At 42.0% G+C, this 72089-nt stretch overlaps 1 protein-coding gene across 1 annotated transcript; it reads right to left on the bottom strand.

Annotated features, from left to right (window-relative positions):
• Nucleotides 1-9286: 9286 nt before the first annotated feature.
• On the bottom strand, nt 9287-58635 carry PLPPR4 (phospholipid phosphatase related 4). The gene is made up of 7 exons (XM_061630544.1): nt 57988-58635; nt 31718-31903; nt 26298-26427; nt 22498-22693; nt 19588-19645; nt 18402-18575; nt 9287-11200 (listed from the first exon to the last, which is right to left on the bottom strand). Exons 1-7 carry the CDS (start codon nt 58486-58488, stop codon nt 9863-9865), a joined length of 2583 nt encoding a protein of 860 aa, XP_061486528.1. The 5' UTR covers nt 58489-58635; the 3' UTR covers nt 9287-9862.
• Nucleotides 58636-72089: the final 13454 nt, after the last annotated feature.

Below are 72089 nucleotides of genomic sequence, written 5' to 3' on the forward strand. Positions count from 1 at the left end.
GGGTACAGATTTGTTCACTGCTGCCCCAGAGGGTAGGACTAGGTCTAATGGTTTTAAGTTGCAGGAGCGTAGATTCAGATTGGAAATTAGAAGGAACTTCTTGACAGTAAGGGCAGTTCGGCAATGGAACTGACTGCCTAGGGAGGTGGTGGGATCCCCTTCGCTGGATGTCTTCAAGCAGAGGCTGGACAGCTATCTGCGGGAGATGCTCTAGCTGTGGATTTCCTGCTGTGAGCAGGGGGTTGGACTCGATGGCCTACAAGGCCCCTTCCAACTCTATGATTCTATGATTCTATACAAAATGGAGATTCCAGTAAAAGACAGACTACTCAAGACTCTAGTTGGGTCATCCCTGACTAACAGTGTGTCCTGTTCTCACCAGGCTCCTTAAGGAGGTGAGAGACTCCCCAGCAGAAACACAAGTGATGGCAGCACAAGGGCAGTAACCAGGATCAGTCTGAAGACAGAGTCCAGAGTTTATCTCAAAACCAAGGGGGTCAGGCAAGAACCAGGGTCAGAGGCCAAAGCAGTCTGTAAGCAGCACAGGTAAGGGGCAAGGCAAGAGACAGATCCAGGGTCCACAGGCAATCTTTAGCCAGATCAGGTACAGAGTTGGAGTACAGACATTGTTCTAGCAGCCCTTCCAGCCTAGCACTGGGGGTTTTATGCTGGAGCTGCCGAACCACACCTCAAACCTCAGCAGACTCCCATTGATCACCTGCAGCCAGACCTTTACTCCCAAGGAGTCCTTTGTCCTGAGGAGTCTGGGCCTATAGTAGGGCACTCCTCCAGATGGGCTGGGTCTCCATCTGGCATTGAAGGCAACATCTCTCCCTTGGGCTCACTGGCTATTCAGCCTCAATGTCAAAGGCAGAACCTGCCCTGGTTGCAGATGGCCCATCCTGGACCTCCTCATAGGATCTGGCCCTTCAACCTCAGATGGAACCTGAGCCAGAACCTCCTGGTCTTCCTCTGATGAGGACTTCCCTGGCTGGGACCTAATATTGTGCAATTCTAACCATGTCTGCTCAGAAGTAAGCCCTACTGAACACAGTGGGGATTACTCCTAGTTAAATGGGGTTAGGATTGCAACCTTAAGGCACTAAACAAACTTCTGAGAAGGTTTAATTCTGCCATTATATACTTTAATTTGGCTTTTTGTGTAGTCAACATCACTGAAGCTATTTGTTCATATTTGTGGCAGTCTCAAGACAGGATACTAATTAATTTTATGAACAGTGTGGTACATGACTCTTCTGATCATGGACGTGCAATCTCATGTGACTGAATCAGTTGCAAAGCTTGAATTCTAAGCTATAAAAGATCCACAAGCAACCCTAACAGAACTGTTAAGAAGTACTGGTTTTAATTTTGTCCTAATATTGTTTAAAAAATTAAAAAATGAAGTGAGCTCTAGACTTTTTTTTGGGAGGGGGAGGGGATTATTTCCCCCTCATTTTATGAAATCAAACAATACCAACTGGTAGCTGTTGTGATTTGAAATCCATTTTCCTAGCTATGGCATGTGTGACCATTAGCAATACAATTCTCCTGTTTAGAGGAGAGCAGGAGTGCGTAACACCTGCTGTGTAAGTAAAGCATACTGTAATGAAGTAATGACAACAGAAGAGTTATGTAACTTTAAAGTCGACAATGAGGACATTGAACTTGTCAAGGATTATCAATACCTTGGCATGGTCATTAACCAAAATGGAGACAATAGTCAAGAAATCAGAAGAAGGCTAGGACTGGGGAGGGTAGCTATGAGAGAACTAGAGAAGGTCCTCAAATGCAAAGATGTATAATTGAACACCAAAGTCAGGATCATTCAGACTACGGTATTACTGATCTCTATGTATGGATGTGAAAGTTGGACAGTGAACAAGTGGATAAAGAGAAAAATCAACTCATTTGAAATGTGGTGTTGGAGGAGAGCTTTGCGGATACCATGGACCATGAAAAAGACAAATAATTGAGTGTTAGAACAAATTAAACCAGAACTATCACTAGAAGCTAAAATGATGAAAATGAGATTATCATACTTTGGACACATCATGAGAAGACATGATTCACTAGAAAAGACAAGAATGCTGGGGGAAACAGAAGGGAGTAGAAAAAGAGGAAGACCAAACAAGAGATGGATTGATCCATAAAGGAAGCCACAGATCTGAACTTACAAGATCTGAACAGGGTGGTTTATAACAAATGCTCTTGGAGGTCAGTGATTCATAGGGTTGCATAAGCCATAATTGACTTGAAGGCACATAGCACACACACAATGAAGAAGCCATTGGAGAAGCTATACATAGTATGGGTACTTACTTGTCCAGTGACTCATTTTGAAACATTCAGAATGATTGTGTCTAGACAATTCTGTAAGCAGCTATAGATCTGAATGATCTCAGTGTGACATTGGTAAGAGCTTTACAACACTTTTACAGAACTGAAAGGCAACCCCTTTATTTGCATAACCCCACCCTAGGTTCCATCATGCTAGCTTTTGACAAAAATATGCATCCCAGGAACTGATTTCTAAGTGATGTGCTAACCTAGTATCTTGTGTGCTCAACTGTATCTTTTTGCCTATTTTAAATTTTTGTTGTCAATCACAGTGCACAGCAAAGGAGCATTAGGAAAGGGGCCTTTTGCGGGCTGTGTACACACCATACATTTAAGGCACTTCTCCAAAGAATCCTGGAAACTGTAGTTTGTTTAGGGTGCTGGGAATTGTAGCTCTGGGAGGGGATAAACTACAGTTCCCAGGATTTTGTGGTGGTGGTGGTGGAGGAGGAAATGTGTTTCAAATGTATGGTATACATCCCTAGATACATTATTTGACACGACACTCAAACCCAAGAACAATTCAAGTTGATGGAAATTATTGTCTTGTTTATCCCAAATGTTCAGGTACACAGGGATGCTCTGTTGAAGACCTTTAAGTACCACCAGTTATACAAAGTCTAGAATTCTCTAGTGTATATAATGGGTTATATCCAAGAAAGTCATCATGTTCACACAAGGGCATCTGCTTCCCCACTGGAACCTCTGCTCCTCCCCCACACTTCACAAATCTGTTCTAAGGTTTTCCTCAACTCTCTGGAGTTTTTTTTGGGGGGAGGGAGGTGAGCACAGACAGTGGAGAGGCCGTTTCATTACCTAAGTTGCCTGCTTTGGACAGGGTCGTACTCCCTCTGAAAGAGCAGGTCCGTAGCCTGGGGGTGCTCCTGGATCCATCTTTGTTGCTAGAGGCCCAGGTGGCCTCAGTGGCTAGGAGTGCCTTTTACCAGCTTCGGCTGGTGAGACAGCTGAGGCAGTTTCTAGACCAGGATAGCCTGACCACTGTTGTCCACACACTGGTAACCTCCAGGCTGGATTACTGTAATGCGCTCTACGTGGGGCTGCCCTTGAGGTTTGTCCGGAAGCTGCAGCTGGTGCAAAACGTGGCTGCGAGACTGCTCACTGGGGCAGGGTATCGCCAACATGTCATCCTGCTGCTGAAAGAATTGCACTGGCTGCCTCTTTGCTACCGGGCCAAGTTCAAGGTTCTAGTTTTGGTGTACAGAGCCCTATACAGCTCGGGACCAGGACCTCACCCCTTATATGCCCAGTCGATCACTGCGCTCTGCTGGTGAGGGCCTCCTGCAGATACCATCTTATCAGGAGGTTCGTTCTGCACAATATAGGAAACGGACATTTAGTGTTACAGCACCTACCCTGTGGAATTCCCTCCCTTTGAATATTAGGCAGGCGCCATCTCTGCTATATTTTCGGCGCCTTTTGAAGACTTTCCTCTTTCAACAAGCCTTTTAGGCTGAGACCTATCCCAGTCTGCGTCTGTGTTAGAATTGCTTAATATGTTTTTTTAATGTTTTTAACCCCTTTTTAAAGTTGCTTTTTAAAAATGTTTTTAACTCTGTTTTGTTTTAATGTATTTTAAGATCTGTTTTTATGATGTTTTAAAGTGTTTTTAGCGCTTTGTTTGCCGCCCTGGGCTCCTGCTGGGAGGAAGGGTGGGATATAAATTAAATAATAAATAAATAAATAAGTGGGAAGTCCTTGTGTGAATGGGATGACTTCACTGGATGCAACTCTCTGTATGTATATTTACTGCATATATATTTACTTTTATAGCTGTCAAAATGTCGGAGCTTAGGAAACTGCCGTTTTCATTCCATCCTGTATACCCATCGCTTATGTTTCTGTTGCCATGATTTCCTTTTGGCTAATTTGGTTAGTTTCTCCATATTGTTGTTATGCTTAGCTACACTCATGGCCTTTTTTTTACAGATCCCATCCCCACACAACCATGTGTCTGTGCACCTGCTGCAACTCCACACAACACTTTATACATCTGATGAAGAGGACAGTGTTCCACAAAAGCTTCTGTCAATAAATTTGTCTTTGAGGAGCCATAATACTCTCTCCCTTTTATATTTTGCTGCAAGATACTGACACAACTATCCTTCTGACCTTGTTCAGCTTGTGAATCTTTGTTAATCCTTTAAAATGTTCTCAGCTCATGAATTGCACACCATCTGGCTTCTCAACTTTGGGAACTCTGTCTGCAGCTGGCTTTAAATCCTGAGCAAGAGTTTTGTAGACTTCCTCTGTTGACTTGGGCCAGATTCACAACATACATTTATTCCACTTCAAACAATCATGGCTTTCCCCAAAGAATCTTGGGAAATGTAGTTTGTTAAGGATACTGAGAGTTGTTAGGAGACCCCTATTCTCCTCACAGAGCTACAATTCACAGAGTTCCAGAGGAAGATGGATTGTTAAACTTCTCTGCCATGACTGTTCAAAGTGGAATAAAAGTGGAATAAATGTATGGTGTGAATGTGGCAATGCCCGTAAACGTTTCTTTGTGCGATTAATTTTCCTGTTCTGGGGGCATGTCTGAGAATGAGGAGGCTTTTGATTCAACGCCTCCCTGATCTGTCCCTGATCTGCAGGCAAAGCTTTCTATTGTCAAGGGAAATCTCCACAGTGGACCTCTCTTTCTGCCCATAGCTGAGTGGTAAGAGCACCTGCTCTGTTTGCAGGAGGCCCCAGATTCAATCTCTGCCATCTCCAGATGGGGCATGAGAGTGTCTCCCCTCTGAAACCCTGGAAAGCCTCTGCCAGTCAGTATAGATAATACTGAGCTAGATGGACCATTGGTCTGACTCAGTATAAGGCAGTATTCCATTTGCCTATGCTCTGCCCACGGAGGGGGCCATCCATAGCATTCTATGACCCCTGGGATGACCTTTCAGAGACCATAGGATTGCACCCTTCATCTTTAGATGTGTACATACATAGTCTATTATACAAAAACAGGAGGGGACAACATGATAATTTCAGCTCTCTTGGGACACAGATGAGATCTCTCTGCTTCAATGAGGAATTTAATCTTTATTTTAATGATATTAGCACAATAAACTCACACAGTAGCATTGATTCTGTACTTATTTAACAAAATACATTTATAGCAATTTACAAATAGTTTTTTGTTTTCATTTTAAAACAGTGCATAACATCTTATTATAACACAATACTTTATATAGAATTCTCATTTAAAAACATATTTCATATTTTACCCAATTTATTTTTCTTAGTAAAGCACAGCCTAACAAAGAAACTGGTGCCCATTTTAGCAAGTAAGAAAAAACTAGAAGATGCCACCTGTCAATTTATTTGATTTGTTTGAAATTAAGGTATCAGTGGAATGTAAACAAAGGTTGATTTTAGAAAAGGCTCCACAAACGATATACGTGCAGAAGTCAGAGTTCCAATGTATAGCTTATTACACTTTGTTTGTTCTTGAATGTCATTATATTTCTGAGAAGCCAGTATTAAAAAGAGTAGCCTTTGGCACTTCTGAGTAAAAAAAGAGTATTTTCAATATTTTACGTAAAGAATGCAATTACAATGATTCTGCAAGTGCTTTTAAAATTGTCAGTAAGTAGGAAAAGTTTAGATAGGAAAAATAGCACACTGCACTTGAAAGAATGCAGTGAATTTCAGAGACCTAAAAAGAACTCACAATGCCTTTATCTGTGGTAAACTAACTAAAACAAGGCAAACAAATAGACCATCACTTACCCCGCCCCCATGTACAGAATAAGCTGCTTTTCCAGAAGGGCTGTTTTCTAGTCCTTGTATTATTGCAGTTGCTTAAATTGTCATTTTCCTTTCTTAGATTATTTGCTTATTAACACCTCTGTACTCTCTCATTATATTTCTAGGCCAGCAGTGATAGTACCCTACCTGTTCTTTGCAAGGCATTCCTACTTTGTGCAACTAAACAAAGTTATAATTCCCCATCAAGCCAAATGCTAGCAATTCTCTAAAAATGTGGAAACAAATGATAAATATCAAGCATTTGCAGATCTGCATGGGTTGTTTTAAATTTTAAAAAAATGCTTATAAATACTGTATATGGAAAACCATCGCCCCAATCCAGCTAGGTAGATCTGTAGGTAGATTTCTCCACAAAAGTTGGGATCTTTGGGTGTAAGAAAGTGCTGGACATGAAAATCTGCTGGCTGGATGCCTGCATCCAGCAGTCAGGGCTATATGCTTGTTTCCTGAGCTGGATTAGGAATTGCATGAACGATGACCAATACAGGGTCAGTAGAAATCGGATGTGGATATACATCTGGATGTGTATCCCAATTCCCAACATATAGTTCTCATTAGCTCTAAAATCGTGTGTAGATGAATGGTGCCTTTCCATCTAATCCATGTTAAACCCAACCTCCTCTTTGAAGTCACTGCATGGAACTTTAGTTTATGCATAAAGCATTGCCTACAAAATATTGTAGTGCAAGACTAACATTGGATTTTTGAGCCATTATCTAAAGATCACTCTCCTCTTATAGAAGGTGACATATTTTGCAGGTATGAGACCTCCGTTCCATCAGTCATGGCAAGTTCAAGGCTCTCATGAAAGGGAGCTGAGAAGGGCCTTCTGTCTTGAGGCCCTAAAGAACTCTGAAGACTAGGATAGACGGGGCTGCTTGGATGTGGGAAACCCAGGGGTAAACTCATAGCTCAGCTATGGAACTGTCTGGGTGATCTCAGGCAATTTACTTCAAAGAGTTGCTGTGAGGATCAAATGCCACTTGGAGTTCCTTGGTGCCAGGGTGGGAATCACATAACAAAATAATAAAGGCTCAGTGGGGTTTACGTCTGAGAACACATGTAAATGAATGCACTATTAGGCCAACTTTGCACCTTTATGTCCAATTCTATTTTTATTTGTTATGGCAGCCAGTGTGGTGCCCTCCAGATGGACTACAACTTCCATCATCCCTGACCAATGGCCATTCTGGCCAGAGCTTTTGGGAGTTGTAGTCCAACATCTGGAGGGCACCACATTGGCTATTACTGTGCTACTGTACAGCCTTGAGTGAGTTTTACTCATAAAGGCGGTCTATAAATATTTAAAATTCAATATTTATAAAGAAAGAAAATGGTTAGCATCCAAGTATTTTGAGGTGGTTGGGACAGGCCTGGAGGTTTTCCAATTGGAAGATACTCCTGTGACTCTCAACATTTCTAGCTGACTACAGCAAGAGATGTTTGCAGAATTTGATGTCTGAGAATTCTGACTAATGTGCAGATTAGAACTTAGTTACATAACAGATTTTGCACTTCCTGAATGTTTTGATACAGTTCTTGACAAAACAGAAAGTATCAAAATGTGTTTAAAATTTATGTTCTGAGAGAAAATATGTTTAAGAAGACAAGTTTAAATGTGAACTTTCATGTGGATTTTTATAAAAGAAATCACAGGTTAAAGGGACAGAATGGAGCTATGAGTGAACACATGTGAAAGTGTCTCAGAACAGAAATAGATTGATTTGTCAATCCTTAGACATCACTAGCTACATTCCATGTGACTTAGGGAGCCTTTCCTAATTGGATATCCCTCAAATGCTTTGTATTACAGCTACCGTCAGCCCTGATCATTAGCCATGCAGGCTATGATTGTCATACCAATTCCAAACTGCTTAGTTTTGTCCTTAGAGAACCATCTCAGTGGCATCTCACCTTCCTGATATGAGTTCACGGTAAGGAAAGGCCTGTCAGATCCCTCACTGAAAATTACATTTAATGAGAATATCCACTGGATTTAATTTGTGGTACAATGCAGCACTTCTATATCAATTTATCTGTTTTAAGCCATTCCAAATCTCAAAAGAAAGACAACCCAAATGAATGGGCTAGGAGTAGTTTAATGGGTGCTATGTACCAAATCAAACAAGTGATGGAACAATGTCTGGATGTGAGCTTGAGTATGAGTTTCATTGGGAGTTTTCTGCAAAGAACAGGGTAAGACCCTCCACTGGATTGGATTTTTGTCTATGGCATTAGGCCTGGAGACATCACCAGGGGTCCAGCTACCAGATGTCTCATTAACTGCTGCTACCTTCAACAGGTTTGCCATATGGGATGTTAAGAAGTCAGAGGAAGGCCAAAGTTCCACAGTGGTGCAGGGATGTAAGAAAAAAAACCCTGTACCTGCTTAATGATGTCACCTTCCTTTGAGTGCTTAAGATGGCAAAAACCCATCTGGGATAGGACCTGGCAGTTTGAACACCCAGTTACTCCATTGATGCTATTTCAGGACAGCCCCCTGCTGTTTTACCAGCCAAAAGGAGGGTGAGCATATTATGTAATAATAAGCACATTATGATTGCCTTGTATTCTCCAGTCATATTACTAATCAAGTTCAGGTCATCTCTGAAGGCAGATAATGTAGCTCAGCTTCTGGAAGGAAGGTGTGCAAACAGGCCCAAGCCTTGTCTAGGATGTCCCTGCACCTTAGGCCACCCTTCTAATTGATTAGGCAGTCTGACTTGTCATATTATTTCCATCTTTACAATACAGTTGCAATTATCAGAGTGAAGCACTAGCCAGTCAACAATAAATAAAAGAGGAGGGAAGATAAGTAATGAGACAAATTGAGAAACAGTTAAAAATGAAGAATTAGCGCTGTAAGAGATCTCTGTTTTTTTTAAAGAACCCACAATATTTCAGCTAGTCCCAGGTTAGCTCACTAAGAAATGACCTCTTTGTTTGCAGCACCTGTAACTAAACAAATCTGGAAAAGAAGAAGAAAAACTAATCAGAGGAGAAAATGATTCTATTTTCATGGATCACCCACAATTTTCTTTTGTTTCAGTAAACATTTCAAAGAACTACACAAAACCATTGCAATCTTTTAATGTGAAAGATCCACTATAACAAAGCAGTCAATATTTTACTACTCTAAATGAATTCAGCCAGCATCATATTTTCAGCAACATCACTTGGAAGGAATTACACATCAAAACGTCATGTGTCTGTAGCAATGAACAGGTATGTAAGGTTACTAAAAAAGTAAAGTTAGAATCAGCACCGACTTGTATTAAATTTTGGTGCAAAACCCGCAAAGGTGAAGTACAACACTGATAGTACAGCTTTTGCCGTTAAAAAAACACACCAAAAAAATTCCCATTTGTCCTTGGACATATATAAAGCAAAAAGTTGGCACATTCAGGAAATAAGGTGTCTGTTAAGATTGCTGTTTTTGTTGACATCATCCCCAATAGATAAACATTTTGAGTCTAGGGGAAAAAAATCTGTTAGGAAACATCCCGTTCATTAGGTTCTTGCATTGTGCTTTTTGGCCCCCCCTCCCCGCAACATGAAATCCACAAATTCATGCACAATCACTACACATCAGCAACATCCAAAAATGGTCAGGCTGATGGTCGATATTTTGGCACATCAAGAATATTTCAGCATCAGCTCAAAAATAGAGAGAGCACAAAGCTAGTACCAAACGGAGATGACTGGTAGTGGCATGGCTGGGCTGAAGCACCGAGCCTCATTCTTTGTAAGCTCTTGTAGGAGACGTTCCCTTGTAGAAGATGTTCCTGGTGTTCTCTGGGCTGCTTCCTCTTTCAGGAATTAATATGATATTTCCTTTTCTTCGAAGTGTAGAGTCACGACTAGAGGAAACTGACAGGGTCTCTGAGCCAATTTCGCTGCCTTCCACTGGGGTGACTCTGATTGTTGTCATACCATGGTGGTGGTGCTCACTGTTATCGATGTTGCTTCTTTTTCTGTCCCCAGATCCATAAGTGTCTTTCAAAGATTCGCAGCTCTCCGAGTCTCTGTTGAGATCATTAAGCTCATATGTCTGTCGAAGACTTCCTTTCTCAGGAGCTTTCCATTTCCAGGAGCCACTTCCTTCTCCTTCCGATGGCATCTGAATGATGGGCCTGTTGTTTTCAGGATGGGCCTCCACTCTTATGATACTGCTTGGTTCATGATCCGTCAAGGTTTTGTATCGGATGGCTCCGGTACAAGTGACTGTGCTGCCCTCAGAGCTCTTCGGGCTGCCCTGAAGTACACCTTGTTGCTTTGACATGGCTATGACCTGCATGATTCTTGGCTGGCTGTTGCTCCTGCACCCAACAGTCTTCTCAGCAGCTTTCAGCCACTTAGCTCGAGCTGAGCTAGTTTTTGGAGATGTATTGACATTCTCCTGCGTCTCTTCAGGAATATGCACAAGCTGTGAAGAACCTGGCCGTGACTGAATAGAAACTCTTGGCCCACCAGAAAGGCCAACACTGTTGCATCCTGGCATACTACCAGGCTGGATTTTCAGGTACTGATTGCTAGGCCCATGGTGATCTCCATTAACGCCCACTCTGGATGGCTCAGAGCTTGACCTCATTTCAATTGCTCTAGGTGGTGACTGTCCAGAATCTGTCTCTATCACCTGCAGGGACAACTTTCGACTTTCATTCTTGTTCTTCCACTGGGAGAGAAGTTGTTTTGAGCGGGCAGAATCCATAGATGCATGAATTGTTGCATTCCGTCGAGCCGACTCTTCCATTGCAGGTGTGTTGGCTCTTGGCAAAGTGTTGCTGAAAGTGACCATGTTCTCCTTTCCCATTGGACTTCGTGGTGTTATAATTTCCACATCAGCATTTGCTCTTTTGAGGTTGGTCAGGGAGCCAGTGTCCCTGGGGTTCCTGTTTAAGATACTCTCGGCATGGTGAGTGGAGATGGCCTCATTGCTGCTACCATTTTTCCCTGGTAAAATTCTACTGGGATCTTGGCTCAGGTCAGTCAAAGACCTTAATGGTTCTCTGTGTGGGTTCTGATTAAAGATGTTGTCTTCACTTGGCAGAAAATTCCCCACAGCATACAGGCCCTGGTATTGGGAGAAAAAACAGGATCTCTTTATGGAAAATAAATATTTGTAGGCATGGCAATGATGGTGGCTAAGTTCTTATGCTCAGTGTTGCAGATATTTATTTGTTATTACCTTTAGACCCCACCTTTCATGCAAGGAGCTCAAGGTGGTGTATATGATTTTCCTCCTCCCTCTTTTATCCTCACATCCCTGTGAGGTGGGTTAGGCTAAGAGACACTGACTGCCCCAAGGTCACCCCCTGAGCTTCACTGAACTCCCGTCTCCAAGTCCTAGTGCAACATTCTAAGGGCATCGCCGCACATACCATTTATAGTGCTGTAGTTGCTGGGGTTTTATTTTGGCATGCCGCCACACAGCATCGTCATTATTCAGTTAGTATTCCAGAATTATGTACTCAAAAAACTGATTTTCTTCTACTGTGAAGGATCTGGATCGGATCCTCAATATTTTCATTTGTGTGGCATATGTACAAGCATTGCCCCATGGAGGGATTGGGTTTGGTGTGCGTGGCCACTTCCCTTTGACTGGGGCGAGCCCAGTTCAGAGAAGAGATATGGCAGATAGAGTTCCATGATGAGTCATAATGATAGACATGTGTCGTTCCTCTCATCTAACCTCTTCTAATCTCCTATACTCCTATATGTTTTAAAGTGTTTTTAGTGCTTTGTTTGCTGCCCTGGGCTCCTGCTGGGAGGAAGGGCGAGATGCAAATTAAATAATAAATAAATAAAATAATAAATATACTCCCACAATAGTATAATTCCAGAATACTAGGCATGATATACCCATATAAAAAGACTGTGGTAGGGCTATCCCTGTGCGCGTATACCTAACTCCGACATTTACTGGCTGGAGGAACACGAGGGTAGGTAAGGGGTGCGACTACAGTCATGGAACTTTTCTCAATTTGGGTGACATGTGACCAAAGGTACAGACAACCAGCTACAAGTTCACTCTTAAAACATCAGATCAAACAGCAACTATACCACTAACAATGGTAAGTGCAGAAAGGCACTTTCCCACTACACTACAATGGCTCTTTTATGGCACCATAAAATTGCAAATACATCTGCACAGAGACTCCTCTTTCATGGGATGATTCACATATAGCCCTCCAAATGAATGTCTGAATCTCTCTCTGCCTGTTGCCTCCTCCTCCTCTATGCAGCAAAAGGCCAGGGATAAAGCCAATCCTTAGAGCTTTTTTTCCACCTTTTCTTGCCGTTTGTGACTGCTGACGCAAGGGAGTCTTATCCTTGGGGATTCTCAAAAAGGCTGAAAGGCATCAAATACATGTGTTCTCTCATTCAGAGGAGAAATGTGGATTGCCTTTATGAAAAAATATCACACTCTTCTCACTTCCCAAACTAGTCTTTTATTTGGTAGCTGCTGGCCAGCAACATCTATCACTTCATATGTTGTTTGCATGTATATGCAGACATGCAAAATGTAGGAGTTATGACATTCGGAGTCTGTATGTGCAAAAACTAGCATGAGAATCCACTTTATGAAGTCTTGGTTCTAATTTGTCTAGAGAGACCCGGACAGGCAAGCCAGCAAATTGCAGGACTTTTCTGAAAATGTTATCATGAGCAAGCTACTTTAAGCACACTCAAGACTTTGGGCGTGCCCAGTGGGACTTGTTTTGGTCTCTCTCTGTTTGTGAAGTAGGCTTCACAAATTGCTCCGAAACACCCCTCAGTTTCAAAGGTTGCTTGCCAGATAGTATGATGGGCTGCTTCTGGGTAAGAAATGCAGGCTCAAAGCCCTTCTTGGTGCTTGGCTTTAGCCAAACAGTTTTCTGGATCTTGGCCACAGTGGGAAGCACACACTATGTGATTCAAAAGAGGCTACCTCCAAATCAAAAACCCTCTTTGCATTATTTACAACTGATATTCCAGTTGGATTTACAGAACAAAGCAGCTTAAAATGATCAGAAAAAATGATCAAGAATTGGGTATAAATAATATAATTTATTGTTTTAGTATATGGTCAGGTTATGGGTTCTCACAATCCAGAAGAAAATGTGTGAGGATAAAAATCAGTCCAAGACAAGTTATCTTCATGGCTGAACATAAATGTCAAAGAATTCCATATATGTGTGTGTGTGTGTGTGTGTGTGTGTGTGTAAGAAATGGAATCCTGTGCAAGTTTGCTGAGAATGGATTGATCATTTGCATGCTTATTGAGTTCAATGGGATTTACTCCCCTGCAATCATGCTTAGGATAGGTGAAACTGACCACTAGGGGGTGGGGAGGGAAGGAAGCACAAGGGGAGGGGAGGCGGGGAGGAGGAAGGGCAGATGGGAGGAGGGGGATGGGGAGAAGGAGAAGGAGGGCAGGTTTGATCATTTGCATGGTTATTGAGTTCAGTGAAATTTACTCCCATGCAATCATGCTTCGGACAGGTGACACTGACCATGGGGAAGGAGGAGGAGAGAGGGAGGGCTGGAGTGGGCAGGGGAGAAGGAAGAGGGGAGGGGAGGAAGAAGGGAGGAGGAAGGGAGAGGAAGGGGGAAGGAGAGGAGAGAGGAGAAGGGAAAGGCAGGTCTGATTATTTGCATGCTTATTGAGTTCAATGGTATTTACTCCCATGCAATCATGCTTAGAATAGGTGAAACTGACCATGGAGGAGGAGGGGGGTAGGAAAGGGGAGGAGCAAAGGAGGGGAAGGAGGGGGATGGGGATGGGGAGGGAGGGGCGAAGGAAGGGGGGGGGAAGGGGCAAAAGGGAGGGGATAGGAGGGAGGCTGAGGGGAGGCCAGGTTCGATCATTTGCATGCTTTCTGAGTTCAGTGTGACTAACTCCTGTACTATCATGATTAGGACAGTGCAACTGACTTGGGGGAGGGGCGGGGAAACGGGAGGGAGGCAATGAGGAGAGATTGGATGGGCAGGCACTAGGCAGAGGGAAAGCCCCTTTCCTTTCCAAAAGGAAAACATTGTGAACAATGTCATTGTATTTCAGGGTTTTTCCCACCTTTTTATTCTACAGCAGGCACATGTAGTCTCCCACCCAAATTTAAGCCAAAGCTGTCACTGGCTACATCCACACCAGACCTTTATTTCCCTTTAGACAGTCATGGCTTCTCCCAAATTCCCCTCACAGAGCTACAATCCCTAGAAGAGCGGCTGGCTGTTAAACCACTCTGGCCACTGGAGCTCTGTCAGGGGAATAGGAGTCTCCCTGCTTTTTAAAGTTTGATAGAAATATCTGTGGGCTATAAGTATATTCTTAAACCGCAAGGGTTTTTGCCTATTAATGAAATGGGATCCTGTGCAAGCTTGCTGAGAATGGATTGATCATTTGCATGCTTATTGAGTTCAGTGGGATTTACTCCTCTGCAATCATGCTTGGGATAGCTGAAACTGACTACAGAGGATGGGGAGGGGAGGAGGAGGAGGAGGGAGGGGAGGAATGGCAGAGGGGAGGAGGGTTAGGGGAGGAGGCAGGAGGGGGAGGGGAGAAGGACAGGATTGATCATTTGCATGTTTATTGAGTTCAGTGGGATTTACTCCCGTGCAATCATGCTTAGGATAGGTTAAACTGACCAGGGGGAGGGAGGGAGGGCTGAAGTGGGCAGGGGAGAAGGAAGGAAGAGGGGGAAGGAGGAAGGGAGAGGAGAGGGGAAGGAGGGGAAAAGCAGGTCTGATCATTTGCATGCTTATTGAGTTCATTGGGATTTACTCCTATGTAATCATGGTTAGGATAGGAAAAACTGACCATGGGGGAGGAGGAGGGGGAGGAGGAAGAGGAAGGAGCATATTGGAGAGGGGCAAAGGAAAGGGGAGATTTGAGCATTTGCATGCTTATGGAGTTCAATGGTATTTACTTCCATGCAATCATGCTTAAGATAGGTAAAACTGATCATGGGGAGAAGGAAGGGGAGGGTGAGGAGAAGGAAGGGGAAGGGGGATTGGAAGGGGATGGGGAGGGAGGGGCAAAGGAAGGGGGAGGGAAGGGGCAAGAGGGAGGGGATAGGAGGGAGAAGGAAGGGTGGGTTTCATCTAGGGTTGCCAGGTTCAGGGCCTGAGAATGATTCTGTATCTTTAAGAGAAGAGAAAATTCAGCCAAGTGCAGGTTTTCTTGCAACACTGTAATGGGAAAAACCACAAGGTGAAATTCTCCCTTCCCCCTGCACAACTTTTAAAGATGCAGAAGACCTCTTGGATGCTGGGCCTGGCAACCCTAGTTCGATCATTTGCATACTTTTTGAGTTCAATGGGATTTATTTCTGTGCAATCATGTTTGAAAATGGAAATGGACTGCCTTCGAGTCGACCGAACTTATGGCAACCCTTTGAATAGGGTTTTAATGGTAAATGGTATTTAGAGGTGCTTTTATCATTGCCTTCCTCTGAGGCTGAGAGGCAGTGGCTGGCCCAAGGTCACGCAGTCAGCTTCATGGCTCTGTGGGGATTTGAACCCTGGTCTCCCAGGTCCTAGTCCAACACTGACCTGGGGGAGGGGCGGGGAGGGGAGGAGATTGGGAGGGTGGGCACTGGGCAGAGGGGAAAACCCTCTCCTTTCCAAAAGGAAAACATTGTGAACAGTATCATTGCTTTTCAGCATTTCCCTCACCTTTTTATTCTACAGCAGGCACATGTAGCCTCCCACCCAAATTTAAACCAAAGCTGTCCCTGGCCACATTGACACCAGGCCTTTATTTCACTTTGGAGAGTCATGGCTTCTCTCAAAGAATCCTGGGAAGTGTAGTTAGCGAAGGGTGCTGAGAGTTGCTAGGAGACGCCCTGTTCCCCTCACAGACCTTCAATCAGAGTGGCTGACTGTTAAACCACTCTGGTCACTGGAGCTCTGTCAGTGAAATAGGAGTCTCCTATCAGCACCCTTCACAAACTACACTTCCCAGGATTCTCTGAGGGAAGCCATGACTGTCTCACATGAAATCAAAGTCTGGTGTGGGTGGGGCCCACTGGTTAGGCAAGCGAAGCAGCTGTGAGGCTTTTAGAACACTGATAGTTGGTTCTTACTGTGCATGCCCTGTGTTATCATAGGCTGCCAGCCAAAATTTATTAAATTAATTAAAAATCAGCCAGGCATTTTTTAAACTTTTAAACTGCAGAAGATGAAGGTCAGAGTATGGGGCAAGGTCAGTATTAGGATTACAGGTACTCTGTGAACATGGCTGATTTTTAATGACTTTCAACAGATTATGAGAACTCTCAGAGGAACAAGTCCAAAAGGGCTCTGGTTTTTTCCCCTCTTTTTAAACTTTGAACGCTCTGTTCTCTCTGACTGTTTTGTGTATCACCATGAAAATTGAAAGGGTTGTTAAGCAAGCGTTTCTGAGTTCAGGACTATAATTTTTGTAAGGTTTTGTTTTGAAATGAGCTTATGGGGGTATTTTCAATTTAACATTGCGGAATGTGAAAAATCCACGCTGGCTATAGTATACAGCCACACTTGTGGCTGTATAATATAGTGAATACTGATTTTCCTATTCATTTTCAGCTTTGAGGTAATTCCTGTCTTCTGCATTCAATTTTACAGTCACAGAAGCCTGATTTACTGATCCTGGCCTCAACCTCATTAGATTTCTGCTCAAAGGTTATGCCCTTTCTCTTGCTTAATAGCCATGCAATGCAATATCTTGGTGAGAGACAAATTCATCAATTTCAAATCAATTTGTGCAGAACCTCAGCGGGAGTTTGAGTGACATTCTATTTACACATTCAATGGTCCATTACTAAGAAAATACACTGCACTCTCTATGGGCAAAAAAATAAAAATTAAAACAAAAATCTGAAGCTTGAAGAATGCCAAAGATCTTTTTTCCAGGTCCATCAAACATATACTCTTAAATGGGCTTTATACATGATTAAGGCTGCTACAGCTGGCCTTGCCCACTTTAACAGTAGCATTTGCCTAGATTGGGATGCACATCTCCAATCAAACCAAGGAATGTGTCAAGGCAGTTCCACGGGGTCTAGACGATCGAGTGAAGGAAGTGTATGCATCCAGAAGTACATTTGCATGAGCTAAGTATGTGAAAAACTGATTTTATACATGGATTTGCATTGGTGGGATGGAGCATAGGAGTTCTATGGGGCTGATACGGTTATTATTTTACTGTCTCTCTGTCATATGAACATACATTATGAGCAGGTTTAGGCAGGGCTCTCTCTGCTCTGCATGCAGAACAGTGATATTCTGTTCTAAGGTAACCCAAGAAAACCTAACTTCTGTAACCTGAATCAATTATGCAAAATTCCATAGATTTGCTTATTATGCACCATTTAATCTATTCTTTCTACTAGTGAAAGGAAGGAGATAGAAGCGGTGAAGGGCTCTGATGGCAGAGCCTGCAACTCAGTCATGAAATATGCTCTGAGCCTATTCTAAAACATGTTGTCTGAGACATTTAAAATGTAGGCCCAGTTCCCTCTCTGATTCAGCAAGGGTAATGTTGACAGGAAAGCACAATGTGTAATCATTCTCTCCTGGAATGGAAACTGTACACCATCCAGGACTGGGTCCATTGCACATAGTTCCTGGCACTTCATTGGGAACAGCTCGTCAGAGTCTATTGAAGAGCTGGATGGGTCCAAATCAGTAGCGACTGGTAGGGTGGCATTGCTCATTTGCCTTCCCAATGCCGAGTGCCTCTGCCAGTTCCTGAGAAGGGAAGGGATCAGGCACGGGGAACTCAGTATGGCATGGGCGCAGTGGCATAGCCAATCAATGCTTCTGTCAGCACGCCCACACTGTGCTGAGCTCCCCGCGCCTCCCCCTCTCAAAAACTGGAAGCCATGACTGGTGTCATCCTGCCGACCGCTATTGCTCCAAATACTTGTTTGGTTGTTACATTTATATCCCATTTATCCTCAAAGGAGCTCAAGGCAGCATTCATGATTCCCCTCTCCATGTTATCCTCACAACTCAATGAGGTAGACCAAGCTCAGAGATGGTGATTGGCTCCAAGTCACCCATGCGAGCTTAATGGCTGAATAGGGACTTAACATGCGGGCTCACTACTTCATGCGTGCAGCTGTAAACACCTATTTTCTACCCTGATCGATTATTTGCTGCTTCCTTTTCCAGCGCATTTGTTTATATTCAGAAGCAAGTTTTAGAGAGCTGCACAGAACATAATCTGTAACAAATGTAAAAGAAATGAAAGATTTGTTAATTGCTAGGCTTTTAGATACCAAAATACAGGTATCTCTGTATCTACTTACCAAATAAAGGGCAATTCCACTGCCAATTAAAAAGCCACAATAAACGTCAACTGGATGGTTTTTGTACTGGGTGATGCGAGTCAGTCCACATATAATTCCACAGATGATAAAAGCGAATACTAGAAGTGGTTTCAGAAGTTTAGAGGAGTCGGTTAACGTAGAATTGAAGTACATCTTTAAAAAAAACACATAATTTTTTAACATTTCCCAAATGGAATGGTTTTCTTTGTTTACCTGGGCTGCATTCAGACATGGGTTTTATTGCGCTAGGTTTACTGATTGTAATGGTAGCGCTTCTGTCCTGATTTCTAACATTCCTTTCAGACTGCAGTACCTGTTGCATTATTATGGAACTGTGGTTTTTTGACAGATATCTGGCCATGTTGCACTAAATTTCATTCACACCAGTAGATGTGGTATGACACAAAATCAAGGTCATTGACCATGTCGTTACTCCCCAACCCTTTCCGCTTATGCATACTTCTGTTCAGCCATGATTCCCCCATGAAAACTGTGGGAAAGAACTGTATGCCAGTGCACAGTCCCAAATTTTGCCCCTTTACTCCCATTATTTTCTGGGTTGACAGGGTTGCAATTTTTTTCTAGAAGCAATTAACACAGAAATTAATGCTAAACAGTCACTATTTTTCCTGAAGTGGTTTTACACCATGTGAAAGATCAAATAAAATGCAGAAATGATCAGGTAAAGAAATGCCATTTGAATGCAGCCTTAATAAGCTAGTAATGGATGGAAAGATCTGTAGCTTTTTATTCTGAACTTTCACTTTGAACTCCATGGGCTTCAGAAAATGGAAAGTCTGTACAAATTAAAACAACCTTCTCAACTCCTTTTAGTTTCATTCATTGGATGGATCTTATTTGCATTAATGTGAATTAGCAGCATATCAATACTTTGCTTTAAAAAGGTTTCCACTCATTCTGAATGAAAGAGAAAAACTTTCATTTTTGAGGGGTGTTTTTATCCTTCAGTTTCACCTCTGAGTTCTGGTTTTTCTGTTCAGGACTTGGAAAAATGGGAGTGGGGAAGTAAGAAAGCTTTTCCTGTTTTTGTGGGAAGGGGAGGTCTTCACATCTCTTGTCTTAACCAGCTTGCTTTACACCAGATCTGAAATGACATCCTGACTTTTCCCTTTACACATTATTACAACGAGGCTTAATTACTCACCGAAACATACACAGCTGCAAAGGCTGCCAGAGTGGCATGTTGGGAAGGGAATGACTTTCTGCAAAGGAAGGACACTCAAATTAAATTTCTCACTTAAAAATACATTTGGCTAGGGATGGTTTAAAAATAAACAAAGCGCTGGGTGGCCAAATATAGTAATCATATTTAACTTATAAGCTGCAGTCAGGGAAACGATTATGATTACATTAATGGGCTTTTAGAAATTCCCATTCAGTATTCTGGAGAATATGTGGGATTTAGTCACAATTAACAAATTAAACTTCTGATCTCACATAATCTGGGTTTTGATTTATTGATTTCTAATGGGAAAATTCTACAATGACATGAAAGAATCTGTCTTGAGCAATGATCTAGGAACATGCTGACTAATTGTAGCTATTGTGTTGTAACCAACTAAATTCTGCTCAGAATAGACTCACTGAAATTAATGGACCTGTTAGGAATGTCCATTAATCTGAATGGGTCTGCTCTGAGTATGACTAATGTTAGATATAACCCAATGATTTCAACAATGGTTTGAAGAAATCATTCATCTATCAGTTAAACCTTGAGCCCACTGCCTTAAAAACAGCAATAATGCCCTTTCATGGACTACTCATGAGTAACAGTGCGATCCTAAACATGTCTAGTCAAAAGTAAATCCTGTTGAATTTAATGGGGTTTACGTACAAGGGCTTTCACATGAATGAATGTGAATGTACTGCCTTTAAGTCGATTCCGACTTATGGCGACCCTATGAATAGGGTTTTCATGAGGCTGAGAGGCAGTGACTAGCCCAAGGTCACCCAGTGAGCTTCATGGCTATGTGGGGATTTGAACCCTAGTCTCTCTCCACACTGAAGGCCAGGTCCTTTGCCCTAGTATATGCATTTTTTGTACACATTACTTGGCTGGTGAATTGCAACATTCAGATAAATGCAAATTTTGAAAGATGGCTGTGTTTTTGGTTAGCATATTGTTTTGGAAAGTGGAAATTAAATAGTTTAAATGTGAACTATTTTGAATTTCTCCCCCATCCCTACTTGAACGTGCCTGTGTTTTAAATTGTTTTTATATTGTTTTAAATTTTAAAATTGTGTTTTAAATTGTTTTTAAAATATGTGTTTTAAATTGTATATTTGTTTTAATGTTTTTGATTGCTGTAAACCGCCCAGAGAGCTTCGGCTATGGGACGGTATACAAGTGCAATAAATAAATAAATAAATCATAACAAACAGGAAACCTGGTGTGCAACAACTGGGCCTGGAAAAACACATTCTTCTTTGAATATTTGTGGACAGAACGGGATAACTATAGGAAAGGATTCAGATTGTTGGGGGTTGTGAATGCTGGCTGATCATGTTGGATTATTTGATACTGTGTGCACTTCCAGGATCTCAACTCAAAAACACTGTGTTGCAGTCTTTGTTTGAGATCCAGATTAGAACCCAAGAAGCACAGTGTCAGCTGAATACTATGGGGCTCAACCCACAGTGGTTCTGAAGTCAGAACTAATGTTCAGAAGCATGTAAGAGATCTAGAAACTGTTTTGGGTGATGAATAATGGCAAACCGGTAGAGGCAGCTTTCAGGAGGCAGCTGGGGGGGTTTCTTAGCCCTCCTCCCATCCACAACAATTCATGGCATGTGGAAAAGAAGTGAAATTTGTACTGATCTTTGACATGTGGGAAATATAAATAGATGGCAACACATGGTATGAGGTATTTCCCCTTAGAATGCCAAGGTGATTGCGAGGGAAGTCACTCTTCTATGCGGCTCTGGGGATTTGGTAAAAGGTTTTCAAGATTTTTAGGAAAAGAGGTCAAGCCACATTTTCGGTGTTAGTCATTCTATGTAAGTCTTCTCTGAATAATTCATGCAATTCCTGCCCCAAATTTCAGCCCGCTGCTGGCAAGTCCTCTCATCTGAATTTGTGTTTGTAGGTCATTATGTTTTTATGTGTCCATCACTCCCACAGAAGCTACTACAAGTTTTTAATGAAAAGGCAGAGAAGTGCACACATCTTCTTTGCAAATTTAAGGTGCATGTCTCTCTCAAATGATTACTGCGTGTATGCAGCTGCTGACTGCTCTGAACACAAGGCAGATGTCAATCAAGGATGGCTGGGAAACAACTATAGATCCTGCTGTCATTTTTTTTTTTTTTGGTCAATGAGACCTTATTCATGGCCGGATTAGATTTTGCTCCTCCCCCCACAGTCATTTTGCTATTTGTAGCCTGTTTATACCATAGGCTCTAATGGGAACCAATGGAAATTGAGTCTGCTCCTATCTGCAAAGCTCCACCCCTTCATCTTGCCCCTCTTCTCCCAGAATGCTACTTTTTGATTATACTAATGTGTAATGGAACACAGGAGCTGCCTTTGAGATATGTACATCATGAAAAAGCAATGTATGCATTCATGCCTCAGTCTTACATAAGCTTACAGACTTTATTGACAGATTTATGCCCAACGATTGGGACAAAAATAGAAGACAACACAGTTTTGACAGGAACACAGGAAGGTCTCTTATACTGAGTCAGACCATTAGTCCCTCTATATCAATATTGTCTACACCAGGGGTGGGGCACCTTTGGCCCTCTAGCTGTTGTTGGACTCCAGCTCCCATCAGCGCCAGTCAACATGGTTGATGGTCAGGGATGGTGGGAACTGTAGTTGTAGAGGGCCACAAGTTCCCTATTCCTGGTCTACACTGACTAGCAGCAGCTTTCCAGGGTTTCAGGCAGCATTCTCTCCCAGCCCTACCTAGAAATGCCAAGGATTGCACCTAGTACCTTCTGCATACAAAGCCAGTGCTCCACAACTGAGCCCTTCCTCACTAAACAAGACATAATCAATATTGAACAATGATACATCCCCCCTCCTCCAAATGATCTTTTTGCACCTAACCTTCCATCATTGATGATGACGGGATCAGATCCTGAGCAAATATCCTCCACAATGTAAGAATTTTCTGAGCAGGATACATTGAGTGATGTATAGTTAGGCTTGCATACAGTCAGGAAATATGGCGTTTGATACCCAGTTGACAGCTGTATAATGTCAGTGATGAGAGCCGTGGCACAAAGGCCAAATACATGGACACCTAGAAGTGAAGCAGGATAAGCTTTTAGACCCATTGGCCAAGGAGATACAGTGCTTCCTTCTAGTCCAGGAATCTGGTGGCTTGTGGGCCAAATCTGCCCCCGCCAAACAATTTCATCTGAATCCTGATAATCATAATGTATTTTAATCAAGGTATGTTTTCATAAAGAGAAATGTGCCATGGTTTAATGTTCAATCTCTGTTTAGATTTTGTATGTAGGACCTCAGCTATGTCTTTATACATGCACTCCATAACTGCAAAGTTCTCACCGCTAAATGATGATTAATAATTAAGGCTTACTTCCCATGTGGAATTTGGTTTGTGTAATAAAACTTACTTCCAGCCCTGGGACCATAGCCTGGCTAATAGAGTTACTCTCCCTCTCTTATAATCAATACAGCAGTGCCTATTTAATCATGAAAAGCAAAGATGTGGCTCAGGTCAATGGTGCAGTTAGGTAGTTTTGTACGCTGGGCTTAATGGTCTTACATGAGCTTCCCTCTTTAGAGATTGGCCTTGTTTGCACATAAGCTAAGACATGGTTTGATTAAGTTATGGTTTAACAAACCATGCAATAAGCACACATTGCTCCACATATGATCCAACAAGCCATGACTTGTTTCTCCAAAGTTTGGTTTGTTTGTTTCTCAGATGCTCTTGCGTCAAACCTTTGTAGTTGGATGAGTGCCTGGGATGGGGTTATCAGGCAAACCATGATTAAGCAATGCCAAGCCATAGTTAAAACAAAGCAAGGTTTGCAACCCAACAAAAAACCAAAGCTTCAGATCAGGGTTTGTTGGCAGTAACAAACCATAGTTCAGCTGCTGGGCAGGGATGACACACATAACACTGATCCACAGTTTAATAAATCATGGTTTAATGTTGTGGGTGAACCAGGTTGGTATGTGCAATACTTCACTTACTTCAAAATGTGTTAAGCAAACCCTGCTGCTTTTGGGGATCCTCCAGTTCAGTCTGCTGAGTGGGACCCTGAAATTCTGCCCCAAAGTCTTGGCTCGATAGCATGCCTGATCGTAAATACATAATTTAGTTGCAAGCTCCAATGATTTCAATGGGACCTAGTTAGAATAATAGAATCATAGAGTTGGAAGGGGCCTATAAGGCCACTGAGTCCAATGCAGGAATTCAAATTAAAGCATACCCGACAGGCAGCTGTCCAGCTGCCTCCTGAATGCTTCCATTGTTGGAGAGCCCAGCACCTCCCAAGCTAATTGATTCCATTGTCAAACCGTGCTAACAGTTAGGAAGCTTTTTCTGATGATCAGTTGAAATCCGGCTTCCTGTAGTTGAGCCCATTATTCTGTGTCCTGCACTCTGGGGTGATCGAGAAGAGGTCCTGGCCCTCCTCTGTGTGGCAACCTTTCAAGTACTTGAACAGTGCTATCGTATCTCCCCTCAGTCTTCTCTTCTCCTCTTCTCTTCTTAAGGCTAAACATGCCCAGTTCTTTCAGTCTCTTTTCATAGGGCTTTGTTTCCAGTGCCCTGGTCATCCTTGTTGCTCTCTTCTGAACCTATTCCAGTTTGTCTGCATCCTTCTTAAAGTGTGGTGACCAGAACTGGATGCAGTAATCAAGATGAGGCCTAACCTGAGCTGAATAGAGGGGAACCAGCACTTCATGTAATTTATAAACTATACTGTTAATGCAGCCTAAAATAGCATTTGCCTTTTTGCAGCCACATCTCACTGTTGACTCATATTCAGCTTGTGATCAACAACAATCCCAAGATCCTTTTCACATATAGTATTGCTGAGCCAAGTAATCCCCATCTTATAACTGTGCATTTGGTTTCTTTTTCCTAGGTGTGGAACTTTGCACTTATCGCTGTTAAATTTCATTCTGTTGTTTTCAGCCCAATGCTCCAGCCTATCAAAATCCCTTTGAATTTTGCTTCTTCCAAGGTATTAGCTATCCCTCCCAATTTTGTATCATCTGAAATTTGATAAGCATTTCCTGCACCTCCTCATCCAAGTCATTAATAAAAATGTGGAAGAGCACTGGGCCTAGCACTGAGCCCTGCAGTACCCCGCTCATTACCTCCCCCCAGTTTGAGAAGGAACCATTGATAAGCACTCTCTGAGTACAATACTGTAGTCAACTATGGATCCACCTGATAGTTGTTCCATCCAGCCCACATTTAGCTAGCTTGCTAATCAGAATATCATGGGGCACTTTGTCAAAAGCTTTGCTGAAGTTGAGATATATTATGTCCACAGCATTTCCACAGTCTACCAGGGAGGTTACCTGATCAAAAAACGACATAAGATTAGTCTGGTAGGATTTGTTCTTGATACATCCATGTTGGCTTCCATCAAATATTTTATTTTTGTTGTTGAATATATTCTATTTTTATTGGGAATATAATTCATATACATAGAATACCATGACTGATATTGTATCATAACTTATAAAAAAAGTATTATATACAGCTGTCAGTCTTGCCGGCTGCACCAAGGTGATTAATGGCGTTGTAAAACAATTACCAGGCAGCTGCCCAGGTAGAGGCTGGGTTATAAATCAGACAAACTTAAGGAGAATGAGGGTAAGCAGGAGGGGGGTGTCTAGGGGTTTGAGTTTCCAGTTCATCTTCCAAAAAAAGGTTAGTATCAATTGAAGGGTTCAATATTACATTAAGGCAATCCAGATTTCAAGACTCAACAGGGTCTGGCATGGCTGGCAAGGGTCTGATGTTGGTGTCCGACGTTGCTTCCAATGGAGGACCAAAGGCCTCTCACTGCCTTTTAAGCTCCCCTCCCTGGTTCAGGTGCTAGCCATCTGTTCTCTGACTCCTGGGAGCCTGTAGACTTGAACAGCCAGAATGCCTGCATTGCTCTGCTACTTGCAGGTGTCTTCTCTCTACGGTTGGCAGAGGGGCCTCCTGTTCACTCTCTGAGTCTGACTGAGGAACTCCAGCTGTGTCCTGAACATCTTCCAGTGGTGGTAGGTCTGAAGCTGCATCTTGGGTGATTCTGCTCGTTCCCTCTCCTGGGCCTGCTCTGCCAATGCACTGCTCCTCATCCTCCTCTGAGGAGTCATCTGATGGAGGCATAACAACTCTCCTTTCTTCAAAGAGCTTACAGAAGGACACATGGTCCTATCCCCCCACCTCCTATTTTCACAACCCTGTAAGGAAGGTTAGGTTGAGAGATGGTATCAAATGAACTTCTTGGTTGAGTGGTGATTTGAACCTGGGTCTCCACATTCTCTTATAATACTCTAGCTACTATGCCACAATGATTTAAATAGCAGTGGGATGATCTGTGCTGAGAAAAGTGTGGGAGTGCTTTGTAAATGGACTGTACAATATTTCAATATTATAATGAAAAGGAACACATTGTGCACTTGTGATTTATGCACTGTGGAACATTGACACTGAGGACTGGCTGACCATGGGAGGATGCTTTGGATAGCATCCCCATTGTGAATATCATGTTTGCTCCAGCCCATCATGGTTATTTTTTGTAGATCTGAAATATGACATGTCCTTCAAAATTCTTTTCAAAAACATGTCTAAATAACCAAGATTCCCCTAACCAAAATCAGGTGTCCCCCCCCCCAAATGAAAGGCATTAGCTAAAACCCACCAACAAATCGGACGGCTCTCCTAAGGAAAGAGTTGAAGTTGCAACCACCTGCATTGATATTGGCCTCCGCTCCAATTCCATTTCGGCGTTTCGAAAGGCAGCAGTAGAGAATACCTTCACCCACCATGATCTATAATGACAAAGGAAGGGTTCAAGATAACTACAGTTATGCAGCCACAACATGATGTTGATTTGAAGGACTCATATATTGTCATAAGAGAACAAATTTCACTTTTGAAAGTGTGTGTTAACATTGCTTTGTAGACATCTATTAAAGTCAATTTTCCTGAATGAGGGCAAGGAACATAGCAGGGTATGTGTACTGTATTTTCATTATCTTGAAAATTTCTTTTTTGCAAGAGAGACAGCCTCTGCCTGCACTACAGAGACCATACCACTTTAAAAAGTCATGGCTTTCCCAAAAGAATCCTGAGAAATGTAGTTTGTTAAGACTACTGAGAGTCATTAGGAGACCCCTCTTCCCCTCACAGAGCTACAGTTCCCAGAGTTCCCTGGGAAGAGAGATTGATTGTTAACCCCCTCTGGGAATTGTAGCTTTGTGATGGGAACAGGGGTCTCCTAACAACTCTCAGCACCCTTGTTAAACCACTCTGAGAATGGACGTGGTGCCATTTTGGTGACATAAACCACAGCATTCACAGGAAACACTATAAACAGAAGGAATGATTTTGCACCATTCTAGGTGTAATCTCTTTTGAGGCCACTGGATGGCATATATATCTCCAACAGTTGTCTCCTGTTAGTTAAAAAATGTCATGTGCTATTCATACAGTGGAGACCAGAACTCACATGATGCTCTTTTGGTTAGATCCTATTCTACCCAAACCTTGAATCTACAACATGATCAGTTTACAGAATACTACGCTTGTTCTTAACCAATCTTGCTGTTAGAAGAATTTAATACTTCTCTTCAGTTCATCATGAACTGGGAAAAAACAACACCCGAAAAACAACCCTGAGGGTTGGTACACATTTGCATGTTGAACACTTGATGAAAGCAAATTCATCATGGTGAAAACTGAGCTATCAAGAGATTTAACAGCACAGACAAAATTTGAATATCACACGGTGTCATTCAAATGTGAAATCTTTCACACATTCATTTGCCAGTCATCAAGGCAGGAGCCTTGATCATTTAATGCTCACTCTTTTGTTGTTGTTGGAGTTATAACAACAAAGAAATGAATTCTATTTACCAATAATCAACAGGGGTGTTTCCCAATTATTTTAAGTATAAAGTCATGCAGGCAAGAAATTTCTTTTTTTATTTTATGTTAAAGTTTTAATTAAAATTGTGGAAATCATTTCTGCTGATACAGCAGGCTTCCTGTGGTTAAATGAGAGTACAGTGGTCTGATATCATTGATAGTCCAATAACTTTCTCCCAGCTGCATTGTGTATCTTAATGGGTTTTTCTTATTTCCCCTGCAGCAAAATAAGGGCAGTGAAGGTTGTATAATTCCATGAGAATGTAGACGGTAAAGAGGACTTAGGGAATTCTATAAGCTCAGAGCTACTGTCAAAAACAGCCTCAAACAATATGAATTGTCTCAATATAGCCATTATGATGATGTGACTTTGATCAAGAGCAACTGGTGAGATCTTAATCTTTTCTTATTTTTGCAGAGTTCCCACTTGCTTTTGCTTGTTCTGCCTGAAGATCCTACTTAGGAGAGAGACAGTTTTCTATTATGGTGATATGAGAAACAAAATGTATTTCAATATACCCTGTTAAGGAACAACCAGGGCCACACTAAGGAGTTTCCAGAATGATCAAATGCAGTAAGAGGATGCCAAACTAGATTTAGAGATCTTATTCAAAATCATTCTGGGGACCCACACTACTCCTCTTCATATCCTACAGCCTCTCTTTTTTCTCTAAATGCACATATAACCAGACACTGAGGGCTTAATTTAAGCCAAGGGTTAATTTTTGAATATATTCTGAATGTCAGGGCTCAGCCTTGGAGTATGTAAAGCAGAAAATAAATACATCCGAACACATGCATGGTTAGAATGGGTTCTATCCAACATATTGCTAAGTCAGTCAATGTAAGGATTGAGAACGTAAGAAGAGCCTGCTGGATCAGGCCAAAGGCCCATCTGGTCCAGCATCCTGTTCTCACAGTGGCCAACCTGATGTTTATGGAAAGCCCACAAGCAAGGCCTAAGCGCAAGAGCACTCTCCCCTCATGCATCTTCCATTGCATCTTAAATTGTCACTAGTTTACCACTAGTGTGATGAGACGTCCCTCCTCTCCTCCCCACAAATCTGTTCTAGGGGTTCCTCCAACCCTTCAAAGATTTGGGGAGAGTGTGGGCATCGCACAGGGAGAGGAGCGGAGGGAAGCCCTGTTGTACTAGTGGTTGTGCTGATGGGATGAGTTAGTAAAATACCTCCGTATATTTCTGTCACACTAAGGCTGAATTGAAGTATTGCTAAGTTGAAATACGGGGAGGAGGTGGGAGTAAAAACGCCACCTGGGGAAAAAAACTCCTGTGTCTCTACATTTGCTTTTGCAGCCATAGAAGAAGGCAGTCAAAACAGAAAAGGCTGCCCAGCCACAACCAGCCGAGGAGTTAACACAGGAAGGAGGGACGGGGGAGTTATTTGATTTAGTTGCACTTAAAGCCAAATCTTAAAGGAAGCCACAGACCTGAACTTACAAGATCTGAACAGGGTGGTTCATGACAGATGCTCTTGGAGGACACTGATTCATAGTGTAGCCATAAGTCATAGTCGACTTGGAGGCACATAACAGCAACAAAGCCAAATCTATCAAATCTGCACTTTCTGAAACAGTATGAGAACTGAAACACAGCCATCCTTCAAAAACATATCTGAATTTGCAATGCAGTTCTCCAATCAACCCATGTTTATAAAAATGCTTTATATTAGGAGCAATTGCTTGCAAAAATGTGTACATTGGTCAACACTGCACACAACAAGGAGAAATCCACACTAAACTATAGGGAAGTTTTGTTTCAATTTTGTGGCAGTGGTTGTTCTTTTTTGTATGTTGTTTGATGAAATATGTTTGATGGAATGTGTTAAACTGTTAAATTGACTTGTATTTTTATATGTATTTTGTATTGCTATATGTACTGAATTGCGGCAGCCTATGGGTATGAGCAACAGGGATTCTCTCTCACTCACTGAAGTGCTGAAGAATTTTCATGAGGATTTTTTTAAAAAAAACACGCAAATTGCTACAGAAATGCGGAGAACAGAATTTTAGGCTGGAAAAATTAGAAATGGTGAGAACCAAAATTGATGGATCTTTCCATCCCTTACAGGAAAAATCAATCAATCATTTATTATGGTCAAAGACCAGCACTATAAACAGGAAGGACTGTGCAGTTGCCCAGGTGAAAAGCCGACTCTCCTGAACTTCCTACACTGAGCTGAAAAGGTCCATGGGTTGCAGCAGAGCACCAGAAGAGGAGGGCGTGTCCCCACACTGCTGAACCAATTAGTTGATTTCCCCTCTCATCCTCCACTGTGCAATGGCCTCCAGTCCACTTTATATTGTTTTATAGAGAACAGCAGAAGTCACTGGAACTGAGCTAATCTCTTTCAACACAACCTTACCTACGACCTGCCCTACCATTAGGAGATGGGGCAGGTGTTTCGGAGTTCAGGCAAATGATTGTGAGCGTCACAAAAGGAAAACAAATGGTTATTTCACTTATTGTTAGGGTTGTTTTCTTTTTGCTGCCAGGAAGCGGGAGAGGCACTTCTCAAAATGTTCTGCCTCAGATGCCAAAATAACATGACTAGCTGTGGGTATGGATGGCGGAGAAATTCAGTTTCAGTGTATATGCACCCAATTTGCGTTTTCAGAAACACACCAAAAATGCAGCTATCCTTTGAAATTTGCACTTCTCCCAATTTTGCAATGCAATTCTCTAACAACCCCCCAAATGTGCATATATAAGAGGTTAACTTTTTTTGGGGGGGGGGGTCTGAGAATCTGATGAAAGCTACTGACCACACATAAATAAATAATTACAATTTCTTTTACTGCACTGGAAATTGATTTTTTGTGTGCGCCCAGTTCATGGACCCCAGGTTAAGAACCCCTATATTAGAAGAAAGAGTGGGTAGAATTCAATGCTAGTCCTACTCAGAGTGGACCCGCTGAAGTCAATATACATGGCTGACGAAGTTTCATTAATTTCAGTGGGTTTACTCGGAGTAGGACTAGCACTGAATACAATCCTGAGTATAAAACTATACATATGTAAGTGAAATTGACATGCCAAAAGGCATTCTATTAGGGAAAGTTGGTTGCACCAATGTGCGGATTAGGAGAAATGCGCACTGAAATGCTGAAGAATTTTCATAAGGACTTTTTTAAAAAAAATACAAGTTGCTGCAGAAATGTAGCAAACCGAATTTAAGACTTGGAAAATGAGAACCTGAGAGAAACAGAAATTGACAGAATCATTCATCCCTAGCTGGGCACTCTGCACCTTGCATGGTGGGTGATGCCATTTGTTGCTCTGCCTCAGACAGCAAAATGTCTTGGACTGTTCATAAACTTGCATCCCGTCTTCCTATCTCCACCTGGTTTCCTTTTTTTGGTATGACAGAAGCCTGAGGACTTATTTTCATATAGTTTGATAAACAGTAGTCACCTTTGCACAATAATACTTGCATACATATATGAACATATGTATATATGGATTTCAGAATTATTTCTGATTCCATTTGGAAATTTTGAATAATGTTTATCTGGAGTAATGTTTATGTGTACATATAGCATATTAAATGTTTTTTTTATAGTTTCTTTTAAACTTGGTTTTTATACGTTTAGTCATTTTTACCAGATTAATTTAAATGTGGGGCTTGAGAATATTAGTATTTCCTTATTCTGGAGGAATTAAGTGGCTATCCAAATTACATATGGATGACAATAATGGAAAACAGAGTATTTTAATTTTAATTTATTTATTTATTACATTTATATCCCACACTTCCTCCAAGGAGCTCAATGTGGCATACATGGTTCTCCCCCTCAATATTATATCCTCACAACAACCCTGTGAGGTAGGCTAGGCTGGGGGAGCTTTATGGCTGGGTGGGGATTTGAACTCTGGTCTCCCAGGTTCTAGCCCAGTGCTCTAACCACTAGTGGTTTCTAATTTAGGTAGATCGCCTATTCTAGATGTGGTGGCACTTTTCCTGAAGAAATAGGTGAGTCGGTTGGAGGTGCTTTTTGATCCAGGACACCACACTGCCTCTCTCATATGCACATGTAACTGCACCCTTGTAAATTTGCTGACTTAGTCAAGCATTCACCAATGAAACCTGGCATCTGCTCTTCTGCTGATGTGCTGACGTTAGTTTGAAAGAGGATTATTTCAGAGGATAAGCGGAATGTTCTGTAACTCACCGTAATGGCAGGTGCAGCAAAAGCCAAACTGAGCAACATCAAGAAAGGAACAGCCTCTTGTGAAGGTTCAATGTATGGCATGCTCAGACTCCTGTCATAGCAGCTGAATCCAGAATGAACTGGTTTGAAGACATCAGTAAGCTCAAGGAAATAGAGGCTGACAACAGAAGATGCCAGTATGGGTAGCTGGAAAAAAAAGAATGAGGAAGTGTAGTTAAAGCAATACAGACATTTTGGATCTGACCTGACCTGCAATCACATATACTAATGCTAGTGAACTTAGGTGCAGAGTTATGATGGCTGCTAGCCAAAATGGGATGAATTACAGAGAGTTATTGGCATGCTTGGAGAAACCCCAAGGTCTATTTTTAAATATATATATATACTGCTTTATTTGTAATAAAACCTCTAAGTGGTTTACAACTAAAAATAAAACAAAACATTAAAATTAGCAATAAAACAAGTAAATAAACCATATTTAAAACAATTAAAACAGCTACTAACTAAAAAGATTAAAACAGATCAACATATACGTGTCTGGAAAGCCTTGCCTAACTGCAGAAAAATTTTAAGCAGGCACCGAAAGTAATACAGCGAAGGTGCCTGCCTGACGTCAATAGGCAGGGAGTTCCAAAGAGTAGGTGCTACCACACGAAAAGAATGAATGCTTACAAGCACATAATGAGTATTATGTGGCACCAGTGCCTGTTCTACAGAGCAAAGTGCTCGAGTGGGCACATATGAGGTAAGGCGGTCCCGCATGTAAACTGGTCTCAAGTTGCTAAGGACTTTATATGCTAATAGTAACACCTTGAACTTGGTCTGGGTGCAAACTGGCTACCAGTGCAGATCTTTCAGCAGAGGTGCAATATGCTGACAGGGTCTCATTCCTGTCAGCAACCTGATCAAGCACAAGGGAAGCCCCACACAGAGAGCACTGCAGTAATCCAGTCTTGCAATCACCAGTGCCTGAATTTCTGTGGCCCACCCTTCCCAGTCCAGAAATATTTATTTTTTATTTATATTTCCATTTATAGACTGCTTACTATCAGAAAGATCTCAAAGCGGTTTACAACAGAATACAGAGGGTACAATAAAAAAAAGTATCATTTCAAATTAATTCACAAAGCAAAATACATGAACAATATCCATATACGTAAACACAGTACAAAAGCAAGAGTAGGCCTCAAGGGACCCAAGTGCAAAAGATTCAAACACTGGAATTCCTTGCATGGGCCTCAGGAAGAATGTATTCTTCCTGAGGCCCATGCAAATAAGTGTAGCTGTTGTACCACGGGCAGGTGGCAAAGTCTACAGTCTGTCAAGTCTACAGAAGCGGAAACATAATCTTTGGCAGCAGGGTCAACAACTCCAAAAACAGCTGAATGAGGCCTGAGAAAGCTCAGTAGCCACAGAATGCTGATTGTCTGGGTGTGTGGCAGCAGTGGACTGTACGGTGAGGTAGAGCTGCCCTCCCAAAAATGAAATCACTACAGCTCATCATGATGGGGTGGGGTGGCAGCAAGGTTTGGGTTGTATGGTTGCACCAGTGAAGCCAATCTGTCACTCCTGCTGTTGTGACTATGCAGCCAAGACCTCCCTGTCCCACTCCAGTCATGAACAAGTAAGCTTCACCCCACATAATGAGCTACTACTGGTGTGCAGGTGAGGATGGAAAATTGGGGGAGGGGGATATCCTGAAAGAAGGCATGGCTAGCTGGAACTCTGGGAACTCTACACTGTGACATTCTGTTACAGTTCCCATTTCTATTATTGAGGTGAATACAATGGGTACAATTCAACAAAAATGAAGCACTTTTTACGTCCTGAAGGAGGGAGAATTAAGAAATGCTCGATTGTCTACCAGATCTCCTATTGAAATCAGTGTGAATTGAAAGTTCTTAACTTTGGTTAGGAAAAACCCAGTATTTATAATAAAACATATTTATACAGAACTTTCCCAAAGTGTCCAAAGATGGAAAGATACATTGTTGCACTAGGGTGGGCCATGACATTATTTCCATGTTACTTATGGGGGTTTGATACTTAGAGATAGTGGCTTGCCTAAGGCAACCCAGTGATTTAATCACTCAAGCTAGAAGCGAATCAGGGAGTCCTTGCCTTTTATTAACCATAAAGCCACATGAGCTCGACATTTTTGTAGCAGAGTGTTACAAAATGAGGCAAGGAATTAACACCACTGCAAAATTCTGGCCATCGAAAAGAAGATTTAAGTAGTTCTCAGATATAGTCATCCATCCCACCATTCCAACCACCTTCTACAGAAACCATACAAAGTAGCTTACAATTTAAAAATAATATAAAGTTGCAAATATCCCCCTCAGATAAATTATTAAAGTAAGTGGTTAACAGTGCAACCCTATGTATGTCTACTCAGAAGTAAGACACACTGAATTCAACAGGCCTTATGATAACTGTGTTTAGGTTTGTGGTTAGGGATGGGTGAACTCTTCAGTTTTGGTTTCTCTCAGTTTCTCATTTTTCCATTCTCAAGTTCACTCTTCACTTTTCCACATCAGTTTGCTTTTTTTAAAAAAAACAAGTCCTCATGAAAATTCATCAGCATGTTAATGCATATTTCCCCTAGTATATTCTCCTAATATACACATTTTTATATGCTATTTCCACAAATATATGCATTTTAATGCACATTTGAGCCTAGCGTATGCTTTTTTAAAACCATTTTTTGGATGGAGAACTGCTTTGCAAAATTTGGAGAAGTGCAAATTTTGAAGAATGGTTGTGTTTTGCTCTGCATATTGTCTCAGAAAGTGCAAATTTGATAGGTTTGCCTTTAAATGTGAACTAAATCAGAATCCCCTCCCATCCCTAACTGCAACCTAACAGAGGGAGAAATATTTAATTAAAAGCATTAAAAGCATAAAATAATACTTTCTTTCTACCAGAAGGAACTAGGAATCTGGCTTATCTCTGAGAACTAGTCATTCCAGGTATGTGAAGTCCATGTATGCTCTCACTGCTTCTCATGTGTCAAGGGGATGTGAAGGGCCTCTGAAGTAGAGTGGAGTTTGAGGGCAGCTTTGTAGGAAAGAAATTAATCCAGAGATACACTGGTCCCAGGCTGTTCAGAGCTTTAAAAGACATTTTGGGTTACACCCAGGAACAAATGGGTAACCACTAGTGAAGCTGGTAAAATATCAGAGTAACATGTTTATTTATGTATTTCTTACATTTATATCCCACCTTTCCTCCAAGGAGCTCAAGGTGGTGTACATGGTTCTCCTCTCCCCATTCTATCCTCACAACAGCCCTATGAGGTAGGTGAGGGCGAGAGACAGTGACTTGTCCAAGATCACCCAGAAAACTTCAAGGCTGAGTGGGGATTTGAACCCTGGTCTCCCAAGTCATAGTCCAATGCCCTTACATCACAGCGGCTCCTAGATTCAAAACCACAGTGACCATATTCTGAACCAAATGAAGTTTCCAAACTGTCTTCACAAGAAGCTCCATATAGAACACAACCATTTTTCATCTACCATTGACTGTAACCTAGAAACACATTTATTTCCAGTTTAAAGCTGATGGTAAATGAATAATATATAATAGAGTTGTATAAATGCCCCGCTTCCCAAAATAAAGTTGATAAATCCTACTGAAATTCTAGGTTTTTTAAATCCCTACAGATATTTCACATGAATTCTACATTAGCCTCCAAAGTATCTTAGACAAAAATCCAGGAACTACACACAGATGCATTAATTCTCTACCCCCCAGAAATAAATTTTGCTATGCTTATTGAAATTCTTTTGACTTCAGGGTTCCTACAGCTGTTCCACCTCAGTAGGACTCTCTAAATTTATCATGGATTTCATGTAAATCAAAATTTAGCAGCAACTCTTGATAAAAACCCACTCAAGTAACATTTTTTTCTCCATATAGGATTGCATTGTTTCTATGTCTTCTGTGGTGGAATCCCATCTAGTTTTAAGTGCTGAAACATCCACGAGGAAAATTTCCTCCTCAGATGCAGAATTTTGATCACTCTTCTTCTCTTCAGGCAATGTTTATCAGCTAAAGTATCTGATCTACATTTGATTCTTCCTCTTTTCTTTTCCTTACATACACTGTAATAAACTTTACACACACTTTCATCATGTAGCACTCCTTTTAGAACAGCTTTCTTTATTCCTTGAAAGTGCATTCATCCAAGAATTCAACATCTTTGACCGCTGCCTGTAATCATGAATGGATATTTACTGCAGCCCAGTTTAATGCATGATTATTAGGTATGAGGAAAAAATTGAATTCAGTTCGCATTTAAAGGTAAAGCTACCTGATCCACACTTTCTGAAACAATATGTGAATGAAACACAGCCATCCTGTGAAATTCACACTTTTCCACATTTTGCAGTGTAGTTCTCTAGGCAAGTAACGTGTACTAAAATGCATGTACTAGGGTAAAGTGTGAATTAAAATGCATATATTAATAAAAATAGCATACAAAAATCTATTATATTAGGGAATATGCATTGCAAAATGTATATATTAGGCAATTGATTGCTGTAAACTGCCCAGAGAGCTTCGGCTATGGGGCAGTATACAAGCGCAATAAATAAATAAATAAATTGCACTCAAAATACATATATTAGAAGAATTTTGTTGATGAATTTTCATGAGGACTTTTCTTTTACAATTGCAAACTGGGTGGAAATGTGGAGAATTGAATTTAAGATTGGAAAACTGGAAAACTGAAACCAAAATTGGCAGATCCATCCCTAATGACTACTCTGATTGGCAGAGGTCAATGGGGCTTGTGTCTAAGTAAAGTTGCAATCCTAATCTCAATTTCCTGGGAGTAAGCCCCACTGAAATCAACAGAATTTCTCTTTGGGTAGACATAGTTGGGATTGTGCATTTAGTCGCATAGGAGTACAGGCTTCTTGTAATTCTGCTCCAGACCTGCACAGTTTTGAATACATCTGAACCTTTGCACCATTTATCATAACTGGATTTCATGTCATACCAGTTTCAAGTGGGAATGGAGTATACTAGGATGGGTGGATGAAGGCATACAGCAAATTTTTTTTTTGAAAAGTTCAGGGAGGCTGGAGGGAGGCTTCATAAGCCACTTTAAAACAGCCAATGCCTAAGCACAGACTGTCTACTATCTTTCCATTAAAGTTATTTAATGTATTAATAGATTTGTATAAAATATATATTTTTAAGTACTGGATTATACCTGAAGCAGTCAGGGCCCTGTGAGCCTCATCTCTTTGATTCTATGGCCCCCAACAAATGATATGGTTACTTTTTCCATACTAGCATGTGCTCTGCTACTGGCATGGGAATGGCCATCCATTCATCTGTTACTACAAACTCAAAGCTCAATTATAGGCTATATCAAAATCTTATCTAAAGTCCTAACATACTTCATGTAGCATACTGCCTTTAATCTAGTTTGTTGTTATGTGCCTTCAAGGCGATTACGACTTATGGCGACCTTATGAATCAGCGACCTCCAATAGCATCTGTCATGAACCACCTGGTTCAGATCTTGTAAGTTCAGGTCTGTGGCTCCCTTTATGGAATCAATCCATCTCTTGTTTGGTCTTCCTCTTTTTCTACTCCCTTCTGTTTTTCCAGCATTATTGTCTTTTCTAGTGAATCATATCTTCTCATGATGTGTCCAAAGTATGATAACCTCCGTTTCATCATTTTAGCTTCTAGTGATAGTTCTGGTTTAATTTGTTCTAACACCCAATTATTTGTCTTTTTTGCAGTCCATGGTATGCGCAAAGCTCTCCTCCAACACCACGTTTCAAATGAGTTGATTTTTCTCTTATCTGCTTTTTTCACTGTCCAACTTTCACATCCATACATGGAAATCGGGAATACCATGGTCTGAATGATCCTGACTTTGGTGTTCAATTATACATCTTTGCATTTGAGGACCTTCTCAAGTTCTGTCATAGCTGCCCTCCCCAGTCCTAGCTAGCCTTCTGATTTCTTGACTATTGTCTCCATTTTGGTTAATGACTGTGCTGAGGTATTGATAATCTTTAACAAATTTAATGTCCTTGTCAACTTTAAAGTTACATAAAACTTCTGTTGTTATTACTTTAGTCTTCTTAACGTTCAGCTGTAGTCCTGCTTTTGTGCTTTCCTCTTTAACTTCCATCAGCATTCATTTCAAATCATTACTGGTTTCTGCTAGTAGTATGGTATCATCTGCATATCTTAAATTATTGATTTTTCTCCCTCCAATTTTTACACTTCCATCTTGGTCCAATCCCGCTTTCCGTATGATATGTTCTGCGTACAGATTAAACAAACAGGGTGATAAAATATACCCATCTCACACCCTTTCCGATGGGGAACCAATCAGTTTCTCCATATTCTGTCCTTACAGTAGCCTCTTGTCCAGAGCACAGGTTGCACATCAGGACAATCAGATGCTGTGGCACCCCCATTTCTTTTAAAGCATTCCATAGTTTTTCATGATCTGCACAGTCAAAGGCTTTGCTGTAATCAATAAATTCTATAATTTATAAAATCTATATAAAATCTATAATCTCTCAACCCCCCTCACCATGTTAAGCTGTGCATCCTTGAGGGGGTTTAATCTAGACATATATTTAAAAGTGCAGTTAACTATGCATTGAATGTTTTCTAGCAAAATGCATTGAGACTATCTACTGCAGAAGCAGGGCTCAAGAATAGAGTTGTTAGATTGCCAGTGGCGACCATTTCTTTAGTTCTGGCAATCACTCCTCTCAAGCCCTCCACAAACTGAGTGGTGACACCTCTCACTGGGTTGGGGCATAGTGAAGGGACAATGAGGGGAGCTCCGCAGCCACCTCCCTTGACCTCACCGCTGTCCTGCCTTACCCCCCCATCCCTGTCCTGCCAAAATGGCACACTGCTTGTGAGAGGGTGCTACTGCTGCTCTGCCTCATCACACATAACTGGTGGACTCCTCCCCTGATTTCTCCATGCTATGAACAAGAGACCACATCTTACCCATAGCCTGGAAAGTGCACAAAACCCAGAGGAGTGATTTGGTGAATTCCCATTTTTGATGGGTTGTGAAGCGAGGCAGCTTAGTTCCCATGCAAACTGAAACGGCCTCTGTCAGGTTTTTCCCCTGCACATCCCTGCAGCATGCAGATGCAAACACTAAGATGTTGTAGTATTATACACTTTCACCTATTCCACTTTATAATAATGATTCCCTATGACACCTCCCCCCCAGGACAGATGTAACTTATTTTACGTATTATTGTATTGTTGTGGGATTTGGGGGTTGAGATGGATGATTTTTATGAATCCCTCTCCCAGCCTCTGATTTGAGATCTGCAAAGGAAGAAACCTGTTCTATTGGTCCAGTTCCATTCACAAGTTAATGGATTCAGCCAAGTCTGTAAAGTGCCCTCATTAACATGTGTAAGGATCTGCTAGGAGAGCAATAGGGCCATAAGAACTCTTTTAGGAGAGAGACTCCCCACCCACCCAGCAAGGAAGTATTTTGCCCTGGGCTCCCGCTGGGAGGAAGGGCAGGATATAATAATAATAATAATAATAATAATAATAATAATAATAATAATAATAAAAGTAGTAGTAGTCTGTGTTAGGCTGAGGAAAGGTTGGGAGCTGAAAACAGACAGAGAGGCTTGCTTGCTCCCTGTGTCTGAACCCCCAAAGGTATGGGCTTTGCGGAGCAAGATATGAATTACTAAAGATGTGAACCCCTCCATGTTATGGTCAGGTTGTATATATGTGTAAATAAAAATCATATGTATCCTATAAGACATCACAGTCTCCACAGACCTTCATTCCAAGGAAACCAAACCCTGGGTAAAGTTCAGGAACCTCTGGAAGTCTCTCACCGCTCAGAGACTCCAATGACTATTGGCCATGCTGGAGTGTGCACAATAGTATTGATTATTCTGCCTTTCAACACAACTACACAAAGTAGCTTATGATTAAAAAAAAGCTAAAATGATCACAAAGAATGTTAACAAAAGAAAATATTATGTATATAAAAATATGAAACCTTATTTTTTTAAAGAAACAAAACAAATTAGGAGCTGAAAATATATGAAATTTGCCAACATTTCCAATTTTGTTATTTAAAATTTTAATACTTAAATTTTGAATCTGAAATCTGATGTCAAATTTTACTTCCAAATTTGAGTGCTTATCTTTGCAGCTCTTCATTATTTCGATTCAGATATGGAACATCACAAGCTATCAGCTGTCAGATACTACCAGTTACCTACTGCATATTGTCTAGCAAATACTATCAGAAATACATATACCATGGCAGTCAGCTGTTAAATGCTTGCATTATCAGAGAAGTATAACAAATGCATATCATCTATTAGTACTGCCAGGTATAGTAGAAACATCACTTGCTAACATATAGAAACACTTAAATATCAAATATTAAAATAAAATAGACATAAAATATGGATATGAAATATTCAGTGTGTATTCAACAAATGTTTGAATCTTCTGAGAGAATATACAGTGAATTTTGAATATCCAATTTGCAAAGGAGAATTTTGATGACGGTCTTTGAAAAAAAACATTTTATCAGTGCTGCTTAAAATAAAATAAGTAGCTCCATTCTATTCACTTTGACTACATGATGAAACAATATAGAAAATTTAGATATACAGAGTTTCACTGACATCAATGGCTTATGTACTTTCAGTAAAAGGTGTTCAAGATTGAAATGCCAGTCAGATAAACTGATTATTGAAGATTATATGTGGCAGTAAGGAACTCACCGGATCAATAAAAGACTTCATCATTTTCAGCCACTGATGTCTCTGTTCTACAGACATTTCCTCAAGTAATTCCCATTGATTGCAGTGAAAAGTACATCTACATATATATGCCAAAAATTTCAGCCTGATGTACCACTCCTGTAAGCAATGCTTGGAATGAACTAGTTCAATTTTATACAGTTCACTGAATTAGTTCAACATTCTCAGAACCATTCCTGAAAGTAGTTCCCATAATTGCCAGGTGTACTGAATGTGAATTAGTTCATTTTGAGATAGAACTTTGAATGATTTTTAGTTCATCTTCAAGTTCATTCTTATTTTTTATGATTTAGATGCTTTTAAAATGCTTTTTAACCTTAAAGATAGTAATTGCTGCAAAAAATAAATTATGCAATTCACATTCCACTATAGGGGTGTGTTCTGATGTTTTCTGAGTCTTCTTAAATACATTTTATACTTCAGCACAGCAGCTTTGTAACATTCTGAATGCTGGAGAAAATATGGCTGAGGATCAATTTGATGAACTTAAATTGAATTTTGAACTGAATGAGAGCTGCAATAGTTCCATTTTGCAAAGGAACCAACGTGTACTAGAACTAGTTCCTTTTTGGACATCTTGAACTTTATAAATAGTTCATTTAAAAAATGAACTCTCCAAGCTTTATGCCAAGATCCAAAGGCCATGTGAAGTGGCCTATGCACACAGACAGCATCTGACTTCTCGCTTCTGAAAATATTCTTACAATCAACTTTTGAAACCTAAAGCAAGTAAATAGCTTCCAATCTGACATGATGAGCTGCTATTTTAGAGATGAGGCATCTCAGAAAATGCACAGAGAGATCTGCATGGACCTCTTAAATGAAGGGTTGGGGAACTTGTGGACCTCTAGATTTTGTTGGATTCCAATTCCCATTAGTGCCAGTCAGCATGGCCAAGTCATTGGAGCTGTATTCCAACAACATCTGAAGGGCCATAGGTCTCCTTATCCCTGCCCTAAATCCTGTCCATAAGGATGTGCAGTGGCCCACACAGAAAATTGGACAAACATGGTTATTTCAGCTTCCTCTTTAAGGCAAATGGAGCAAGTTCATCCCACTTAGCTCCCCATCAGCCATCATCATCATCAATGCAGTAACTCACACATTATTATGGTTGTTTCACCATAATAGCTCCATAAGGCTAAAAGGTTTTGATGAATGTGCACAGATGAGTCATTCTGTCCCCACCATGCCATTAGCAGTCCATCTTACAATCTGTTTCTGTAGAACGCATGTTCCCACCATATCACATTAATGATTGATGTCCCATGATACCTGTAATGTTAAGGGAAACTAGTCCATGTTTGGTGTGTTTCAGTTCACCATAGACTGGAGTGGTTCCAGTCCAGGTTTTATATAAAGCTCAGGCGCTCTAGAGGCTAGGCCCACAGAAAGCTGAGGGATAGATTTCTGGTGGGCTTTTCTCGTGACCACTGTTTGTTTGAGTTTATTCTAAATAAAGTGTTTTGGTCAGCATCCTTCATGTAAAGAGTACATCTTACAATGCAATGTCCTGGGCTGGTTCATTTTACTGTTACAGTTAAATAAATAGCTGTGACATCATGCACATACTTGCATACAAACATATGAAGCACACTGATTCAGACTATGAATCTGTGTCCGGCCTGGTGCTATCTTCTCTACTCAGGCTGAGACCAGCTCTTGAGGGTCTCAAGTAAACACCTTCCTCTGCCCTGTTACCTGAGTCAGAGCTTGGAAAAGTTACTTTTTTGAACTACAACTCACATCAGCCCAATCCAGTGGGCATGCTGGCTGGGGCTGATGGGAGTTGTAGTTCAAAAAAGTAACTTTTCCAAGCTCTGCCTGAGATACTTCAACTGGAGATGGTGTTGAACCTGGGACGTTCTGCTTGGAAAGCATATGCTCTACTCCCTTCTCTCTTAGATAGCAAGGGTGGGAAAGGCTTTCTTTCAGGACTGGGCTAGATGGACCAATGCTCTGGCTCTTGACTCAGTATCAGGCAGCTCCATACAGGGCAAGTCTGGGTTATGTTTCAGTTCAGTTTCACTGAGAGCAGAACCAAACTTTTGCTGTTAAATTCCTTTCTGAGCAGCACCCCTGATCTTACTGAAGCATACTGAAACAAGTGGGACAAAATGCTGCAGTGTAGAGTGCTCTGAGGCATGGCTGCAGCCATGCCCTTTTCCAGGATACTCCATTCCACTCCTCCTCCCTCCCATAGTTTGACTCCCCCCCTCCCAACAATCAGTTAGCATTTTGTGACCACTGAACATGCTCGGTCCTCATTAGGCTATTCCCCCCCTCCAGGTTCTTTTTATATTTCTACAAACCTTGTGATCCACCCACACCTGCCGATCCCTCCCTCTTGTACATGGGTGGTACCATTTTGTCTACATATGGATCCACACACAGAGAATGAGTTTGCTATTAGCATATAGGATACTTCAACAGCTTTAAACAACAACACCATGGGAACATTATCATGATTGTATAAGAGATCCCAACTCATATTTATGGAGCAATTCTTATATACACTGGATTGTATCCAAGCTCACAGTGGCAGAGCAGAGGCCCCAAAGTTGTAGAACTCCCTCCTCCTCCACAGAGGGGCGCTTGGCACCTTCACTTTGTTGGGACTGGGAAAGGGAGAGAAGCACCAGCTGTAGCTTACTGACTGAGTTTCAATAAGTGGAGTTAGGAGTGTTGCCACAGCCCCTTCTCCTGACGGCACCAAATACTGTTTGTGCCAGCTGGTAAGGTAGACAGAGATGGAAGAAGCCTGCAAACACACCTGCATGGCCCTCTATGGCCTGATCGACCTTGAGGCCTGTGTGTTTTGTCAGGACTGGGAAGGGAAGAGGAGCATCAGGTGTGGCTTATTGCCAGCCTCTTTTTATTTTGTGTTTGTTTCCCCCCCCTCTGTGAATAAGGGGTGGGAAGATCTTGCTGTGGATATATGTGGGTAATGATTTATACTGCTTGGGATGAGAGCCTGGATGGGTTGGAGAGAGGAGGTGAAAGGAGTTAAATTGCTCAAAAGTCACAGAGTGAGAATCTGCTGGCACGGAATGGGGCCCTCTTTATGCGAGAGATGCGGGGGTGTGCAGTTTGCTTTTTTTATGTATATCTTCCTCTTGGTACATATCAGGAGTGGCTAACCACTGGCCTGAGGGCCAGATCAGCCGCCCCAATTTTCCTTGACCCACAAGATCCCATACATTTTGGCAAAAAGCACTTTTTTAAAAAAAATAAAGAACTCACAGTGATGAAATGGGCAGTGCTCAATGTGCTCCCTCTCTGGTCATCAGGCTGATCATTTGATGGGTAGGGAGGGGGTCATAACAGATCAGTTGAGGAAGGGGGGCTGGGTGCCTATGCATATCCTATGTGCATATGAGGGTCGCCACAGCCACTGCCACCATGCAGTCCCCAGAGGGTTGACCAAGGGTGAATGCAGCTCTTGGGTCAAAAAAGTCCAGCCATCCCAGTATACAACATACATCTTTAAAAAAAAAAAAAAGGCTGAGGCAGAACGCACTAATGTACGACAACTGAAAAGTTACAGTGGCTCTTTGGACTTAAGAGTATTTACTGAATGTATTTACAGAAGTTTTGCAATAACAGGCACTAACTTCAAACACCTTGAGCGTGCCAAACAGAATTAGATGGCCTAATGTGCACTGTGTTAACTGCAAAGTAGAAATTCCCCTTCTGGCTTCACACTGGAATGTTAAAGACAAACAGATGCAAAAGCAGAGAAGGGGCCTTGTATTGCCTCATATTAGCTGGTTGATGGTGCACTAGTTGAACAATTGACCCTTGCTGCTGTATGGAATATATAGCTGAAAAATAACTGAAACCTCAATCCAATGGAATTGTGGGAGAGGCACAAATTGGCTTCCAAGTATTCAGGGACAAGACTATAAGTTTGCGATCCTAAACTCATTTGCTGGAAATAAGTTTCACCACAAAACAGTGGTAGTACTTTCCAGTGAAGGGGGTAAACATTATAGATATAATTAATCAGCTTGCTTAACCCTCAGAATTGTCTTGAGTTCTTTTTAGTATTGCACAAGTGCAGTAGTAATGACAGGACAAGCATAATTATACTAGACCCTAAGGAAGCATAGCTAAAAAGACAGATAACCACTGAATCGAAAGCATTCAGTGTGAGAAATGATTCTACTACATCTTTGGATGCTTCTGCTAGGTATTGATCACTCTCCTAATGTAATGAAATTGATTGGCAACAGATTCAGGACTAAGAAGAGGATGCAATTCACAAAATGTACATTTTATCTGTGGAATTCCATACAAAGGATGCCCACTCACATAGATACATCTTTCTAAATGGTTTAAATAAACCCAAGAATGGTTGGTCAATTAATGGCTGTTAACTCTGAAACTAGGAATCATGGCTCCATGGTTTTAAGGAACTACACTTCTGGTTATTCAATGCGTGGGAACACATGTTGTGACTTTCATTGGCTAATCTGTCTGTCCACTTTTGGAGACAAGAGGGCTAGGCTACGTGGATATGAAGCCAACCTAGTAATTTACCTTCTTACGCCGGAAGGATAATGTGATATAAAAGCATGCATTTGCTGGCTGCATTTAGGTGTCATGATAATCCATGATTTTTCATGACAGGAACTTGCATATCCACCCTCCCCGGCCCCCAACATCTTTTGGCATGGCCATGATTCAGAAGTATTTGCTTCCATTTTTTTAAAAAAAATGTGGGTTGTTGGTTTGTTCAAACCCAACAAACTATGGTTAAATCTTAATCAAAGTTTGTTTGAAACAAACCAGCTTCCAACTGTGGTTTATGAAACTGTCTTATTTGAACAAATCACAGCTTAGGTTAGGGTTTGGATGCAACGCTAGACTGTGATTAACTGATCTCCTAGCAGTCACACTGGAGAAGGGAGGGGGAGTGCATTAGCCTGAGATGGAACAGGCTCATTCCCTTCATAATGCCCAAATGCAGCCTCTGCCAGCTGGTCTTAAAGGGCCAAAGGAAAGAGTACAGCTGAGCTGTGTTTTGCTTTGCACAGACTTTTCTGGCTTTTTACGCTGTGCCAGTATTATCTTTTAACTGCTTGTCCCAGCCAGTAGTCATAAACTGGGGAAAATGGCATAGAAAGATATATTTTAAGAAATAGAAGGGGATATATATGTAGTATAAAAATTTTGACAGTACCAAAAACGATGACAAAAAACAAAGGAACAAGTGTATAGTATTATGTGACTGTACAGTGTCTCAATATCTAAATATATCTCTCAACAAGAGATGATGAGCACCAGGACATTTTCTGTTACCCGAAATTCTTACATAAGCAATAAAGTCACACCATATTTCATAAAAATCATCTCTGTCCTCATTTTCTTCTGGAGCTTTCAGTTTTTGGTCAGTTTTTCTACCAAAGTACAGTTCCACTTGAGAGTACCACATTTTTTAATGTGTTAACATCCAGAGACTTCCAACCCCTTGCAATGATCAGTCTTGCAGCATTGGCTGTGGATTTAAGGTTTATGACAATAAAAACTTGTGCCTGAACTTTCTTTTCCTTTCTCCCTCTTATTCTTTTTTTCTCGTGTGTCATATCTTCTCAGATTGTGAGTCTGATTTTTGTAAGCCACTCTGAGAGCCTTTTTGGCTAAAGGGTGATGTATGAATGCTGTTAAATAAATAAACAATGGGAAAAGTTGATGGGTAGATTAGTCAGTTTTTCTACAAACATCAGGAGGAGAGGCAGTTATGGAACACATACCACCCTGAGATGAGTAATATCTCCTCTTCCTTGATACCCTGACCCAAAGCTTCTTGACAACATTACACTCCCACCACATATGTATATATGACCCATCATAATCCCATATATTCTATTGATAGTTGATAGGGTTGGAATTGTCTTGAGAAAAGAAGAAAGCATTAAAGGCAACTCATGCTGCAGAAAATACTTCTAACAGGTAACGGTCTATACTTGAATCATCCAGTGCTGAACTGGACTTCCATTTCCTCTGCTCCCTCCCCACACACCCAAATCTGCTCCAGGGGGTCCACAGAGGGCTGGAGGGGACAGGACAGGGAAAGGAAGTTCCATTGCATGCACAGAAGTCCCTTGTGCCAGTGAAGCTGCAGTGTTGAATATGGCCCAAGGTCTCCAAAATGCTGTGATGGGAGGCTTCTCAACAATTGCAGTGCATAGTATTTCCCACTCATCTCCTCACACCTCCCCTTCCTTGCACAGTGGCCAGATGTACGAGATGACAGGGTTCCTGCTGAAATTCCTTCTTACGCAACCACTGACAGAATAGGACCCTGACCTTTCCCCCCCCATTCATTTGGCCACCCTGTGCCAACCACCGTGCACAAGCAAGCATAATTACAGAGACTTACAGCACAAGCCTAGGTGGGTCTATTCAGAGTTAAGTCCCACTGAGTTGAATGGGGCTTACTCTTGGGTAGTTGGGTATAGGATTACAGCTGTGCCCCAAAGCTACATGCAAATGGATCTTTTTACTTTGAGGGTGCCTATTTTGCGCTTTTAGCACCTAAGCTGGTACTGATAACCATAATATAAGTCTGGTGGGAAATTTTGTACCAGCAAAGGATACTTGGTGATGATTTGAACACTTTTTGATTGCTCAGATCTCTTTTTGAAGAAATACAGCATAACAGGGGAGTGGGGGAGGGGTGGAAGAGAAAGAAGGAAGACTGTTTCAAAACTTCTGTCTGGATAACATGGGCACATGTGTGAGATGCTGAGCTGTTTTTAATTTTTTTTTTAGATACGTATTTTTGATATTGGAAAATGGCAATTAAAATGTTTTATAAAAAAAGGAAAGGAAATTTGAGTTCATGTTGACAGAAAAGGAATAAAGAAACTCTTTCAAAGCTGGTCCTATCTCAGGGAGTATCCCAGATTTCCATTCATCTCCAGGCCCCAATATTTCCCCTTGAAATTACATATTATGACATATGTCCACTGGAATATTTGTAGTGCCGCATCACAATCCTTGATGTGCATGAAGTCAGGGCGGGGTAGGGGAGCATAAGAGAAGGCAGGTGGCATAGCAGCAGTGGCCGTGGCATGCGAGTGAGAAGGGAGGGGCGCTGACAGGGGAAATGTGGTGTCTTAAAACAGCAAGAGAGGTCTGAATAGACTGGGAAGGGAGGAACATTGAGGGTTTTAAAAAAAGTTTCAACAAGGAGAAATAGCAGAGGTGAACACGGGGGTGAAGGTGAAAACAAGGGTGCAAAGCAGAGCTGCAGAACAGAAGTGGCTTCAGAAATGGGGTAGAGTTAGGTGAAAAGGGAGCCTAGTTGTTGCATGGGGTAGGAAGGGGAACCTCTGGGGGGTTATTGTGGGGGGAGTGGCAGAGGGTTGGAAATCAGACGGTTAGGGTTAGGTTCTGGGTTAAGGTTAGGTTCTTGGTTAGGGTTAGGTTCCGTGCTAGGGTTAGGGTTTTAGGTTAGAGTTAGGGTTAGGATCCAGGCTAGAGTTACATTCCGGGTTACAGATTTTTTTAAAAAAATGTCCGCTGATTGAAAAGCTTTGAAACACCATAAAAAATGCAATAATAATAAAAAAAATTACAAGTAGAGTTGACACATGGGCCGCAACAACCAGACCCTTTAGATTTGCTGCTAGAATTCCTCCACGTCTTATGGTGCTTGTGGACTTCCCAAAAGCTATCTGGTTGGCCTCTGTGGGGAACAAGATGCTGAACTAGATAGGCTTTTGGTCTGATGCAGTAGGTATCTTCTTGTGTTTTTATGGCTGAAAAGCAGCTCTCTTTTCCCAGGGAAACCTTGGCACTGTAGGGGGCCAAGGGGGTTCTAACAGAATCCTTAGCATCCTGACAAAACTACATTTCCCAAGATTCTTGTTATGTTAGTTAAATTGGCTGATATAGATGTGTGTGTGTTTCTAGTGTATGCCCTTAGTCCTTATCAGAATGGCAATGGGCATTGCATGAACCTCCAGTGAGAGCTTTTGAGCCAAAGGTATAAAATCAATGGCCACAATCCTGCACAAGGTTAGGTGTACTTAAGTCCAGGTTGATTTCAATAGAAGCCTCCCAGTAAGTTTAATAAAGCTAGCTTGGGTGTTAAATCAACAAGACAGAGAGTGATGGCAGCAAGGCTTAACTTGAGTTTGGCATAAGTCCAGACACATTTTTTCACTGCCATGGCCCAACCTTGGAATTTATGAAGTGAGGCATTAATATATTTTCATGAGGACTAGAGTTTCCCAAACCCTGCTAGTACCTTTTCCAGACAATGGAACTTTTATTCTCCAAGAATATATGGTAGAATCTCTTAGTGCTGCTTCTGTAGAATATGCCAGTGCTTCTTAAACACTATTGTACTGACAACCAGAATTTGGTTTCACTTGTTCTGTGGTAAGGAGCACCTGAAATGCCCCTTGCCCAGCTGCTTCTCACTACGAAACCAAATTCTGTCCATTTTGCTCTGTTGCATCATTCCTCCTTCTTAACATGACAGTCTCTTGCAGATTTTCTAAGAGTTTTCTTGGTTCCTTCTGAAATACTTCTTTCTTTAGAACCTGAATTGCTCCATTCATCACCTTTACATTGTTTGATATTTGCATTGCAACCTCATGCACTGTTGAAGAGGCAAGAGGCAATGCACACTAAAATTTTATATGCACGCCTGCCTCGTCAGCATGTCTTGGAATCCTGTAAGAAACTCCAGCTCTCCAGCACCTCCGTTTACCTAAAGCAACACAATGAAGTTGTATTCCAGTTGCAGAATTGAAAGTTACTTACAGTGTTGCCATGTTGCAACCTGCAGCATGTCTCTGAACCTTTGATGTCACTGAATCAGAGATGGGGCAGCTTTTCCTATAGACACCTCCAATTCCTCTCTCTCTGCCTGCTGTAGCAAGCAGAACTCCTAATGTGCTAATCAGCTGACAGGCAGGAACCACACAAAAGGGCTGGTGTGTGTGTATGTGTGTTAATGGGGAGGAGCTGCGCCTGCCTGGTCTGCCAGTTCCAGTAGTAACTTTAATGTATCCAAGGGAATCTCCATGCTGCAACCCAGATACCTTGCTTTCAACTCAGTTTTGATCATATCAATGAATAAGTCCCTTTGGTTTCAGTGGAACACTTCTCAGTAAGCATACTTAGGTGTGCACCATTGTTACACCCCAAGCTATCCTCTTCCTTCTGCAAGATGTATGTAGCCAAGTTACTTCTCCACTTGTGACAATCAAAGAACACTTTTCAGCTCCCAATTTCAGCTGCGGATTCCCCAGATCTGTACATGGGCTCTAGGCCTAACACCTCTTGCAACATGCATTGGTTCACATAGCCTAGCTGTACACTGGTACGCTGGGTGGAATGAATTGTACTTCTAAGAATAGGTAGTGTGCCTGTCACTCACCATTAAGGACTGGGAGCCAGCATTTCACTGTTAGGAACTCAGCCTTAGGGAAGGATTATGCCTTTAAGCCAGCTGGACTCCTAATATGACCTATGGCAGTGGGGTTCAGACTTCCTACTTTGGGGAACCCTTTCCACACTGATGTGTCCCCTAAACAACTCCTGTACATTGTGTAGGATATTTTAGATCATGCCCCAGTTTGTGCAAGCCCAAATTAGATCAACTGGGCCTTGGTGTTCCACCATGCAAACTGATATAGATTATGCTCAGAGTTCCTCTGTGGCTGTTCACTGCAGTGGGGAAGGTCAGTGATGATGAGCAAACTTTCTTTTACAGGACCTTTTCTGCTATTACTGATTTCCTCCAGGAACCCCAGTCAAGATTCTAAGCAGAAGTCATCAGTTGTTGGCTTCACACAGTTCTGAAGCCATTACTTGTGGCCACTTCTGGCCTTCGGTCTCCTGTCACACATGAAGATGAGTTGGGGTAGAGTGGGATGGGATGGGGTGGGGGTTCTCTCGTGTCCTGCAGAGTTTTGGAGCCAGCAGAAAGGGCATAAGAGGCTCCTTGGTATGACTTCCGGCATAAATAGCCAATCAAGTCACATATTTATTAAATAAATTTGTTTTTAAGAGTTTATTGATTTTATCTGTGTGTTTCATGACTGTTAAGTATATTTTAAATTGGTTTTTGGATTCTAGTCATGTTTAATATATATAGTTATATTTATACATTGCTTGGAGAATTTTTTTATCAAGTGGTTTATAAAGTTTCTAAATAAATAAAATAAGAGGGGAGATGGACTGCTTGCAAGAGAAGGAGAGAGAAGAGAGATGAATATGGAACTAGAAGTCTGGGAAGTTAGTCATCCTATTTTCCCCATAGTTAGGTATCTTATTTATTATTTATTTGTTTATTTTATTTATTACATTTATACGCTGCCTTTCTTTTCATGAAACCCAAGGCGGCTTACATATAGTTCCCAGGCAGTCTGCCATCCAGGCATTGACCAGACCTGACCCTGCTTAGCTTCAGCAGGGAGCTGGCCTTATGGTGGCTCCTTACACATCACTGAAGAGAGGACATGCATCACCAAAAAGGACTGAAGAGGACACAGATTTGCAGAAGATTTGCACATGCACTGGCCCTTTGACTGGCCAGATGCAGCACTACAGCTCTTCTTCAGTCTTGACTGCCTAGTCCAGATTATAATAATGGCCCAAGCATCTGAGAAGAGATGGTAGGCCCATGCTTGAAACAAAGGCAAGTTCAGGACCATGGACAAGTGACTTGTGTGCCTGCTCAGTCTTGCTGTCCAGCTGCCAGCTTTAAGGCCCCAGCTCTCTCTTCTTAGGGTTCTCTATCTCTCAGTCAGACTTGGACCAGGCAGCCCTTCAAATAAAAGACCTTCTCAGTCAAGTAGGACACACGGTCACCCTAATGTATGTAGAGCCAAGGCAGCTTCCATACTCAAATAAGACAAAAAAGCTACAACATTTCATTCTAGTAAAAGTAAACAATTAACACACCAGTGTTTTGTGCTCGGCACAACACTTATTACTCTGTTTATTACTTAATCTCCTACCCTTCAATAATAATAATAATAATAAAATTTTATTTGTTAGTCACCTATCTGTCCAAACTAACGGACACTCTAGGCGACGTACAATAGTATAAAATACAATATACAAATAAAAAACCACAATCATCAATTAATCTAAAACCATCCTTCACTTAATACAACAAAAAACTAATCCACCCCAGAAATCCTATAGGCCTGCCTGAATAGCCAGGTCTTTAAGGCTCGGCGAAAACCTATCAGGGAGGAGGCATGTCGGAGGTCAAAAGGAAGTGAATTCCAGAGGGTGGGGGCCACAATCAAAAATGCCCTCTCTCTGGTCCGCACCACCCTAGCTGTTTTGACTGGTGGGACCGAGAGAAGGTTTTTTGAGGTTGATCTGAGGCTGAAGGTGAAGGTTCCCAGGGTGGTTGATACACAAGCATTCATAAAAATACATGATTACAAACAACATAACACAAGCAATATTAATAAAACAAAAATCAATAAAATAAAATGACAAAAGTCAGAGAGAATCCAGCAGCATGGATCAACTATTTCCATTTGTCGGCCCTGGACCAAGAATCCATAGGTGCAAAGTTCTCTTATAACATTGCCCTGAGGAGAAGAAAGATCCACTCTGTGGTCTTTTCCATGTGGATCCAGTGGTACTGGAACCTGCATCTTGCCCCCTGGGCTTCAATGAGGCACCTCTGCCACCAGCCTTTGGTTACTGGATCATGGACTCCTCGGAATATCTTAAAAGACCCGAGGAGCCTTTTTACACAGCCACCACATATGATAAAATGATCCTTCTTGTTGTTTACATTTCCAACAAACATTAGAAACATTTTGGGCACAGATAGGTAGGAAGATGCAAAAAATTCTAAAGATAAATATTCAGTCAAAACCAGAATTTTTTTTATTGGGTTTTATGGATAAACAAATAGAAAAGAAATATGGAAGAATAATATTATATATGATTACGGCAGCAAGATTATTATATGCACAAAAGTGGAAAATGGAATCAACACCAACAATGGAAGAATGGCTATTGAAATTAATGGACTTAGTAGAAATGGATAAATTGACATGTCTACTTAGAGAAAAATCGACAGATACATTTCTTAAGGAATGGAAGCCTCTCTTAGACTTTTTGTTGAAAGATCAAAATAAAATGATGATACTGGGATTTGACGATTAACTAAGACAGCCTATGGAGAAAAGGGATTCTGTATGTATATATTAAGGGACAGGTTTGATGTATATTATATACTTATAGCTGATCTGCGACAAATCGGAAGTCAACTATTTTATTTTTATTTTTTGTTGTTGTATTGTTATGTTTTTTGACTTTGTTTTGTTTGTTTTTTGAAAAATTTGAATAAAAATTATTAAAAAAAAAAAAAAGACCCGAGGAGCTTCCCCCAAAGAACTCCCAGCAGCTTGAAATCCTGCTGCCCAGAGGTCAGTGGCTGCAGAAAACACCATTGACCCTTTGGTTGGCCAGATGCAGCACTGCAGTTTTTATTCTAGCCCAGACTGCAAAGCTCTCCCAGCTGATTGATCTAAGACTGTGTTGATATAATTTGCTCTTTCTACCTCAGCTGTTAGACTTCTGAGGCCAGCACCACGGTCCCTGTCCATGGTCCTGAACTTGCCTTCATTTCCAGCCTGCTCCAGAGCCCTGGCAAGTGATTGTGTGTACATATTTGGTTGTGTGTGTATATTTGTTTCCAAGAAACCCCTGACTCCTGGGAATACTAAAGCAATACAAGGTGTATTCATATATCTAGGCACCAGAGATCTCCCCAGTTCTAACAAACCAGTTCTAGCACCACCACCACATTTTCAGCCAGTCACATTTTTTTGACTTTCCAAAAATGAAACAGTCCCTGAGCTGGTTGCATTTTAGACACATATGCTCAGAGACACAGGTTACCAAATTCTTTCAAGCTACACACCAAGCGGATTGGACTGTGAAAGACCAACCCAAATTGTGTTTGCATTCTGACATATTTGTAGCGCAGTCCAATATCTCAAAGAGGTCAGGTCTCCTGCTCCCCTGGTGCATTCACTATAGCTGCCCAATTCCTCTGCTTTTTAAAGTTTGATAGAAATATCTGTGGGCTATAGGTACATTCTTAAACTGCAAGGTTTTATGCCTCTTAGTGAATCATTGCTCCTACTCTGATTTGGCTTCAAAAGTAACCAGGAAGGTGGTGATACCATCAGGGCTCAACTTTAGAACAGAGGTCCAAGGCCTCATTCAGCAGGATGAGGCTTACTAAGTAATATCATCTAAACAGGGGGCTCACATGAGGCCATTAAGGCCAGAGTCTAAAATTACCTAACTGCACCACTACAGGCACCCATTGGCTGAATTGGGACAGCAGCCAGCAACAGTGGTAAGCACAATTGCTATCATTGCCAAGACAACAAACAGTTAGCAAAAGTCCACAAAAATGTGTGGGGAGAGGGAGAAGAGGCATTCATGAAACCTTTTGCATTTCCCTGACCCAAGAGCCCAACAAATAGAGTCCAGCAAAGTTCTGTTGCTTGACGTTTTGGGGTTAGAACTCTGATTGCCCCAAACTGCCTCTTTAGCTTACATAGTTGTAACCCTTACTTGCCTGTGACCAGCTCTGCCATCAGACTTCCTAGCTGCTCTCAACAACTTCCCTCTTCTTTTAAATTCCCAGATACTTCACACATAGTAGGCTTGTTTACATGCCGCCCTGAACACAGGTACAAGCTGTCTTTAACACATGTAAGTTTGTGTGAAAGAGAGTACATTGATTTGTACAGCTTCCTCTGCACGCAAGTACATTATTCTGATTTTTATTACATCCTCTTCACTGCTGACCTCATGCGCTGTGGCTACCTAAACCCACATATATTTACATTTCCTTCTTTAACTCCCACTCTCCAAACCCTCTGACTGCCTTGCCTTCCCCTGCTGGCTTTGGTGAAATAACAGCCAGCAGTGTGTTTTATTTCTTTCATTGTTCAGCACCATGAAGTCTTAATAGTTGGTTTCCCTGTATACAATTCTGTGAGCTATTCCTTGGGCGAGAAATGAAGTTATGGTTTTCAAAAGCCATTTTTAGAGTGATTCCGTGTGGGCTCCTCTGGAGCGATGGTGGCCTCCACTTACATGCTTATAAAACATTAAAAGAGCAAGCCCACATCTCCTCCTCCCTCCCCTGTAATGTACAGAGAAATAAAGTGCATTGACATGACATCTTCATGCTCCAAGTTTCCCTGCTGCTATTTGTGCAGGCACAGAAACTTGAAGTGCAATGACATCATTAGCTCCCAGTCAGCTGCTGAGTCAAGTTCAAAGGTCCCTGGGCTGGCATATAAATCCACCCATGGCTTAGGACCTAGGTACTTGTTGAGTCACCTACTCCCCCATACACCAGCCCAAGGCCATGTGGAGACACCCTCTCAACAGTGCAACATTTGCCAAATGTATGGTATGTGGTGACATGTGAAAGGGTTCTGTCAACAGCAGCAGCCTGATTGCAGAATGCCCTCCCTTCACAGAATAAATTGGCACCAACCCTGATAGGTTTTAGGCACCTTTTAAAGGGACATCTATTCATTCGTATCTATTATTATTATTATTATTATTTCCATTTATAGAGCGCTTACTATCTAAAAGTTCTCGAAGCGGTTTACAATAGAATATACAAGGTACAACTCATATTCATAGAGTTAAATTGGCTGGAAATAGAGTAGGAGCCCACCCCTCTTGATTTTGATTCTGATTTGCTGTAATGGCAGATTGTTTCTCTTGTTGACAATGCATTATGAATTTTCCTTGTTGCGACCCTCTCTGGAATAATTAATGAAGCCTGGGCTCTAAATAAAGTTCCATTTCACTCACATCCATTGTGTTATCTAGTTCTGCTTTCAAGCAGTACTGTCTGGCAAAGCCCTGCACCCAGTGATCCTTCTGATCAATGCAGCTCAGCTCTCTGCAGCATGTTTGGAAGGATGTTCTGCAATCAGCAAACAACTGCAATCAACTAAGCAAAACTGATAGGACATCTGAGCACTTTCCTTTGGCGCATAAGTTTTGGATTCCCTGACTTTGTCATTTTGGACTAAACCATGGTTCTGCAATGGCGGATGACTATTTAGCAGCTACTCAACCAAACTGACTGAAAGAAGGCCCAACTGGAGGCAATGATCTGATTATTCAAAACTTAAGCATCTTTTCCTTTGATCACCTCTCAGTGATGTAATGTTTTCAAATGAAAAACATACCAAGGCCTCATACCAAGTCAGACCATTGGTCCATCTAGCTCAGCATTGTCTGCATTGACTGGTAGCAGCTCTCCAGGGTTTAAGATTCGGGATATTCCCAGCCCTACCTGGAGATGCTGGGAATTGAACCTGGGATCTTCTACATGCAAAACAGATGCTCTACCATCGAGCTACAGCCCTTCCCCTACACTATGGCATCAGGAGGGCCATGCCCCTCAAAGTATGGTGGTCATGATGTCCTAGCTGTTCCTTCCTTAATAAAAGGTCATCTTGTATTACTCCCCTCCATCATGTGCTCAGGATGCAGCAAGGACCCCAAGTTTCTGCTTTCTTCATTTATTATCTGAGCACTCTAAATGACTCCATTTTATTTCTTGTTTATGATGAATGAAGAGAGATTTAGCTAAAGGACTTCAAACTTTTCTTACATGGGATAACTCACACATTCCCCCCTTCCATTTCAGAATTTCAGGATTTTTTTGAAAATTCTCCCTGAATGTACCTGTGCTCCAGAGTATATTTAAGGCACTCATTATTACTGAATAGTAAGTGCTGTCACTTTTCTGAATGATCAATGAAATAATGCACCTAAGGATCATTTTGAAAGCACTCTTTTACTGGTTTCATTTTTCAGCATCTCTGCACTCTTACACCTTTAGTACCATCATTTCTACAGTCCTTGCTTACCAGATACTTGAAACAACAGCTATTCATTGCCAGGGATGGGAAACCTGTGGCCCGTCTAGATTTGTAGATTACAAGTCTCATCATTCCTGATCAGTGGCTATGCTGGCTGGAGGTGATGGGTGTTGGAGCCCAACAACATCTGGAGGACTCACATGTTTCCCAGCCTTGCTATATGCCATCTGATTATCACAACTGACACATGATAGCCAGGTTGTGTGAAAAAGGTATTGGCTACCCTGGACAGAGTCATGCTAGCATGTCAACAATAGAACCCATCACTGGGTGTCCAGATGAGATGGGATGAGCTTGTTTTCTGTCTGACTTCTGCAACTTTTTGTCTACGTTGTCTTGTGAAATCACCCATAAGGCCGAAACAGGTTGGCTCAGTCCATCACTTCTTTCCTCAGGAGCCCTGTCTTGCAAGGATGGGCTGCTCACCCACTGAGCTGTCAACAAACATACAAATCTGAAATCTTTTTTTCAAAACTCCTCTGCTGTAAAAGAAACAGGTTGCAAATGCCTATACATCATGTTGCCAGGAAGGACCAAAACGAGTGCTTGGGGAACTATAACAAGGTTCAACACAGCAGCCATAACAGATCTGTAGCCATTAGCAGGTGGGGGGGAGGAGAGATACGCTCACACAACCTCTTTGCTTTTGTGAAGATACACAACACACCTTTGACCACCTATAGAAACAGCAACCATCCAAGCACATCCCATGTACCTAAACATTTACCATTTAAGTGTGTGCTAACAATAATACAACACTGATTGTTTAGCGATCTAAAAAGATTTACTCCCACCCTCAAACGCTTTACGTGCCCTCATCTTAATTTTCTCAGATAATGTATGCCCACTACATGCATGCAAGCTCCCTCTCCCCCCTAAACATGCCGTTCTGTTGGAATGATCCTGTGCACGTGATAATGATCGCATGAGGCTGGCCCCCTCCATTTGCAAAACCCCCTTCAATTTTTTGAAGGAATGATTTCCCCAGAACAGTGGAAGACAGAATGTGTGTATACATGTGTGTGTGTCCTCTTCAAGGCAGGTTTACACTTGTACAGATTGGCAGTGCCTGAAGCATCATTCTGATCTCTTTTTTTCAGGAAACAGTTCTTCAACGTGGTCTGAAGGGAAAGACTCCCTCCCTCCTCCATGGCCAAATATGTGATCAGGAGACCTAATTTGGGGGGCATGACTGCCTGGCATTATGGGCATGATCTCCCTAGCCTCCAGTGTAAAGCACTGACAGACAGCCACAGACTCCCCAGCTCAGCCTTGTGCGCTCTCTCACCCACTCACACGCTCTTCTAGTGTACAGCTGATCTCTGTTCATTAGGTTTTGGAAGCAAAGCAGGGACCCCGGGGGAGATGGGGACAAGAGTGCCAAGTGGGGCAAGCTCGGAGAGTTGTCCCTGACGTGCCTGCTTCTTCATCACGATCATTCCCACCCGTCCCAAAGGAGCTGGCGTCCGCCTGGGCTCCAGCTGAACCAGCAGGGCCGCCGCCATCCCCCGCTGCCTGGACTCACCTCCACAAAATAAAAGCAAGGCAACAGAGTGACGCTCTCCTTGACCACTTTGCTGTTCTGCCTCTCTTTCGCAGACATGCTGGACGCTGCCGGCAGGAGATGGGGAGAAGGACCGGGCGGGAGCGAGTTGGCGGCCGCGGCACAGGCGCTCCCGGGCAGCCTTCCTCCTCTCCTGCCCCACTGCCTGGCGGTGATGTCACATTCCCCCGGGGCCACCTCCCGGTGGGGAAGGAGCGCACAGCCCAGAACTTCCTCCTCTCTCGGCGGCAGGAGCAGCAAGAACCCCCCCTGGCCGCCGCCGCTGCCACAGCCGCCCGGCCGGCCTCCTCCTCTTCCTGCCCCCCGCTCGGCCAGCAGGCGCCTGCTCGCCTCCTTCTCCAAAGCTGCGGCAATCAAAGCCTCCTCCTGCCCGCCGCGATCCCCTCCGGCGTAGAGCCCTCCTTGCCTACATGGAGCCCCAGCCGTCGCTCTCGCCAGCCGGCTTCTTCGTGCAATATTCATAGATCTGACGTCAAGGAACCTGCTCCATGAACAAAACGGGGAAGGGGGCCCGTTTGTCTACATGATGAAGGTGGAAGAGAAAGAGAAAGAGGAGGAGGAGGCAGAGAGCGGGAGACCAGGAGAGAGAGTCAGCCACCTTAACCCCTTCGCGCCTGGTCCCGCGTGCATTCTTGGTGAAGGTCTAGGAAAGACGAGGGGGTGGGGTGGAGAGGAGGGCGGAGACGGGAAGGAGGCAGCTGCGCGGAAATGTGGGTCTGGGGGGGGAGGGAGGGAGGGAGCAAGCGGGGAAAGTCCCCCTTCACACGTTACAGCCGTCGGCGCACGCTTCCGGTGTTTGCTGCGGACGCTTAGAATGTAAGATGTGGGATGCGACGGCGCACAGGCGTCACACGGGTGGCGGCGACATCTTCACATAATTAGCGAGTGCCGGGTAAGAGAATATAAAGGCATAAGAAAGAACAGCCATGCTGGACCAGGATTAACACGTGCTGAGGCCCTAAGCAAGGGTTAGCCAGCATGGTGCCTTGTAGGTGTTGTTGGACTGCAACTCCCCCAATTCTGGCTGGGGCTGTTGGGAGTCGCCATCTGACAACATCTCTAAATGGTGTCAAGTTTAAGAGGCCCCACAGCCTGAAACAGACCGAACCTGTAACCTGGGGCTGTTTGACAGCTTATGGACACCTGACCTAATGAAATGTTGATACAATTATTTCTGCCCAGATATAGAAACACAACATGACAAAGAATTGCATAGCCGTTAATAATATTTTTGTCTACGTTCTCCATTTCCTTTATTTTGAACAAATCCTATATAACTTGATATTTAGGGGTTGCTGTTGTTTTTAAATTGTATTTAGGGGCTCATCATAATCTGAGGCCCTAAACTGTACCTTGCTTAGCCATCTAGTCCAGCATCCTGTTCTCATAGTGGCTGGCTGGATGCCTATAGGAAAGGGGACCTGAGTAGAGCATTTGTGAGTCACCGTAATTCATAGTGCCTCAACAGTGGAGGAAGAACATAGCCATCGTGTTCATGTTGTAGCTATTGACAACCTGATCCTCCATGAATTTGGCTTATCCTCTTAAAGAGGAATGCTCAGGGGGAGAGAGCAATCTGGATTGAGACCCTGTCAGAGGGTTGGAGGCTTTACCCCTTTGCTTCCTCCTGCTGTAGCTGAGACTAGGGGCTTATCCAAACAGAGCGGGATAATCCACGGTTTCCATATTCGGTTTGTCATCTGATAGTCCTCACTTTGCCTTTTAGTTCGCTCTTTCCCAATTAAAAAAAAAGCTTTTTTGCACCCGCACACACAGCGGTAAGACCCCTACATTCTTTTTGCTTTTTCCAAGCTCTGCCTCTAAAACCTCCCCCTATCAACCAATTGGTCAGCAAAAAAATGACGTATGCTCCTCTCCCCCTTTGCAATGAAGCACAATATGGCTGTAAAGGAGTTCTCCCCTGGAAGGAAAGGCTGCTGGTCGGTTTCACGCCTGCCTTGTTTGTATTTGCAATATTATGCTTAAATGAATGTATGCTTTTCTGCCTTTATTGATATTTAAGGAGATACACACGCTGGCAATTGCACTTATTTCTCCAAAAAAGCAAGAAACATGTCACCCCCCCTCCTTCTCCCTTTCCTTCCCATGGAGAATGAAATTGACAAAGCTTTCCTAGCAGGCTTGAAACCTACCAGAAGCCCTTTTCTAAGTTTGTATTTGTGATATTACACTTAAAGGAATGTATGCTTTTCTGATTTGAAGCAAACCCCCCAGCAAGTAGAATGAAATTGACAAAGCTTTCGGAGGCAGGCTGAAACCGACCACCACCCCTTTCTCGCTTGCTGTGCATTGCAGATCTCACCCAGAGTGGCCGCCCAGTTTTGCTGGCACAAAATAAAATGCATCTGTGCAGTAGTTGCAGACACCCCCCCAACACCCCACCATTGCGATGATTGGTTCAATTTTCTTGGGCTTATTCTCGCACATGCGCAAAAGTGCAGATATGTGATTGGCTGGAATGAGGAGAAGGGGCAAGGGCAAATGCCCAAGAACCGCCCATCAGCTGTAAAGTCCATGGTATTGCATCCTAACTCCTGAAGGCACAGCAGATGATTCCCGATTTTCAACAGCAAATCGCATTTTTGCCGGTATTGCAAGGAGCGGATTTAACCTGTGAAAATGCGTAACAGTGCGAGACGTCATTTGGATGACCGAAAAATAATGAACACACATAGCGGGCGTGTCACACATTTTACAGTCATCTGGATGAGCCCTAGGATTGAATTCTACAACTGCTGTTTGCATCAGAAGGAGTGTTCCCACATGCACCCTTTCATGCAATTGCAATCGAGTTTGGCCCCTCAGGTTCATTCAAGTATGCATGCTCATCACTTGACAACTACAAGATGAGGTGACACAACCTGTGCGAATGGGCTGGCATAGATGTTGTAACAGACAGATATAATTTTTTCATCGCTCCTCATGGTTGTCTCATAAGCGATCCTTTCCTAGTAGAACCAGTCAGTACTTTCTGTTACCAGTAGTGGTCTGTATACTATTTATTTATTACACTTATATTCCACCTTGTTTTGTTTCTTGGATCCCGGGGTAGCTTACCAAAATATAAAGTACATAAATATAAAATCAGTATTGAAAAATATCACAAACAATTCCGCGAAACAGCAGATTCATAGCAGCAGCCTGCGACTCAGCATCAGAACCATTCCCAGCAATACAAGAACTGCAGTCTGCAACTCTTAACAGACTGATCCCCCATAAAAGCCTGGAGGAGAACAGAAGCGTTTTTAATTGGTGTCAGAATGTAGCCAGTGACAGCATCGAGTGAATCTAAGCACAGCAGGGAGTTCCATAGCCAGGACACCACCATATGGGGGAGGGCATGGGTACGCTTCCTAGAATACTCATAATGGTAAAAAGGAAGAGGCTAGGCTCAGGCCTGCCAGGGATGCATGCAATGGCCATAATCCTAGGTGAGTGAAGTTTTCTAATGTTACTGAAGAAACAGTATTCTCTGCATGCTAAGAAGCAGCCAGTCTTGTCTATATTATTTCTGAACATCCAGAAGGTGGACTACCATTTAAACATTATGGGTTCCTCTTATAGCTAGGGCGATCCTCAAAAAAGTAGGTGTGTAAAACAAAGATGACATATATTGATGACTGATGATTGTATTGATTAAAATTCAAGGTGCCAGTTTAGATTTCAGTAGAAATAGGGCAAAGAGGTATCAGTGGGAGGGTAGCAGGATTCAAAGGATTTTTGTTGGGCATATTCCAGGTTAAACTGCAAATAATAATAATAATAATAATAATAATAATAATAATAATAATAAATAGGATAACCCACAACATTCAGTCTGTGGAACCAAACAAACTAGAGAACCTGGGCGTGGGGAGTATTTAAGTCACTAATTTGTCAAGTTTCTCATTTTGAAATCCACATATTTATTGAATCTGCATGCATACCAATTGATTGTTGTAAGAATAGAAACTAAACAGAGCCTAAAATACACAGCCTAGGAGTATTTAATCCAACATTTTTGGCCATGCAGCCCTTATGTACTCTTTCCTCTGTAGAATTGTATCTTAGAAATCAGATGCAGATTTCAGTTTGGAACTTAGTACACATGCAAGGATACTAAGTAATATCAGTTATTTGAAGACTAACAAGTATCCAGAAGATTCTAGAAGAAGGGGTGGCAGTTACTGTGTAAAATAGTGTTTCTCTTTGGAAATAATGAGATGGAAAGTAAATGTGCCTGGTTTTTGATTTTTAAAGTCATAAACATTAATAATTTGAGAACTTGGTGCAGGACTCAGGTAGTTGAAGGATCCTAAACGATCAAATGTAATGGCTGAATGGATGATCATGGTGTGATACAAAAGCATTTCCTTAATTCTCACACCTGTAATGGTCCTTGTGTCCTCCAAGGAGCCCACAACAATCAATATATTGCCTAATTTATTATGTTATTTCTAATGCTTAAGCTCAGATGTCAGATATTTTCCCCACAGGTACTTTCTCAGCGTTTGAATGGCTGTGATTATAGCTGAAATTGTAGGCTTTAACAAGTTTATATTCAGTTCTGATTTCCTTTGAGCCAGGCTTTTTCTGTTTGTTTTTTAAAACTATAATTGATAATGTAAAACTTTTACAAATCCAATTAAAAAATAATTGCTGATTTAAATAAATAAATAAAATATTCTGTCTTGAACGAAATGGTTGGTTTTTATCCTCTCTATGTTTATAGGTGTGCCTTTCATATCTGATGAAACCTGCATGCATAGTCCTACTGCTAGGGGCAGGGAAAGCCTTTCAGCCTTAGGGACCCATTCCTTCATGGACAATCTTCCAGTGGCTGCATATCAGGTAGGGCTGGGAGAGAGCCCTGCCCAAAACCCTGGAGAGCCACTGCCAGTCAGTGTAGACAATACTGATCTAGATGGACCAATGGTCTGACCCAGTATAAGGCAGCTTCCTATTTTCCTATGTAATGCCATGCAAGAAGCAGCCCTTAGTTGTAGATATAGCAGAGGAAAAAGTGAGTGGGGAGGCAGGCCATATATGGACAGATTTTTGGGAAAGCAGCCAAAAGAACACAGAGAGAGGGAGCATGGAGCCACAGACATCTTCTAACATTTGCCAATACAGTTCTGAAGATACAGCAGAGAGAATGTGACATTGCTTAGTAATAATTTGAATTTTGTTTGCATGTCATTAGATTTTAATATCTCTCTAAACAAGTAAATGAATATGAGCCTGCCCGGGCATTGAGATCCTCAGGAGAGGCCCTTCTCTCAGTCCCACCACCTTCGCAAGCGCGATTGGTGGGGACGCGAGATAGGGCCTTCTTGGTGGCTGCCCCCAGGTTTTGGAACTCTCTTCCTAGGGAAGCACGAATGGCCCCTTCCTTGCTATCCTTCCGTCGGCAGGCAAATACTTTTTTATTCTGACAGGCTTTTGGACTAGAAGATGTTTAAGATAGGGCCTCATAAGGTCTGTTGTATTGTTCTATGGTCCTATTCTTAATGTTTTAAATTGTCTTAGTATCTTAAGTGTATGTTTCATGGTTTTAATGTTATGAATAGTTTAATTCTATTTTAATTGTATATTTTTGTATGTTTTTTACCTATGTGTAGTTTTTGTTTGTAAGCCACCCTGAGTTCCAGTTTTGGAAAAAGGGCGGGGTAAAAATAAAGATTTATTCAGATTCATTCAAAAAAGTTGTGTTCAGCATGTAAACATGTATGCACATCTGAATAGTATAATATATTAACTTTTAATCATGTTAACGGTCATTGAATTATTTTGCTTTTGTCACTGTTCTTTATGCATGTCAACCTTACTCCCCTCCCCCCTCCCCCCCGACATGCACACCATGTGTATATGTCCAACAATTTAGGGTTACACTTCATGCATTTGATGAAGTGGACTCTAGCCCACAAAAGCTTGTGCCATTTGGGCAGAGCAATCCAAAAACCCCTTTTGCAGGGCTGGGTTGGGTTGGGGGAGTTTGGATTAGCTGGAGATGTCCCTCCACCCAGCTCTCACTGCTCAGACAGCCCCCTGCATGCTGCTGAATTTTGGGGTGGGTGGTTGGCCTACTGGTGGGATCCCCAATGATGACGGGCCAGCGGGAAATGGGCTGTTCCAAAAGTGAAGAGGGACAGGGCTGAGCCAGCCCAGGAGCCACTGAATCACTGCTGTCACATAAAGGCGTAGAACCCAATTGGGGGTGGATTGCTGTACCATCCTGGAACTGGCAATGATTGGCCCCTGATTGGGCTTGATTGCCCTGTCACCCACCTTCCATGGTAGCCTTCATGAGTGACAGGGCCACAGATGTGGCGGTAGCCCCACCAGTCTGCAAAGGAGGCAGGAGTTAAACCCTTGCACTTACCTGGGACTAAGTCTTACTGAATTCACTAGGGCTTATTTTTGATGTGTGAGACTGGACAGTAAATGTATTGTCTTTAAGGTGCCATAAGACTGTAATTTTCCTCTTCATCTCTGATAATTTTGACCAAATGTTTCCCCAAATAAATGAATAAACAAACAAACAAGCAAACATATAACATATCTATTTCCTCTCCCCTTATATCATTATCAAAATTGGAACCTCCAAATTGGAGTAGGCAAAACTTTAGTGACTATCTGGAAGTGCGTGGACCCTCTCCCTAACATTTGCTAAACTTATAAAAAATTTCCTTCCTTCACAATTCCTGTTGATGTTTCACTGACCAGAACCACCGAATGGTTTATCTAGTAGGGTAAAATTTGGAGCAAAAGCTGTTGCACCTCTCCTTGGAACTCCCTTCCTGCAGTGTCCATCCGTCAAGCTCACTTCTTTTTAAAAAAAAAAAAAAGAGGTGAAGACTTTTAAGAAACATTTTTAGCTGTTAACCTGACATGGGAGGCTTTGCCAGGGCCGGCGCTAGGCATGACTGGGCCCTTGGGCACCAACCTGCCCCGGTCCCACGGTGCCCGCCCACATCTATTATTATTAAATTATTATTAAATTTTATTTATACCCCGCCTTTTGGCCAAAGGCCCTCAAGGCAGCTTACAAAGAAAAATAAACACAGGTATAAGAATACAATAAAAATACAACAAAAACAATACAATTTACAAAAATTAAATAACAAATAACATTATCATTATCGGCACCGCCAAAAAAAGAGGAGGTGGTGTTAGTGGGGGCAGCAGCTCCTGAGAGGCAGAAGGGCGACAGGCGTTTGTTGTAGCGAAGCTGTTTGCTGTTTCAATATTGTCTTCCTCTCCATGTCCTCGGGCTCGCTCAGCTGCTGCTCCCCGGGCTTCTGCTGGTGGTGGTGGTGATGGTTTACGTTGCAGGGTAGCCGACATGCTGAGGTAAATGCTGGCTGCGGTGTGCGCTCATGCCTACCATCAACCAAGATAGCAGCAGAGGCATCAGCCCCTTAGGGACACCTCAGCTGCCATCTTGGTTGATGGCAGGCATGCACGCAGCATGGCCAGCATTTACCCCAATGGGAGAGGTCGGTGGGGCATGCAGGCAGGCATTGTGGGCCTGCAAAGTTGTAGGGGAGGGGTGCCTGGGAGCTCCCTCTCTGAGATCCACAGCAAGGTCGGGAGCAGACTTTGCCACAGTTCATAGAATGGGAGCACTACCCACCCACCCTGAGGCGGGACCCTTCTGACTGCCCTCTGGTGCTGGCCCTGGACTTTGCCAAAACTAACATTTCTACCTTGATGGTTTAGGGTTGATTTCATTGTACTTTAACAGCACAGTCCTATGAATGTCTACTCAGAACTAAATTCCACTAAATTCAGTGCTGTTTCCCCACAGGTGTGTATAGGATTGCAGCCTAAATGTATGTGATGGATTTTCTCTATAAATTTATGCTGCTTTGAGAACCGTGTGTGTGTATGTGTGTGTGCATGCCGCAAATCAGGGTAACTGCATGGAATGAATAAACAGATGAGTAGATAGAAGGAACAAAAATTAATGATATTAAAGGTACAGCGTGAATCTCTAGATTAAAACTTGGCAGCCTATTTTCATCTGGTCAGGTAAATTTGTGTGGAACATGCCAGTCTTTGACTTTTAATGTGCTGTTCAGAACTGGGGAAAATGGTCCGTCAGCTTGACTTGCCCTGTGAATCATCGAAAGAGCTCTCCCTTGCAGCTTATGGAGATGCCCTTATTTTAATTGAGAAAATGAGTCACATGGAGTTGTGCACTCACAAAGGCATCCAGTATTATTCCTGCCAGGATCCTGAACAAAGCTGACTTCATCATGAGCAATTGTTTCCATGGTGAAATGTGTTATTTTGGGGAGAATAATATCACGGGGCAAAACCGGAAGCCTCCTCTAAGCTGCCATTGAAGTTAATGAAAATGTTGCCGTAAATGCAGTGCATCTGTGAGTGCTTATCTACATGTATGTATCTCTCTGCGTTCATCACTATCATAATATATTGCCCTTTCTTTTTTGGCAATGGAGTCAAGCAGTCTGCAAAGACATGGCCATACCATTTTCATGTTATACTACTACTTTATAGCATAAAAGGTGCTTCACATACATTTGCCTAAGCAGCAGTCTCACGATCCGGGGAGGAGGGGAGAGAAGTGAAGTTGGACAGACTCAGCAAGCACCCTGTTGCACTCTTACTGGCAGGATGGAAGTGAGGGTGGAGGAAAGCTCTTGCGCAACTCTCTCCTTTTTTTGTTTTAAATTGATTTCCCAACCTATTGGCAACATTGGGAGGGAAATAAACTACACAGCTCTGGGGCTGGCAGAGTGACCTCCCTAGTTTCAGGATGTGGCATAGGATGGGGAAATTGTTGGGTCCTCCGATCCAAGGGGGTAGGTGAATCGGACAGTTTTGGTCACTCTCAGTTTCTCATTTTTTCCTTTTTTTTTCCAATTAATTTTTATTCAAATTTTCAAAACCAAAACAATACAAAAAGAAAAAACACAAATCAATAACTAATACAATAAAAAAGAGAAAAAATATATTAAAATATTGACTTCCGATTTGTCGTAGTTCAGCTATAAGTCTATAATATATAACAAGCCTGTCTCTTAATAGATTATAAAATCACCTTCTTCCAGCAGTTATCTTAATTAGTATCAAATCTCATTAACATCATATCATTTAATTCTTCCACAAAAAGTCAAAGAGAAGTTTCCAATCCTTGAGATATATGTCCATCAATTTTTTTTCTAGATAAACATGTCAATTGATCCAACTCATCAAGTCTACTAAGTCCAGTAATTTCAAATCGCTCTTCTTCCATTATCTGTGTTGGTTCCATCTTCCATCTTCCATCTTTACGCACCCAATAATCTTGCTGTCATAGTCATATAATAAGAGTCTGATAGGAATTTCCTTTATCACAGATATTTCCTTGCCATCAATTCCGAACGTATCACTGAAGTATTGTTGCAAAGCCGCATCTCTGTTCCTCTTTTTTACAGAATACACTAACACATCTCTTGAAGATTTTTCCATTGAGACAAAACAGGGATTAATTCTGTTAACTTTCTCCATTTCAAGTTCCATCAAATCCTTCCAGTCCAGGAATTTTTTCGAACCGATAATATCTTTATTTCCAATCTCTTCATCAATTCCTTCAGGGACAGCGCTGAGTTCCAAACCATAATATTTGTCTCCAGGATCCATCACAGCCAGGAAATCCAAATCTTTTTCCAGGTCCATATTTAATCCAATCTCCATAGTTTGAACCTTGCCTTTAATTTTTCTTTCATCCTTTTTTGGTTTTCCAGATCTATCTTTATTCTCCTTTCTCATAGAATCCTGAATTTCTTTCAGCTCCTGTCTCATTTCGTCAAATTCAATTCTCAACGCTTGACTATTATTTCTCAGTTCTTGTTTTATTGACTTAATCCCATTCATTATTTTCTGAAACATATCTAAAGATAAAGTTCCTTCTTGTACATCCATGAACTTCTTAATTGTCATTGTTAAAACCAAAGGAACAAAACTCCTTCAATTTTCAATGTCCCAAGCAAAGAGCAATTTATTTTTTTATCCAGTTACAAAGGAGTTAATCTTTCAAACCAACTGACGTCACACTCTAGACAGCCCTTATCTCTTATATGCCCAGAAGTGCAAAAACAGCTTTAGTTCACAGCGTCCAAATAACTAGTTGCAGAAAGAATGAGCAGATTCGTCAAAAAAAAAGTAGACCAGAAAAAATAGTCCCAGACATATATTACACAAAAGTCTTATAAATCAAAAAGATTTTTCTTTTCTCTTCCAATCAGAAACCCCTCATCCGTTGTAATCTTTATAATGCTAATTTCCATGTCAGCTTTTTGCAATAAAAAAAAGATAGGCTATTTTTATTTTCTTCCCCCTTAGTTCCGTGAGTAAAAGAGAAAGTTTTGACTCACCCAGGTTTTCTTAATTGCTGGTTCTTTGACAAATCTCTTTAGCTGTATAGATAACAAAATAATGAGCGTAGACAGGAGAATGCTTGCCTGTTAGACCATTTTTCTTTGAAGAAAAAAAAACGGCTCACTTATTCAGCTGAGCTAGCTAGAAATCCTAGCTCCGTCCGAGCTGCTGGAAGACCTTCTTTCACAGACAATTCTGACGAATTCCAGTCTCCAACAAACACAACAAAGCTGTGTGGGAAATCTCACGTTTCTTCCTTATCTGGAAGAAATTATCCCCAGTCAAAAAAAACCCTTCTGACTGGATTTAAAACTGAAAAAGTTTCATCCAAGACGGGAGCCCGTCTCAGAGGCTGCACAGGCGGAGGGATCCTCCTGGGAAGTCAGTTTCTCATTTTTTCCAATCTTCACTTCAGTTCTTCACCTTTCCACAACAAGTGTGTGAATTTTTTTATTTTTTAAAGTCCGTATTTCTCCTAACATGCACATTTTTATATGCTGTTTTACCTATTATACACGTTTTTGCAAAGCAATTTCCCCAGATACAATGCATTTTTGTATGTTGCTTTCATGAATATGTGCATTTTATGCACCCTTTACCCTAGTGTATACATTTTTTGTACACATTACTTGGATGAAGAACTGCCCTGAAAAATTCAGAGCAGCAGTCTGAATTTTGAAGGATGGCTGTGTTTCAGTTCATGTATTATTTCAGAAAGGGAAAATGAGGTATGTCCGCCTTTAAATGCAAACTGAAACTGAGTCAAATCTCTGCCCCATCCCTACCTTTTCAGGTCTGCCCCCAATCCTCTATATTCATGCCCCCCTTTTGGCCCTACTGGGATAAGTTCTCCAATGTTGACAAAAGCAAGAAGTTTCTGCAATGGTGGGAAGGAGGGATCTGACATTAGATCTCCCTCTGTAAGGTCAGAGTTCTTTCTCTGCCCTTGGAGAGGAACATAGGAACATAGAATGCTGCCTTGTACTGAATCAGACCTGTGGTCCATCTAGCTCAATATTGTCAACACTGACTGGCAGAAATTCTCTAGGGTTTCAGATATATGCCTGGAGTTGTCTGAGATTAAATCTTGGACCTTCTGCATGCAAAGCAGATGATCTACCACTGAGCTATGGCTCTTTCCCAGAGGGAGATCCAGTGCTTGCTATGGACCCTGGGGTGCCTTCCCAGAGACCAAATGATTTCAGGACAAGCAATTCTTCAACAGCACAGTAATAATGTAAGAATTCCCTATTCTAGATAAGACCAAAGGTCCATCTAGTCCAGTGTTCTTCCACTCTGCAGGTGTTGGATGGATGGGTTCACCATCCAAATGACACAGACAAACTCCTGCACTGGTTGCCCATTAGTGGCCAAGCCATGTCAAAGCTCAAAGGGGCTTTGAATAAATAGTAGAGCATGGGTCATCCATTTTTAAAAAGAAAAACCCACTTTCTATGCAAGGGGTAGGAAACCTGTGACCCTCCAAATGTTGAAGAACTCCAGCTCCCATCATCCCTGACCACTGGACATGCTGGCTGGGGGCTGTGACTGATGGGAGTTGGAGTCCAATAACACATGGAGGACCACAAGATCCACTTCCCTGCTCTATACCCAATTTTCTCTTCTTTGGATTCTTGTAACTAGGGATGGAGAAATTCAGTTTGCATTTAAAACTGAATCTATCAAATTTGCAATTTACAAAACGATATAGAACCAAAACGTAGCCATCCTTTGAAATTTGTGCTTAGCCAACTTTGGCAATGCTGTTCTCCAGCCAAACAAAGTGTGCAAAAATGCGTATATATTAGTGTACATAAAAATGAATCTGTTAATGACAACAACATACAAAAATTAGGAGAAATTACTTGCAAAAATGTGGAGAACTGAATTTACAATTGGAAAAATGAGAAACAGAGAACTGAAACTGATAGGTCTTTCCATCCCCTACTTGTAACCAACTACTATAATTTCATCTGTCCATGAGAGTTTATTTAGGTAGCGAATTGGTTTACAATTAAAAACAATCAAGAAAACCTTAAAAACAGTGACAGAAGGTTGTCTCATTATACTTTGACCCCTTCTGCTTAATGGAAGTAATTGAAATCTCAGACTGAGTAAGCCGAGACTGTCACAGCGAGGATGTCAGAAAACTGAGGCAATGGATGCTGTTCATTGAAAGACAACATAGCCGCTTGGGTGATGACAACATTTATATTGACTTTTAGCCTACCCATGGCAGTTTTTAAAAACCTACCAACTTGCCAGTAAAATTCCTTGTGGCTCACTAAGCTCTGAGATAGCAAAAGAAATAATGAATGCAGGTCAGAAGGCTGAAACGGTCTTTGAAATGAAGGAAGTTAAAATAAAGAATTTCAGATCTGTTGAATGCTACCTGTCTCTCTTTCCCACGCCTCTTGGAAGTCTGGAAGAAGGAGGGGAAATAGGATGACTCTCTTTTGCTTCAGTTAGTCAAACCAAGTGGGAAGTGAATTAGTCATTTGAAGTATCGGGCATGTGTCACTTTAAACATGTGGCTCCAGCAAGCCTGGCACCACCATGGGGCATATTCGGGCAGCTGCTGGGGCTCAAGCACCCCAAGAGGGCACACCCCTGATGCTTTCTGTTGGCCCCATTTTATTTTACCATTTAATGGTTTTTCTGGTACTCTCGCATTGAGTTACTGGCTGCTATCTTGCCAATGTTTTGTGGTGGTGGCCATTTTTCTGCCCCCTCCTCAATCCTTCGGAATGGCTAAAACGTCTGGGACATGGGGTGCAAATCCAAGATGGTGGCTAAAAGCCATTCAGTGCTAGAGTACCAGAAAAATAAATGGTTGGAAACGTTTTTTAAAAAAATTGAAAATGGGGCTCAGGACAGGGATCAGGATGAGAGGGGGCCCTCAGGACAGCACTATAACTGTCCCTGGGTAAGGATAGCTTAGCCACAAGGACCCATGCATTAGTAACATCAAGGCTGGATTACTGTAATGCATTCTATGTAGGGCTGCCCTCAAGATTGTTTCAGAAGCTGCAGTTAGTGCAGAATGCACTGGCTAGGTTGCTAACTGGAGCTTCCTAGTGCAGGCATGTAACACCCTTCCTGAAGGAATGGCACTGGTTGCCAATTTGCTACTGAGTCAAGATTAAGGCTTTTCTTTTGGCATGTAAAGCCCCAAACAACTTGGGACCTGCTGACCTAAAAACAAAGCCTTCTCGCATACGAATCTCCATTTGCTAAGATCTTTGCAGGAAGCCTGCCTGGCTGCATCACTACCTGGAACAATCCATCTTGTGGCAACCCAGAGGAGGGACTTTTCTGTGGTGGCACCTAGTTTTCTTTGTGTTTTTGCCATTTGCTAAAAAAGTATTTATTTGTCTAGGCACTTTCTGGTCATTGATACAGTAGATTATCTGCCTACTGTTTGTCTACTATATTTTGTTTTAATGTAGTTTTACTGCATTGTTTTATATTGATATTGCACTCTGCCTTGGAATTTTCTTTTGAATGAAAGGTGGCGTAAAAATATCTTTAAATTAAACAAATCCACTTTTAGACAAGGTACATTTCTAGGAACATTGACAGCTGCCATGCTATCTTTGTTGCATTAATATTATAATCCTCTCATGACGGAAAGGAGAGATACATTATGGGAGTCACAGCCTGCTGTGTAGGAA

Source organism: Rhineura floridana, chromosome 6 (genome assembly GCF_030035675.1).
Source record: "Rhineura floridana isolate rRhiFlo1 chromosome 6, rRhiFlo1.hap2, whole genome shotgun sequence".
Lineage (NCBI taxonomy): Eukaryota > Metazoa > Chordata > Lepidosauria > Squamata > Rhineuridae > Rhineura > Rhineura floridana.

Excerpts from the sequence above, each read along its gene's own strand:
- PLPPR4 (XM_061630544.1), bottom strand. The coding sequence starts at position 58,488 with ATGAATATTGCACGAAGAAGCCGGCTGGCGAGAGCGACGGCTGGGGCT. Across the intron at positions 18,576-19,587 it reads TTGCAGCTGTGTATGTTTCG|ATGTACTTCAATTCTACGTT; the intron begins GTGAGTAATTAA and ends TTTTTTTTAAAG. Across the intron at positions 11,201-18,401 it reads GTGGAATTGCCCTTTATTTG|GGCCTGTATGCTGTGGGGAA; the intron begins GTAAGTAGATAC and ends TCCCAATACCAG.